Below are 70,252 nucleotides of genomic sequence, written 5' to 3'. Positions count from 1 at the left end.
AGAGTAGGATTTCCTGAAACAAATATGGGTGCTGCACTCATAGGCTATGTCATCAGTTGATTTTAGCCAATCATTGTGGGGAACAGAAGCTTTTGATTGGTCCAGATAGGTCAGTAATTGACGGTGTCACCCAATATGAGGTTTATGAAGCCACATTCTCCCGCTAATATCTGGAGCTACTTTATTATTCTCAAACTTAAATATCCGTAACATATTTGTTACAGTTTAGGAAATTAAGGTAAAATATTATTTGTGAAATAGTTTTCTAAACTACATAAGCAATTCCTTTCCAGTTGTGGAGTACAGATTGAGTTAACCTTCAGGCTTCCTAGAATTTTGTTGTACAATTCACATAATTGTTCAGTCTTCCTTGGGTTCCTCATTTGAGCTGCTGTCTGAGATTAACGACTTTGCTGGCATCGTTTACAGAAACTTCCCACTGTTATCTAGACAACATCTTTAGAAAGACCAGCTGTATTGCATTGCATTGCTTGTTGTAGAGCAGAGCTGGCCAATTGGAGTACAAATGCCATTTTGTTTATTACTGATATCAAAGTTGACAGGTATTTGGATAAAATCAGAGAAAAGATTTTCAAGAGAGTGTTTGAATTATTGATGCAATACTGTATCAACAAGCCTGCCAGCAACAGAACTCTCCTAATTGTTTTGATCCCAATTGATCTAATTATCTCAATCAGATCCTGTGGAATAAGCTGACACAAAAACCGAGTTAAAACTCTGTTCCAACAGAGAAAAAAGTCCTCCCGAACACTCACCGAACACTTTATTAGGTATTTATTAGACTTATTTTTTAGACTTCTACTGCTGTAGCCTATCCACTTAGAGTTATGATGAATTATATGTTCGAAGACGCTCTTCTGCATACCACTGTTGTTATGTGTGGTTATTTGCATTACTGTCACCTTCCTGTCAGCTTTGACCAGTCTGGCCATTCTCCTCTGATGTCTCTCATTAAGGCATTACTGTCTGCAGAACTGCAGCTCACTGGATTTCTTTTGTTGTGTTTTTTGCTCCATTCTTTGCAAACTCTAGAGACTAGTGTGCATGAAAATCCCAGGAGATCAGGAGTTTCTCACATACTCAAACCACCCTGTCTGCCACCAACAATCATTCCACGGTCAAAGTCACTTAGATCACATTTTTCCCAATTCTGATGATTGATTTCGCATGAATAAGTCGGTGTAATAAAGTAGAAGTGTTCCTAAGAAAGTGCTGGGTGAGTGTAAGTGTCATCGCTAATATATATGGTGTTTTGCCAGTCGGCACCCGTGGAGAGGGCAGACTCGTACTCTCTCTGCACAGCGAGGGGGCCCGGATTTTGATGAGGTCACTCCGTGTTCGGCTAACGAGATTCGCCATGGTCGGGCATGTGTGCGTCACGGCTGATTCGTTGCGCGACCTTGATCTCAGCTCCGGTTGTGCGGTGGAGCGGTCTCGGGTCTGCCACAGATGCTTCCCCTCTGAGCTTCCTGTATCTCCGACCTCCTTCCATGAGTACACAAAGGTGCCGTCAGCTACAGGCCTGCAAAGCCTGCACATGACATTACAATACAAAGCATTTAGCTCTTATCAAGAGCGACGTACAACGACGTACAAGACACAAGGCCCAGATAGGGCCATAACCAGCTTCCATGAACGTCTGTTTAGTCGTTACAACATTAAACATTTGTTACCTCAATCAAGGAAACGTTTCCTTTACTGTCTGCTCTACAAAATGGTCGACCATATTCAAATTAAAAGCAATCTAGGACAGTTAAGGGGCGCATGTTTCAATTATTATGCACTGTAGGTTCTCGTTTATGTTTACTGTGTCAGTAATGTACAGTTAAATATAATTTTGGGCATAGTTTTTTGACAGAGTTTAAATACTGAATATGAGGTTAAAGTGCAGACTATCAGCATTTATGGGTATTTACATCCACATCGGGTGAGCCATGTAGAAATTACAACCCTTTTATACATAGTTCCCCCATTTTATGGGATCAAATGTAATTGGACAATTGTTTCTTGGCCAGCTATGGGTCTTTGCATCATTAGTGCATGCACAAGAAAACAAACAAAAGGTCTAGAGGTCATTCTAGTTATGGAAGTGCATTTTGAGTCTGTTGCTGTTGTCTTTCGACACGAGAAACAAATAAGCGTCAATTTCAGTAAAGCCAGCCAACATAAGCCTCAAAACATTGAATGACAAAACATTGGATGTGTCATCATTGGCTTCTGTTTTAGAAATCACGAGGAAGCAAGAACACTCTGGTGAGCTCAGCAATAGAAAACCCAACTGGAGGAAAAACTGAAAATACTTTCCAGCATGTAGGTATGCATGTGGCACAGACCATAAAGAGAAGCCCATGTTCTTGTTGTTGTTAGTGGTATTATTATTATTATTATTATTATTATTATTATTATTATTGTAATTTCTATTGCACCAAGGACCAATGCTACAGCTGAACTTTCTCCCAGGGAACTTTGTTCAGTAGCAAATAACATCGGTGTGATTTCCACAAACCTTCCGCTGTTTTCAGTTAACTGGAAGTTGGTCATCTGGAGGAACTACACGGGAAGAATGCAATATTCAGAAAATTAAAAGAAAATAAGAAATATCTTTCAATCTTGTGGGAAAGAATGGAGCACAAAAACAGACCCACAGAACAAAAAAACTAGGTAAAGTTTTTGAATGAACCTTTAAACGGACTTACACATGGCATAGTTCTCAGATGAAAAAAAGAGATTATTGATGGGCTTACTGGTTTATATTTGAAAATGAATCATATGGTTTTTGCAAGGAAAACATTCATCATTTGTTGAATAGCCCTGCGGTTCAATGAGTCAGCACGTATTTCACAACAGCTCGGAAACAGACTATTTAGCAAATGGAGGCTATTACATTATCTCCAGTGATTGGCCACATTAGGGCAGATTCATTAGGAGGTGATGCACTTACGGGTAACGGGCAGGAACTGGAAAGGGAACACAACGCATGCATGGCGTAGTATACTATGACTGTAATGTGCAGATATTACAATCACCAAACAGGTTGGGGATTAGCCTTAGTCTTCACATTCAACACTTACCAAAAAGTTAATTAAAAATGAGTAATATCTCTGTTTTGTTTTTCAGTAGAAAGTTAGGAAGGCATCTATAAGAATGGCATTTTTTATTGTGTTCAGTCGGGTGGCATTATTGCACAGCGGTTGGCACTGGTTCCTTGCGAGAAGGATGTTTGAGTGCGGGTTCGAGGCCCAGGCAGCCCGGATCCTCTATGCGTGGAGCCTGCATGTGAGTTTCCTCTGGGTACTCCAGTTTCCGCCCGCAATCCAACTACATGTCATCCAACAGACAAAAATTAGCCTCCCTGTCGAACGGCCGCATTTGCAGAAATTGTATTAACGTACAACGATCTTGTCAAATAAATGACATGAAAAAGAAATGACATTAAGAACCATTTCATAATGTGCTGTTTTAAAAGAATATTTGTAACTGTTGCCATGTTTGAACTTCAGAACAGGGAGAGTAAAGCAGTTCCAAGACAACTTCTGCCAAACCCTCATTCCTCCCATTTTCATGCCTGGCATCTTTTTCTAAAAGACAGGACAGCGAAGAACTACATTACCCATGCAAACAATGATGTCTTCAATGTCTCCCTCATGTGTATCATAACCCAGAACAGCTGGCACAAGAGGCTTCCCAGTTTAAGCAGGTAGCCAGATCAAAAGACATTTTTTTCTCTTGTTTGTAGATAATTACTGCATGTGTACTCTTGTTATGTTGTCTTGGACCCCAGGAAGGAGACAAGCTGTTCGCTAAGGCATCAGCTAATGAGGATCCTTATGAATAAATAAATAAATAATAAATAAATAAATGCCAGGCACATGAAATGCAATTTGATTAAATGCAGGTTACTGATATGACATTGATGGAAAGAGAACTCCTTCCAGTGGTCTGGGACCTCTGGTTCCAATTGTTTTCAAGCAAGTATATGTGAAGTATTTACAATATAAGAGCACAGATCAATAAGAGGGCTCTTTGAGAACTTCTTGGCAGCATTAGGCTAGAGATGACATCACATCGCCTGCTTATTGTCTTCTCTTATCCTTGTTTCACCATCTACTGCAGGAAGTCCTTCAACATCTGACCAGATACTATAACACGGTGCATGTGGCCTACCACAGTGCTGTTGGCTCAAAGATTTTCTCCATCGGTTATTTTCAGATATCCACCGCTATTTTCCGAGCAACTGAGGAATGACTTGAATAACGATTGCTAGCATCGTTAGACATTTCCATGAACCCCGTTCTTCCTGATTATGCGTAAGAATGGTTCTGGAAATCTGAGCTTTCGTTCACGTTTCTCCGAATTGCATTAAAGTTATACTCCTGAGTTATGCTCTTCTGTGCATTCCTGAAGACCGGGAAGGGGGCTTTACTAAAGTGTCTGTTTGGCAGGGCCAACTCCAGCTGGCCTGGAGGCAGTTTGCAGCTCAACACACTCTGACATCTCCTGTGATGTATAAAAGATTGATACCAGTTACTAAGCATATCTGATAGGAAACACAGCCCATCTGTGCATTGGGATACAGTAGCTGACTGGGGACACAGAGAACTCTATAGTGGCTCCGGCAGCCATTTCAGCATGTCCGATGGAGGCACTCTGACCTTGGCACATGGGGGGGAAACTGTCTTGATGGATTGAGAGTGTAGGGAGAGGGTGTTTGGTTTTGGGGGTTGGGGGCAGTGGGGGAAGGGGGTGTTGGGGGACTGTTGCGATCACCTCTCACCAAGTGCACTTCGATCTGCTTTTCATAGAAGGCTTGGATATACCCTCAGTGACTACTTTATTAGGTATTTAATAGACTTATTATTTGACTTATTGCTCTTCTGCTGCTGTGGCTCATCCAATTCAAGGTCAACGTGTTCAGAGGCTCACTGAGTTTGAGATGGGGAAAATGTCTTGATGTATTGGGTGTGTGTGTGTTGGGGGGGGGTGGGCTGTCCATTTGTATATGTATCACCAACTACAGTTGAATCTGTTTTTTTTCGTGGAAGGCTTGGATACATATCTAAGATTGTGCTCGCCCTTCCGAGAGGATGGGAAAGATTGACGAATACAGTGGGGTGACCTCTGGATTAAATAGGGGTTGGGGAGTAGAGGAACATTAGACGGTTTTGCGCAGTTGTAGGAGCCCCAGGTTATAGTGATGGATGAGGTGGGGAGCAGAGGGGGGGGGGGGGTGGTGGTGGTGTTAGAGGCAGCTGGAAAAACATGAATCGTCTCCAGAATGCCGGGCAGATACCTGCGCAGTGGTGTGCGGCTAGCACTGCCAGTAACTCGCTCAGCAGAAGCCTGTGCTTTTAGCTCTGCTTCTCACTCATTGAACACAGGCCCGATGGACAGATTTATTACAGATAGCCCTTTTCTCACTCACAGTGCTTTACAGCGATGAAGGGGAATCTCACCTCAACCACCACTGTGTAGCACCCACCAGGATGATGCAACGGCAGCCATTTTGTGCCAGAATGGGATGGGATGTTTAACGACCAGTGAGTCAGGACCTTGGGTTAATCGGGTCATCCGAAAGACGAGTTCCCGTTCTCGTTAATTTTCATTACCAATTTGGGAATTCTATGGAGAATTCTGTGTGTTACTCAAGCATCAAATCAAATTGAGAGTTTGAATTTTTAAATAATTCTCAACACAGGGAATTGGGCTGCGACTCCCAGCCCAATAGATATTAACAAAAAATAATTAAGTGTAGCAGGTTTCTCAGTTGTATTATTATGCAATGATGCAGGATAACTGTACAGAATACAGCACTGACTTACCGTGAGATATTGTCACTGACATGGCCTGGGACTACTTTGGCACGTGCCAGCGCCAAACATGGCCCCCACCCCTGCAGGATGATATGTGATTGGCCCTAGCACTGCCCCCGGGATGGGAGCGTTTCACTCGGCTGGGATAACAGAGAGCACCATGTACCGGTGGCCCTCCGGGCAACCTGGCTCCCCTGAGTCTGCCCATTTAAAGGGATATTTCACAAGTAATTTTGTGGATCTTAGCCCCATTTTATTTACATAGAGTGAATACTAGCCACATGAACTGTTCCTGTTTGTTCATGGTATCTCCCGTTTGTTCATGGTATCTCCCCTTTGTTAATGGTATCTCCCCTTTGTTAATGGTATCTCCTGTTTGTTAATGGTATCTCCCGTTTGTTAATGGTATCTCCCGTTTGTTAATGGTATCTCCCGTTTGTTAATGGTATCTCCTGTTTGTTAACAGTATCTCCCGTTTGTTAATGGTATCTCCCATTTGTTAATGGTATCTCCTGTTTGTTAATGGCATCTTCCATTTGTCCAGCTCCCAATTCACTCCCCTTGCCGAAATGTTCAGCAGGAAAAGCTGATGTGGCTAGTATTCACTCTATGCCAGTAAAATGGGGTAAGCTCCGCAAAATGACTTGCTCCGTGTTGTATCAGAGTGAAATATCCCTTTAAAATGCTATAACATCTCTTGCTCTTGTGTTAGCCTAAGTTACAAACTTGGGCTTGTTCAGGAGCAGCAGCTGAAATTGCGTGCTTTGGAATAGAGCACACGCTTATTAGCCAATTAGATGCTCCATTTGAGCAAGTGAGGGCAACCATTCCAACAAAACTTACTGTATATTGATAATTTTTGTTCCAAGAATCCGAAAAGAACATGGCACCTGTCCTGGGACAGTAGCCAAGATAACGGCAGAAGAAAACAGATGTATTTCCAATCTGAGTCTTTAAAGGGATCACTTCACTCATACTTAAAAAGTAATGCAAACCATTTATTTTTGTGCAGCCAAGGTGTCTTTTGACCCAATGGTGGCACCTCGCCACAAGGTTTTTTCAAATTAGTCCATTGAAAGGATCGGCAAGGCCTCATTTTCTACATGTATAGACGACGTCCATGGAGGACGATGGGAATTCAACATAGGCTCTACTTTAAAATAACAGAAACATAATCAATATGAATCCTTATACGGATATGCCATCCTTTGGAAAAATGAATAATTTGGAGGCTTTGCTTAGAGTTACAGCCATACTAACAATTTAAATGTAAATATTTATCTTTTCATGAGAGCCATGCTAACTAGCTAAGGCTAAGACTCTATGATGCTCTCATACAGTACGTTATTACCTTTAGCAGATCGCCTCTTCCAGATTGACCTGCACATATCACTGTTTTAGGGCTGCCTGTAGCGTAGTGGTTAAGGTAAATGACTGGGGCACCCATGGTCGGTGGTTCAAATCCCAGTGTAGCCACAATAAGACCTGCACAGCCGTTGGGCCCTTGAGCAAGGCCCTTAACCCTGCATTGCTCCAGGGGAGGATTGTCTCCTGTTTAATCTAATCAACTGTACGTCGCTCTGGATAAGAGAGTCTGCCAACTGCCGTTAATGTAATGTAATGTTTTCATGGAACTCGTAATACTGAAACAGCTCTGATCTAAATACACTGTGCGAGGGTATAACAGCAGCACCCCGGCTGAGAATCGAACACACGATGTTTAGAGCTACAGGCCCATTTTCATAATCATAATACTACCGGACCGCCCAGTCTTATATAAGATTGTCAGGTTTGGGGGACAGAGTATTTAATAGACTTATTATTTGACTTATTGCTCTTCTGCTGCTGTGGCTCATCCAATTCAAGGTCAACGTGTTCAGAGGCTCACTGAGTTTGAGATGGGGAAAATGTCTTGATGTATTGGGTGTGTGTGTGTTGGGGGGGGGGTGGGCTGTCGATTTGTATATGTATCACCAACTACAGTTGAATCTGTTTTTTTTCGTGGAAGGCTTGGATACATATCTAAGATTGTGCTCGCCCTTCCGAGAGGATGGGAAAGATTGACGAATACAGTGGGGTGACCTCTGGATTAAATAGGGGTTGGGGAGTAGAGGAACATTAGACGGTTTTGCGCAGTTGTAGGAGCCCCAGGTTATAGTGATGGATGAGGTGGGGAGCAGAGGGGGGGGGGGGGGGGTGGTGGTGGTGTTAGAGGCAGCTGGAAAAACATGAATCGTCTCCAGAATGCCGGGCAGATACCTGCGCAGTGGTGTGCGGCTAGCACTGCCAGTAACTCGCTCAGCAGAAGCCTGTGCTTTTAGCTCTGCTTCTCACTCATTGAACACAGGCCCGATGGACAGATTTATTACAGATAGCCCTTTTCTCACTCACAGTGCTTTACAGCGATGAAGGGGAATCTCACCTCAACCACCACTGTGTAGCACCCACCAGGATGATGCAACGGCAGCCATTTTGTGCCAGAATGGGATGGGATGTTTAACGACCAGTGAGTCAGGACCTTGGGTTAATCGGGTCATCCGAAAGACGAGTTCCCGTTCTCGTTAATTTTCATTACCAATTTGGGAATTCTATGGAGAATTCTGTGTGTTACTCAAGCATCAAATCAAATTGAGAGTTTGAATTTTTAAATAATTCTCAACACAGGGAATTGGGCTGCGACTCCCAGCCCAATAGACATTAACAAAAAATAATTAAGTGTAGCAGGTTTCTCAGTTGTATTATTATGCAATGATACAGGATAACTGTACAGAATACAGCACTGACTTACCGTGAGATATTGTCACTGACATGGCCTGGGACTACTTTGGCACGTGCCAGCGCCAAACATGGCCCCCACCCCTGCAGGATGATATGTGATTGGCCCTAGCACTGCCCCCGGGATGGGAGCGTTTCACTCGGCTGGGATAACAGAGAGCACCATGTACCGGTGGCCCTCCGGGCAACCTGGCTCCCCTGAGTCTGCCCATTTAAAGGGATATTTCACAAGTAATTTTGTGGATCTTAGCCCCATTTTATTTACATAGAGTGAATACTAGCCACATGAACTGTTCCTGTTTGTTCATGGTATCTCCCGTTTGTTCATGGTATCTCCCCTTTGTTAATGGTATCTCCCCTTTGTTAATGGTATCTCCTGTTTGTTAATGGTATCTCCCGTTTGTTAATGGTATCTCCCGTTTGTTAATGGTATCTCCCGTTTGTTAATGGTATCTCCTGTTTGTTAACAGTATCTCCCGTTTGTTAATGGTATCTCCCATTTGTTAATGGCATCTTCCATTTGTCCAGCTCCCAATTCACTCCCCTTGCCGAAATGTTCAGCAGGAAAAGCTGATGTGGCTAGTATTCACTCTATGCCAGTAAAATGGGGTAAGCTCCGCAAAATGACTTGCTCCGTGTTGTATCAGAGTGAAATATCCCTTTAAAATGCTATAACATCTCTTGCTCTTGTGTTAGCCTAAGTTACAAACTTGGGCTTGTTCAGGAGCAGCAGCTGAAATTGCGTGCTTTGGAATAGAGCACACGCTTATTAGCCAATTAGATGCTCCATTTGAGCAAGTGAGGGCAACCATTCCAACAAAACTTACTGTATATTGATAATTTTTGTTCCAAGAATCCGAAAAGAACATGGCACCTGTCCTGGGACAGTAGCCAAGATAACGGCAGAAGAAAACAGATGTATTTCCAATCTGAGTCTTTAAAGGGATCACTTCACTCATACTTAAAAAGTAATGCAAACCATTTATTTTTGTGCAGCCAAGGTGTCTTTTGACCCAATGGTGGCACCTCGCCACAAGGTTTTTTCAAATTAGTCCATTGAAAGGATCGGCAAGGCCTCATTTATAGTAGACGACGTCCATGGAGGACGATGGGAATTCAACATAGGCTCTACTTTAAAATAACAGAAACATAATCAATATGAATCCTTATACGGATATGCCATCCTTTGGAAAAATGAATAATTTGGAGGCTTTGCTTAGAGTTACAGCCATACTAACAATTTAAATGTAAATATTTATCTTTTCATGAGAGCCATGCTAACTAGCTAAGGCTAAGACTCTATGATGCTCTCATACAGTACGTTATTACCTTTAGCAGATCGCCTCTTCCAGATTGACCTGCACATATCACTGTTTTAGGGCTGCCTGTAGCGTAGTGGTTAAGGTAAATGACTGGGGCACCCATGGTCGGTGGTTCAAATCCCAGTGTAGCCACAATAAGACCTGCACAGCCGTTGGGCCCTTGAGCAAGGCCCTTAACCCTGCATTGCTCCAGGGGAGGATTGTCTCCTGTTTAATCTAATCAACTGTACGTCGCTCTGGATAAGAGAGTCTGCCAACTGCCGTTAATGTAATGTAATGTTTTCATGGAACTCGTAATACTGAAACAGCTCTGATCTAAATACATTGTGCGAGGGTATAACAGCAGCACCCCGGCTGAGAATCGAACACACGATGTTTAGAGCTACAGGCCCATTTTCATAATCATAATACTACCGGACCGCCCAGTCTTATATAAGATTGTCAGGTTTGGGGGACAGAGGAACCAATCGCAGACTCCGAGATAGCATGAATAAGGTAGGCTTTAATGACAAAGGGGCAGATCCAAAACGTAGTCAAAAACAGGTAATGGTCGTAATCTAAACAGACAGGTACATAGAGGGCAGGCAGAGCATTATCGGGAACACAGGCAGAGGTCAAACGAGAAAAAAACCAAAAAGAGAGCAGAGCAAAACTAGACAGAAAACAACAGGGCACAGGTGCGGGGAAGCTAGGACCGGGGCAGGTAACAGAATAACAGAAAGACAAACTACCATCAACAAACTGAAAAGGACAGGTTTAAATAGACTAACAAATTAACTAAACGATAAACAGGTGTAAGTGCTGGGGAACAGATAATTAGAAACAGCTTGGAGAAGACACGAAGGAAGTACGTATATGGTGTGGGGGTTGGAGACACAAAATGGGGCACAGCTGAAACAAATGGATGAAGGTAAACGGAGCAGGAAACAGACTATGGATAGCACAGAGGTAACAAAAGGCAAAAATGCTGAGGACTTAAAAACAGATAACAGAAAAATCACAGAACCTGACAGAGATGTTATGGCCAAGTATGGCTGCCCCATTAGTTAGTTGGTACTCATAATGGATTGTTTAGACTCGATTAGCCCGAAGGTGTTTTGTTACAGTTAACACCTGCATGTACTTTTTATGTTTTCAGGATTTAATCACTAACTACCACTTTGTTATCTTTGCCTCTAATTTGGGGTAGAGTCATAATTAAATGGAATTGATACAAAGGCAAGCTGTTGTGTTGCTTCACATCTGTTTCTCAACCTGAAACTGGAAGAAAAACCAGTATGGGTCCAGAAAACAATGCAAAAAAGACAAAAACACATATCTATTGCATTCAGAAACATTAGTCAGTGGGGGCTGTAAATATTGAAACTGTTCTGAAACCTTTTGATGGCAGCTCCTCAGACAACATTGGCAGCACAAACGTGTAGCCAGAACATTGTCAAGAACATTTTCCCAGATGGGCCTTCAACCGTTTAAACACACATACTGTTGCAAAGCTTCCAGAAATGGAATCCGTGTTCAGTTGGACACATAAAAACAATAAGGTCACTGGCACAGAATGCCAAATGAGCACTTACCCTCAAATTCCAGTGATGTCACCGTCTGCATTAAGCTCGTTAAACAACGCACTTCTTTTTAATGATGTTCAACCTACAGGGAAAATAATACTTTGCAAGCCTGCATGCATTATTGCCATCTTCTTATGGGTATCAGGTGCTTTTTTGTCACTTTTGTAACAAAAGAGGGAAAAAAAAAACATTTGCATGGATTACATTTTCTGGAGACACAGGAAGTAGAATGCAAATGAAAACATGTGTCTCAACACTAAAGGGCTATATACTTCACATAAAGGGTTACATACTTCACATAAAGGGCTACATACTTCACATAAAGGGCTACATACTTCAAACAAAGGGCTACATACTTCACATAAAGGGCTGCATACTTCACATAAAGGGTTACATACTTCACATAAAGGGCTACATACTTCAAACAAAGGGCTACATACTTCACATAAAGGGCTACATACTTCACATAAAGGGCTACATATTTCACACAAGGGGTTACATACTTCAAACAAAGGGTTACATACTTCACATAAAGGGCTACACACTTCACATAATATTTGAAAGGTAACCTCACTCTTGGTCGAAAAAATATCTCATGCTGAGAGTAATCGTATTTTTATAAAATCACAAGTAAATTACGAAGTTTATCGGATACCACATGTGAACTGAACGTGCCTATCGGATGTTTAACATTTTAACAGAGCATCGGTTCTAGGCACACGCTATGACGTTGGTTGCCTAGGGGGCATCTATGAGGGTGGGACTCAGAACAACTGGTGGGGGTAAAAAAAACAAAAAAACATGGCGTCTATTATACCCAGACAACATACTGAGAAAAGCGGCATCAGGCCAAGCTAAGCGCTCTGTCTCTTTCCGTTTGTGGGAGGTAGTCGCGACGTAGCATGGAGGTAGTTTGCCCATTGAGAAGATGTTGTGACTATGCTGCTTACTGCTCTACTCTGCTGTACAGTAGAATCGGATTTATGTCAAATAAATTGAACAAAACATGGTATCAAGTCTCAAGCACAACACTTTGCTTTCAATATTATTAGTTCCAAATTCAAAAGTCTTAAGAAACTCTTGAAATCAATATTTCTCTTTGAAATGATCATTTTGACACAAATTGTCAAATGTGTGATGTTTTCTTTGATAATTTTGACTGAAATCTAATTCTGTGGCAAGTAATACAGCTGTGACACCTTCCCAATGAAGACGAACTACCTACACTACACAGCTTAGAAAATGGACGTATGGATGTAACCTTTATAAATGAGTTACAAAGAAAGAGTTACGAGAAAACTAGCATTAAGACTAATAAAAACCTGATGAGAACCCAGCCAAGGAAAGCTTTTAGCCAGAGGTAAGCAGGGTTTGTGCAACTTTTCAGAGCCAATGAGATACCCAAAACCTTGTTGTAGGTACTTAAAGCGAAACCTACCTCACTGGGGACCTCACAGTTCATTAAATAAATGGCTCCCATATTAAACACAGGATAGCAGACATATAAAAACTGTGGTGATGTTGAAAATAAATTATGAAAGTATCATTTTAATTATGATGAACATGCCAGGGCACCCGCATGAAGTACAGGTTCAGAAATGGGGAAAAGATCTCCCATGTTTCATGTATGGTGCTGGTTATCAACTGTAACCTTTACCTCTCTCTCTCTCTCTCTCTCTCTCTCTCTCTCTCTCTCTCTCTCTCTCTCTCTCTCTCTCGCTCCCTCTCTCTCAATGAAATTATTTTTTGAACTTTCAAAACTGCTTCTGAAATTTGAAAAGAGAATATATGTTCATAACATTTAAGGTATTTGAAGCTACGAATGATAGATTTTATGCTTTTATTTTGCTAATAAAAATGTTTAATATATATCTAAATTATATCTCAAATCTAGCTAAACTGGAAGGCTTGAACTTTTGACACTATATTCATTCCAAGTAACACAATTAAGACCAGATTTAAATAAATAAATAAATAACAAATATTCACAGCCAATACACTGTGAACAAGCTGATAGCATCTTAAGTCCCCACAGCCAATTAAATCAGTGAGACTCTCCACAAACTCTTAAAAGAGGCGCAGGTGTCATACTACTATGTGATAGGCCCACTGCATAGCCTGCATAACCTATAGCCTAATATGGATTCACTGAAACCAACAAATTATTAGACTTCACTGTATGCACCAAATATGATATGTGGATTCCTCAGTGGTTTTGAGCTGTAAAGGTCGATTAGGCCATTAGAGCGGAAACGATCGAATACAGCCAAGTAAGTCGATTATATGGCTGTAAAGGTCAGCCATTTAAGTCATAAACAAGGTCAAAGTGCCTCATAAATTTACCGACAACAGAATAAATGAATCCCCGAAGAAAGTAAGCCTATTTCTAATACCACGTCAGAAGTTCGCAATATGGAACCGTGTTATTATAACTGGATATATGCGTGTATATTTTCTTAACTCGTCACAGTGGGTTGTAGCTATTCACAGTGGTCTGTACTTTCCATCAAGTAATCTACCTCAATGTATGCCGTGAAGTCATGTGCTGCCTGCGATTGATAATATACATATGTTATTAATTTGCAGGTACCCAATTAAAAAAAGAGTTATTTTCCTTTCCTTTTAATACACTTTACTACCCTCTTTGAAATGATGAAATCAGCATTGTGCGGTAAGGCTGCAGAGGGTTAATGGTCGGAGCGCCGCAGTTGCGTGGGGGAGTTCAACTGGGATTTCCCGTGAATCAAAACAGTACGGGATGCTACTTAATGCCACCTCCAAGTAAACAGTTTGGAGTTGGGCTCGCGGCGTATTGGGTGTACAGGCGCATCCCAGAATTATTTCAGATGTCCTTAAACCTATTCTAACGCGGTCCTTGTCTGCCCAGATGCATTTGCGACTTTTTGTGATTTTAACCCTGGTCAGCAATGCAATGATGTTGAGCCCGACTGCAACGAAGCGAAGTGGTAAGAACGATTTTCCCAAACTTTCTTATAGCTGAATTAACATATTGTGATGTTGCTGTTGGGAATGTTTGCGACGGTGGCATGCTTGCTAGGCTATTTTAATCAAAGGCTTCATCAAACTTAAGAGAAGCAACGCGATGTAGCATATATGATATACGTAGGTGACTTAAACATGCTTATACTGCCTCTGTTAATGTGCAATAGTACAATTTTATGCCAAAAGTTTTATGTTGTTTTGGAAATCATTTCCAAAACATTTATTAAGTAGACTATCGTATTCATGGCCGTTTTGCCTATATTACCTAGAGCAAGATCAAAGCTTTTATATGGAACATAAGGTTTGCAATTTGTAGTTTGAGCATATCCGCGGCCAAATCGTTTTATTTCAAAATACCAGACAAAGAAAAAAAAATATTATAAACAAAAACAATTATTGTAACACTGTATTTATTATACATCATACTAAAACTTTGGCAAACCTAATTTCATATCGCTGAAAACTATACTTTCTGGTACAAGCTGCTTTGAACCACGCAAAACTGCCGTTAACCGTTTTTCTGAACTTAAACCTGAACTGCTGCCACTCTATTCTCTCTTAGTAATAATAATAATAATAATAATAATAATAATAATAATGTAAAATTGTACATAATGAACCCTGGTTCCAACTCTGTGTTACTGCAAAGAATTATGAATGAAAATCAAATACATTCATCCATTGACAATATTAATTATTAACTGGAAAGCCACCCCATAACTTTTACTCTAATTAATTTCTCCACATTTTGCTTTGTTAACTTGGTTGCAAACACATGATTTACAAATAAAAAATCAATCAATCAATCAACAAATCATCGATAAATAAATATATGTACTGTATTTCTGAAATAACTTCAGTAACACAACTACTATACTACTGTAATACAAAAAAAAATAATAATAATCAGCGCATTAAAAGCTACATAAAATTAATATTTATAGGGAATTTCATGCCTGGTTACAGAGCACATTTAGCCACTGACATTCAAACTTTCATGAGGACATTTCTGACCATTAAAATACCATCTTCAAATCATCTCAAGGCAAGGGAAACCCTGAATGCACCTGCATTGAAACACAGTGAATACTGCTTGCTGTAACCTTGTTTCAGATGAGCAGGTTGAGTTCTGCCGTATGTTTGACCTGCTGTCAGTCTGCATTACTTTGGATGTGGATGTGGCATTTTCGGCTGCGTTTGGAATTAGTCTGATGCATTCCGGGGCCAATGCGCTGGACTCCGAGGGAGGAGGGAAGACAGGGGCCAAAGCGAGTGGGAGAATGTTTTTGGAGTTTACAGAATCATGGACGATTACTATCTTGGGGCTACATCTCTGAGACTATGAGTCTGCCAAATTGTAATTTGAGTATGTTATACGCAGGTTTCATTTCGACTTTGGGGGAGACACTGCTGGACCACCTAGTCTTGTACAGACAAATATCAAATCTCACAAGCATACTAGCTAGTCTAGCAATTATTTCTGTCTCTCCCCAAACTTACATGTGTGGTTATTTGTCTGACATGTTTCTATTTGATATGTAAAAATTGGTCCTACAAATGTCTTTCGTTGAAAAAAAGATGCAATTTCAGGGAAAACGGACAAGAAGCCATAACTTTGTGACAAAATCTGGATATTTGAATTGTCCTGTTCGTGGTAAAATTCATGAGCATTACCTTCTCTCAGTGGTTGCATAGCTTTTTTGGTCATCTTTTAGTAATAGCCATTTTCTTACTGGTTTCTAATGGACTTTTTCATTCCATCGTTGACGAAGAACCCTTAGCATGTCTATTATTGCTGCAGAACCCACGGTACATAGGTGGATCGGAACTGGAATATCTTGAGCCTTTCGTGAAATCTATTTTCCCACTTTTCCCAACTCCGAACTCAACCTGATGTCCCTCCTGCAACAGCTCCTGCCAAAGTCAGGAGAAGATGGCAGGCACGTGACTCCTCCAATTTCTGTGATGCATATTCTCGCTATTTTCCACACTGCCAATGCACCATCGTATACTGGAAGAGAATGAAATCATGGTATTCTTAGTTGTTGCGTCCGCTGGTCTGACCAGAAGTGATGAGCGATGAGACCAACAGAAATTCCATTTTATCATTCCCTGGCACGGCCGAGCCAAATCGTTGTCTCACTTCTGGCCATAGTTGGCACAGTCTGCATATGGTCTGCCATTTCAAAGGAAAATTTGCACCACTTCATATGAAATGTGTTTACAGTTCTGCTGTACTCAGTGAAACCAATCTTTCCGAAGTTCAATTCCCATTAAGCATTTCGCCAACATCTCGAAGATTTCAAAACTTAAAGCAACCCTCAAATTTAAAGCATGGAAACCATTGTTCCTGTTGACTGAATTCATAGTGGATATTCTGAAAAAATTATATTTAGTATTAGTTTGAGAAATTGCATGCATCTCAGTGACCACCATAGTGATGTTGTTCCAGGAGTAGAACAAGTGAGCCAATGATGCATTATCAGTCATTCAATTTACACAGGTAGTACTGCCCCCTAGGGGAATATTGGGGTGCAGCAGGGGCAGGGGTATTGGGGTACTGCATTGGAAGTTCAGTGTTGCATTGAAAGGATGAAAGGGTAACTTAAACATGATTTGCAAAAAATGTATTGAAACAGATCCTGATCTCAGTGGGACTCCAGCACAGTGTAAAAGTTTAGTCAAAATTAGTGAGAGATAAGCATTTCTTTTCATTCTGCAGTAGTCTTTAAGGCCTTCTGATCTCCGTAAAAACAAAGAGAAGGGTGGTCTCCCTTTGAGTGACTGTCCAAACGTTGGGTCTGTTTTCAGTACAGAAATAATATTCTTTTAAAAAGACAAATACAGATTGGACGTGATGCAGAGCAGAGGAAAAAATATGTTCACATCAATCAAGGCTCATGGCTTCCTTGTCTGTCATTGGCACAACTCTGGTCCTCATGTTGACAGACACCAATAACAGCCTCCAAAAGCAATCAAAAGGCTAGAATCAAGACTAGATACTGAAAGCTCTCTTATACCTGCGCAGCGATGGAATACACCTGACTAATCCAAAACAGCTGAGAATCCAATTACTTTTGGTCCCCAAAATTGGGGGGACTATGTATAAAAAGGGATGTAATTGCTTCACAGATCAACCAATATGGATGTCTTTTCAAATCTTATGTGGTGGGGTACAGAGCCAAAAGAAAGGAAATTGTACCAATGTCCAAATTTGTATGGACTGTATTGTAAGTGTTTATTAAATAATTGTTTCATTATGTATTCAGAGACTAGATGTATAGTTTTCGACAGTTATGTAGTAGTTATGTTCTAATGACATACAGTATGTCATCAAGCATTACCCCACTGGTGCTATCAAGGTCGTATGATAGTTTATTTAAAGACGTATAGAACTACTGGAGGGCTACAGTATAACCTACAGCAGGTTGAGGCACGCGGCATAGAACCTATCCTTTTACATGTACTGACATGTTTGCTGAAAAAAGGCTATGACCCTCTCCATAAAGGCTTTACAAAATTCTACATTGTGTTGCAGTTATTTTGATGAATAGAAAATGGCTGCTGTCGTAGATGGTCTGATTTTGGGCAAGTGCATGCCTAAATGTGTTTAACGGTGCACTGTTGACAGAGGTGCTGTGCTGCCCATGCTTGGTTTTTCCCTTAAGCCTTCAAAAAGTGTGTAGTGCTGCGTTTTCTGGCCGAATAGTAAGAGTTTTAGGGACGTTGACAAGTGTGCATTGATGGGCATGCAGTTTCAAGAGTGCAAGATCTCCAGATTTCTTAGTAGGCCCAACTGGACACCCAGACACACATACCAGCACAAACAGCTCTCTTCAACCCTCCTGTTATGTTGCTATGACCCGTTTCAAAGTTTAAAAATCCAGGAAAAATCGAAAAATCAATTAAACCTTTTCTGCTGGGCTTAATTACTGTAATGAACATGTAAATGAAAAATGACTAATTTAACGTGTTTGCAACCCCCCCCCCCCACACATACTGTTCGGGTCAATTTGATTAATGGAGGATACAAAGGCTAAAATGATCTAATTTAGACCAAAACTGATTTTTTTCTTTTCCAATATCTGAGACAACCCAACCACACACACAAACACATGCACACACACACCCACACACACACCTGCACACACACACACAGAATTTGTTCCTGGACCCCAACTACACCCCTTCCCTCACTTTCTGCAGGGAAAATGCAAAATGTATCAAATATCATTCTACCTAAGATGAGAACGGGAGAACTCCGCCCACACTCAGGGAGGATGGGCAACATATAAAAGGGCCCCTGCATGTAGTCCTACCAACATTATGCCTCTGTACTCTCTCAGAGGTTGGAAAGATGAACAATATGAGCAGAAGAATGACAGCCCAGGAGGCTCTGGAACACATCTTTGGTCAGGATAGTGAAGTAGAGGAGGAAGTTTCTGAAAGTGAAGATTATCTTGAGATCAATTCTGATCATGATGATGAATTTTCAGATGATGAGGGTAATGTCTCACACCCATCAACTCCAGGAAAGTCATTCATATCAAAAAATCAACATCAGCTGCAAACATAATAAAGGCAGCGCCAGGGCCCACTAGGATGGCAGTGACTTGTCACGGATATAAAATCTGCTTTTGAGTTGGTCATTCCTGATTCGATCCAGAAAATTGTTCCAGAAATGACTAATTTAGAAGGGAGGCGTGTTTTGGGCAGGAGTGGAGAGAACTGGACAATAAGCACTTACATGCTTATTTGGGGCTTCTCATCCTGGTGGGGGTTTATAAGTCCAAAGGTGAAATGACAGCCAGCTTGTGGGATGCAGAGACAGGCAGGGCCATATTCTGAGCCACCATGTCTTTGGAGATCTTACATATTTTCTCAAGGGTCATCAGGTTTGATAATCGGGAGAAAAGAGCTGGCAGATGGGAGAGAGATGAGCTGGCAGCTATTAGGACAGTGTGGGACAAGTGGGTAGAGCGGCTGCCACTACTCCACAACCCAGGTCCTAATGTCACCGTGGACAAAAGCCTGGTGGCATTCAGAGGTCGCTGCCCCTTTAGGCAATACATGCCTTCAAAGCCAGCAAAATATGGCATAAAGATCTGGGCAGCTTGTTGAACATGCAGGTTTACACTGGTAAGCCTATTGGAGGAGCACCATGCTTCAAGTGCAAAAAATTAATTTGACTAGAATTAGTTTGACACCTAACTGAAGAGATGTGTTGTTTGAATTAATCAACATGCCCCCATAACAGAAACTATTTCAAAAATGTTGGGAAAAAAACAAAATAAAATAAGGATGTGTTGAAGCAAATATGGTGAATGACAAATATTTGCCAGTGTACAGAAAAAAACAGTTTGAAAGTTATTTTTTTAATGGAAATTGATATTGATTCTCATCAGCAAACCATGATCTGTAAGAGGTGAAAAACTTCATTTCACTAAATATTAATTAAATTGATATTAATTGAGCTAAAGATAATGTTTATGGTGAAAAATATACTTTTAAACTACTTTCAGATGGTGAAACATTATTGCTGTTCCGTAAAGTTGAACATAACAGGTTAAAAGCTGATATCAGGACAGAATGTTCAGAAACGGGGCCAAATCCCAGTGGGCACAGAGACATTTATGGTTTGAAAATCAATATTGTCAGATCTTGGAGGAGAGGAATAACAGGGAAAATCTCATTTCTGGCAGTCACGGGTTTGCACTTTTCACTCTGATACAATACTTGGAACTCTCATACTCTCATAGAGTGTAATTATTGGACTATTGGACTTGCGGAAAGTGCTGTATGTGATTTCACTGCTGTTTGGCCATTATCAGGAAACCCCATGTTCTCTTACCTTCCATAGGGTATAGGGCAGGGGTGTCAAACTCCAGTCCTGGAGGGCTGTCAATGTGATTTCCTTTCAGTCAGCAGCCAATTAAGGCCTTGAGAACAGGGTGTGTGGACTTTTTAGCCAATGAAAGACACACGTAACGAAATGTATCTCTCATGCTGAAACACACCAAAAACCAGCAGCACATCAGTTACCATCACATCAGCTCCTCCCAGTGACATGCCAGGTGTTTTCAATGAAAGACACACCTGTCCATTACATTACAGGCATTAAGCAGATGTTATCCAGGGTGACATACACACCTTTTTTTTGCATAGTTTATACAGTATCTATTTTATACAGCTGTATATTATACTCAGCCAATGCAGGTTAAGTATCTTACAGAGGGGTACAACTGCAATGTCCTACCTGGGAAACAAAACCTACAGCCTTTGATTCAAAGGTTGGACTATCGATGTATGCATTTGTTATGCCTCAGAGAAGCCTGTCATTAGTTGCATGGTCACCAGTGCACACGTGACTACACCCAGAGTCTTGTGTGTGTGTGTGTGTCTGTGTGTGTGTGGGTGTGTGTCTGTGTGTGTGTGTGTGTGTGTCTGTGTGTGTGTGTCTGTGTGTGTGTGTGTGTGTGTGTCTGTGTGTGTGTGGGTGTGTGTATGTGGGATGTGACTCAATGTGGCACAATTAGCTACTCCAAAATGGGGAAAAACCTTGACAATTGATTTTTGATGTAGATCGATTAAGACTATATAAGATAATGGTCAGAATATAGTGTTGAGAGCATTGTATTGACTTTCTATGTCATTATTCAAGGTAACATATTGCAATTATTCTTCCCTAAATATAAGGTAATATATGACTGTTAAACTCTGGAACTGAACCGGTCTCTGAAATCCTTTAAAAGGAAGATGAAAAATGAGACAATCAAAATGAACAAGCAAGCTTGCTTTGTACGAGGGCGTTGTATTTGCAAGTCCCAAACACTTTTCGCCATAACTGTGTCAAAAATAACAAAAACAGTATTACATATTGGGATATTTCAATTTGGAATTTGTCTGCAAAGACTGTGGTAGAAATATATCACACTATTTTACGCAGTATTAGCCAATACCACGGCAGGTGATTGCAGCTTAACGCTGTAATGCAGTGGCTACTTCTAAATTTACAGCTCAAGATTTAGAAAATTATACGCATTTACACCCGAGACAGACATCACGCTAGATTATGTTCCGAATAACAAATGCATTGTGTCATTTTTTGGAAAGCATACTTTTTTGACAAATTATCTGTGGATGATTGAAAGTTAGAAAAATGCATTTTTCAGTGAAGTGAAAACAGTTGCGAAGTTTTATGTCAGTATTTATTATAAGCATGCACGCCATTGGTAATTTATGGTCACAAATGACAAAAACCTGGCAAACACACACACACACACACACACACACACACACACAAATGTGCATACACACACACCCACACACGTACCTGTACACAAACACACATACACACTACACTCATGCAAGCAGACTCACACACATGCACATACCTATGCGTACATGCACACTAGTTTTGTGCGTACACACAAATACACACACGCAGGCACATGCACACAGAAATATGTTATGGAGGTTAGGACATTTCCAAGGGGGCCCTGACTTAGGACCCAAAGTGAGATTACACAGGGCCAAAAATCTGTGACTACACCCCTGACACGGATACAGAAGCTCACAACACACTCCCCACACACACACATACACACCAAGCCCTTCCATATTGACAAATTTTGTGGAAGACCCCTTTTTGCCAGTCATGCTAACGGTCAGCAGGAGGATTAGGAGACCCCCGTCTCTATCCCATCTCCCCCTGTTTCTCTCAGCGAAGGACAGCTGCCCTGATCGAAAACACGTGGCCGCCCCCTCTCCCCCGACCCTCTGGCAGCTCTCCGGCCGTGAAAAAATACCAAATAAAGAGAGAGAACGAAGAAGAAAAACGTCTTCACTTCTCCGTTTCCACCCCGGCCCGTACAGCCGTGGGCCCGTTTCATTGGTAACACATTTTTGGTGCGCAGCGGGGAGCCCCGCGGCCCGTGTGATGTGTTAAAGATGCCGAGGACGGTCGGAACAGAAGGGCATATCTGTTCTGATTATAGATCACCGTTCAGACAGACAGCAGAGGCCCGCAGTCCAACCATATCTCAGGATGAAAGAGACGCTGGCAGATAACCAGGTTCTATTGCACGCAGTAACAACTTCTTTCGCCTGAGGTAACGTTAGCACTGGACACGGTTCCTCTCATGACACAAGTACAGGTGGTCACCCAAGAAATTAGTTCCAATGTTCTGAGATTCTTTTGGATGAGAATACAGTTATTTAAACCCAGGCTTGCTAAATTAGACCATAGAAAAAACATGTTGAAACAATTTTTCTTATCCTTTTTCTGTTGAACTTGAAAGCACGGTTACTTCTGATTTTATTCAGTTTCACTTTCTTGGTTGACTTATACCAAAGCAAAGATATTAGTTAATCTGGAACCTATAGAAAATCAACAGTGAATTTACAAAATATACATTCTTTCATTGCTTCTACAACCTCTTCTTTTTTTCTTCAATTTTACTTAAGCAAAATGAAAATGGAAATACAATGTAACAGGGATTACAAATGCATATATTGGCCTTTTCAGGGTCTTATATTTAATGTTTTCTAAATTGGCCGTATGTGTGCGAGGGATTGTTGCGTGTGCCCTGTGATAGATTGGTGACCCATCCAGGGTGCGTTTTGCCCAATGCATGCTGGGATAGGCTCCAGCGACCCTCACTAGGAATAAGCGGGTTAGGCAATGGATAGATGGATGGATGGGTGAGTGGATGGATGTTGGATTTCTCCCAATGTGGAAGGTGCTTCTGTTTTGTGTGATATAAAGCAAGGAGCAATGGTCAAACATTTCTACTGTTAAGCATCTGTTAAATCGTGGTTTGTCTTGCCTTTTTTAACAGAAATACCATGCTCAAAGTTTGGTGGGATGAATGGACACAGTAAATATTTATCAGCATTGGTACAGTGTGTTTTGTGTCATTGTAATATTCATGACATATACCCACATGCTTCTCCCCTATGAATATAATAATTATGCTGTAATGCTATAATTGTCTTCAGGAGTTCCATAACATCTAAGGGCTATTGTATTACTAAAAAATCAAATTTTAAACATGCAGCTCTATATTAGTGAGAATGTTTTCACAGCAGTTAGAATTTGGCACTATTAAATAAAATGAAAATTGTATTAGTGTCATACCAGTGTAATCGTTTAAATTACTGGCAATGTACTGCATCAGTTTAGCAAGCTGCTCTACTTAGACCAGTGGTCTCCAACCCTGGTCCTGGAGAGCTACAGGGTCTGCTGGTTTTTGTTGTTACTCTGCACTCCAATTAATCAATTGGAGAAGTTGATTACACAGTTAACGCACCTCACCTGGATAAGTGGGTCTCAACAGGGTGCTGATTTAAGGTGAAAACAAAAACCAGCAGACCCAGTTGCTCTCCAGGACCAGGGTTGGAGACCACTGACTTAGACGATACCAAGAACTCGAGAATTGTTTTTGACTAAAATGAGTTTGTAAGTGCGGTTAAATACGTTTATCAGACACTATATATATATATATATATATATATATATATATATATATATATATATATATATATATATATATATATATATATATATATATATATACACACACATATATATATATATATATATATATATATATATATACAGTGGTGTGAAAAAGTGTTTGCCCCCTTCCTGATTTCTTATTTTTTTGCATGTTTGTCACACTTAAATGTTTCAGATCATCAAACAAATTTAAATATTAGTCAAAGACAACACAAGTAAACACAAAATGCAGTTTTTAAATGAAGGTTTTTTTATTAATGGAGAAAAAAAAATCCAAACCTACATGGCCCTGTGTGATTACCCCCCCTGTTAAAACATAACTTAACTGTGGTTTATCAAACCTGAGTTCAATTTCTCTAGCCACACCCAGGCCTGATTACTGCCACACCTGTTCTCAATCAAGAAATCACTTAAATAGGACCTGCCTGACAAAGTGAAGTAGACCAAATGATCCTCAAAAGCTAGACATCATGCCGAGATCGAAAGAAATTCAGGAACAAATGAGAAAGAAAGTAATTGAGATCTATCAGTCTGGAAAAGGTTATAAAGCCATTTCTAAAGTTGATGTTCCCCAAGACTTTTGGGAAAATACTCTGTGGTCTGACGAGACAAAAGTTGAACTTCTTGGAGGGTGTGTGTCCCATTACATCTGGCGTAAAAGTAACACCGCATTTCAGAAAAAGAACATCATACCAACAGTAAAATATGATGGTGGTAGTGTGATGGTCTGGGGCTGTTTTGCTGCTTCAGGACCTGGAAGACTTGCTGTGATAAATGGAACCATGAATTCTGCTGTCTTCCAAAAAATCCTGAAGGAGAATGTCCGGCCATCTGTTCGTGACCTCAAGCTGAAACGAACTTGGGTTCTGCAGCAGGACAATGATCCAAAACACACCAGCAAGTCCACCTCTGAATGGCTGAAGAAAAACAAAATGAAGACTTTGGAGTTCCTAGTCAAAGTCCTGACCTGAATCCTATTGAGATGCTGTGGCATGACCTTAAAAATGCAGTTCATGCTCGAAAACCCTCCAATGTGGCTGAATTACAACAATTCTGCAAAGATGAATGGGCCAAAATTCCTCCACAGCACTGTGCAATGAGACTCATTGCAAGTTATCGCAAACGCTTGATTGCAGTTGTTGCTGCTAAGGGTGGCCCAACCAGTTATTAGGTTTAGGGGGCAATCACTTTTTCACACAGGGCCATGTAGGTTTGGATTTTGTTTCTCCCTTAATAATAAAAACCTTCATTTAAAAACTGCATTTTGTGTTTACTTGTGTTGTCTTTGACTCATATTTAAATTTGTTTGATGATCTAAAACATTTAAGTGTGAGAAACATGCAAAAAAATAAGAAATCAGGAAGGGGGCAAACACTTTTTCACACCACTGTATATATATATATATATATATATATATATATATATATGTGTGTGTATATATATATATATATATATATATATATATATATATATATATATATATATATATGTGTGTGTGTGCATGTGTGTGTGTGTGTGTGTGGTGTGTGTGTGTGAAGCTTTGCACAAAATGCTACATTTAAATGGTTGGATTTGCTTGAAGCCATTTCACTTTGGTTACTTTGAAGCTTAATATCTTAAAACCACAGAACACAGATAGAATTCCAAGTTCACAAATTACCATGATGGACAGGCATCAGTTTGACACTGACAGCTGAATAAATGGCCTCTTCCCCCACAATATCTATCCGAACACCAGTCAACTCCTTCATTATGTGTTCATTAGTTTATCGATGGTAGGGCAGGAGAAATAACAAATATTTTCAGATTAAAAAGAAACTGGTTCCGGGAGCATGCATGAGACCGAGGCACACATTATGGCAACAAACAGGAAAGCAGGTTAGCATATACTGTTCCTAAAAAAATATTCATATTTCAATATTGCGTGTCTGCAGAAGCTTTGAAGTGTAGACATGCACTATCAACAAGTATGATTTGAGACACTTGGAAGTGGCTTCTCTAGAACAGATGTAAGCACTTGACAAATATTGCAGTGCATTTCAGATGATGGAAGGCATTGGCATTGCCTGACAACTGACTTTAGTTTGAAGTTCAAGTAGACGTCCATCTTGTGGTGCTGACTGAAGAAACAACTCTTCTCTTCTGCTCCCCAACCCTCTTTAGTTCTCTTTTTGTTCTTTTTGGAGTATATTTTGGGTTGTTAATGTTATAGGTATAGCTGTGTAAATAGGTTAGTTGGTGGTATTTATTTGCATTGACAATAACACAATAAGTATTGTTTACAATAATGATTGAAAACTTTTCTTCACAAACTCAGTTCAGTGCGTTGATTTTGGTGATCGTTGAACATGCCAAACTGTGTTTATTGTTTGTCAGATTTGTGGACAAATGTTTATTGAATCTCAGCCAATGTCTTGTTTTCCAGTGCCAAATCGATTTCCCATGATGGATTATTACATTTCACATGAAATTGTATTTGTTTTTTTGATGTGAAAAGTGTTTTAAATAAGTTCTTATTTACCTGTGTGTATATTTTCCCATCTGTGTTCCCTCCCGGTTAGACTAGGGTTGTTTCCTGTGGACAGAGAGACCTGTGCAAATACTGTATGTGAGGAAGTTCCGCATAGCGGGCCAATATTAACAACTTTGAACTGCGATGAGTTCTCTATTTACGGTGGTATCAAACGGACAGGAAGCTAACTAATTAAACTTACTGGGGGCTGTTTGTAAGATCAGCTCATGCGTGTATTCTGGTGGGTGTAGCTGAACTTTGTTTTCACTGTGACGAGTTCTATATAGTGATAGTATAGTGATATAAAACGGGCGGCACACTGAGTAGGTAAAGGTTGCAAGGGGCTGTGTGTGACGTCAGCTCATACATTTTTTATGGTTGGGTGTAGTTAACCTCTCAGTGGAGGTCATGCCATATGGAATTCATATGGCAGACGGTGAATTTTCGTTTTGGAGACTCCCTCGTGGAGAGAGAATTTCAGTGACGTCTGTGCTTCTGCTAATCTGCATGAAAGCAAAGCTGTGAAGGACAAAACGTAGAGACGAGGATTATTCCGAATCGCCGTTGGTCTATTTACTGTGCACCGAAGTGTGGAATCCGGTCTTCATAAACTGAGTTGATTCACTGCCATGTCCTAAAGTTGTAAACACGGACATCTGCCGTCAATAGTAAAGGTTGGTTTTATGCCACTCTTAAAACATCATCTGGCCCTTTGAGCAGACGTGTTCTTTCTTTCTGGAACTATGGTGAAACCCTGTAACATTGATCGTGTTGCGGGCACAAATTGTTTCGATCACGTTGCATGAAGCAAAATATTTACGTCCAGGAAGACAGGCCTTGGGGTATCTGTAATTATTTGAATGTAAAGAATGGTGTATTGTAACATTTCCTGCATTACAGTTCAATCTAAAACGTATGTTTGTACTTTGGTGTAGAGGTTCAAGTGAGTGAAAAAAAAGAAAGCCAAGGAGGCATTCTTCTGCGCTGAAATATGTTCATTGCATTGTGCCTTTGCCAAAAATAAATCATTGGTTTTAATTTGCCATGTAATAAGATTATTTTAATATTACTTCACCATTTTGAAACATGTCTTGTTTTCTATTTTCTACAGTGTGAAACATTTCTACTTTGTTTACTCAAATGGTTGGAGGAAACCAACTGTTTTGAACCATTTAAGCAGGGAACATTATCAGGTCAAGTTTTCAATCCTGACCTTTTCGTTTTAATGGGAAAACTGGCCCATTCATCTTTGCAGAATTGTTGTAATTCAGCCACATTGGAGGGTTTTCGAGCATGAACTGCATTAGTGAAACTGCCACTTCACTAAAATGTTTTACGTTATAGCTGATTTAGGCTACAGTGCAATTAAGCCATTGATTAAATGATAAATTAGTAATAACTTATTAGATTTGAAAGCCAGCAGAGCCCCTCCTGGTCTCCAGGACCAGGGGAGCTGTCACGAGAGCACCCTTCTCTGCCGTGGAAAGGGGGCATCCAGTTCCAAACATACCCCTCCCTGCAGTGGGAAGGGGGTATTCATACCCAAACACACCCCTCTGTACAGTGGGAAGGGGCAGTCAGTTACAAACACACCCCTCCCTGCAGTGGGAAGGGGGTATTCATACCCAAACACACCCCTCCCTGCAGTTGGAAGGGGGTATTCTTACCCAAACACACCCCTCCCTGCAGTGGGAAGGGGGTATTCATACCCAAACACACCCCTCCTTGCAATGGGAAGGGGGCAGCAAGCCCTGATAAGGACACAAAAGCCCCCCCTCATTCCCAGGCTCTGCTGCATGACTAATCCCCCTCCTATTTTTTTGGAGTCTGGTATGTTTTTGGAGAAGGAACCGCTCAAAGCATCGCTTTTATCTGCTTCCCCCTGAATAAGCATGAAAAATCAGGAGAAGTCATGAAGCCGGGTGTATAAAAATCTGAAACCACATGTCTGTGTAGAAAAAGAGAAAACCGCCAGCACCTGGATTCTCTTCTGGAGACCTTTTTACAAAAACTCACTAAAGCCAATCACATAAAAGTTCTGCCATGGCACTTAAAGGTACAATAGGTACAAGATTTCTGTGTTAAAACATTTCTACAAGACCATTGTAAAACCTGTCCTATCATTGAAAAAGGCTCACTGTAACTATATTTATAGTTCTTAAATTCGGGTTTCGATATATACAGTTGACCGACATTGACATGTTTGCGGTAAGTGAACGTTATGTTTTGCTTCGTGACCGTTATGTTTGCACTGAGCGACTGGTACTTTTGTGCTGAGTGACTTTTCTGTTTACGCTGAGTTCTATGTTTGCAGTGAGTGACCGTTAACTTTGCACTCAGTGACCATTATGTTTGTGTTGGATGACTGTTCTGTTTGCAGTGAATGACTGTTAACTTTGCGGTCATTGACCGTTAACTTTGCTCTCAGTGACCCTTATGATTGTATCCCTGCAGTCACCAGAGATGTCCCTGAGGACTGCCGGAGCTGCCTGGTGTGTTCCAGAGAGAACGGCTGTGAGAGTTGTCCGGAGAAGCTCTTCCTCTTCCTCAGCAGGGAGGACATGCGGCACTACGGCTCCTGCCTTCACTCCTGTCCCGCAGGACACTATGGCATGAGGGGCCAGGACATGAACCTGTGTCTGAGTGAGTGCTATACCCATTAGCTTGTGTCTGAGTGAGTGCTATATCTGTTAGCCCGTGTCTCAGTGAGTGCTATACCTCTTAGCTTGTGTCTGAGTGAGTGCTATACCCGTTAGCTTGTGTCTGAGTGAGTCCTATACCTGTTAGCCCGTGTTTGAGTGAGTGCTATATCGGTTAGCCTGTGTCTGAGTGAGTGCGGGACATGTTAGCCTGTGTCTGAGTGAGTGCGGGACATGTTAGCCTGTGTCTGAGTGAGTGCTATACCCGTTAACTTGTGTCTGAGTGAGTGCTATACCCGTTAGCCTGTGTCTCAGTGAATGCTATACCAGTTCGCTTGTGTCTGAGTGAGTGCTATGCCAGTTAACTTGTGTCTGAGTGAGTGCTATACTGGTTAACCTGTGTCTGAGTGAGTCCTATACCTGTTAGCCTGTGTCTGAATGAGTGCTATATCTGTTAGCCTGTTTATGAGTGAGTGTGGGACATGTTAGCCTGTGTCTGAGTGAGGGCTATTCCTGTTAGCCTGTGTCTGAGCGAGTGCTATACCTGTTAACTTGTGTCTGAGTGAGTAGTATACCTGTTAACTTTTGTCTGAGCGAGTAGTATACCTGTTAGCCTGTGTTTGAGCGAGTGAGCTGTACCCATTAGCCTGTGTTTTAGTGAGTGTTCTGTATGCATTAGCCTGTGTTTCAGCGAGTATGTAGGACCCATTAGCCTGTGCTTGAATGGGTCCACTATACCCATTTGTTTTTGAGTGAGTGTTCTATACCTGTTAGCCTATGTTTGAGTGTGTGTGCTGAAACTGTTAACCTGTGTTTGAGTGAATGTGCTGTACGCATTAGCCTGTGTTTGAGAGAGTGTGCTGTACGCATTAGCCTGTGTTTGAGAGAGTGTGCTGTAGCCGTTAGCCTGTGTTTGAGAGAGTGTGCTGTACGCATTAGCCTGTGTTTGAGAGAATGTGCTGTACGCATTAGCCTGTGTTTGAGAGAGTGTGATGTACGCATTAGCCTGTGTTTGAGAGAGTGCTGTATCCGTTAGCCTGTGTTTGAGAGAGTGTGCTGTACGCATTAGCCTGTGTTTGAGAGAGTGTACTGTACGCATTAGCCTGTGTTTGAGAGAGTGTGCTGTATCCGTTAGCCTGTGTTTGAGAGAGTGTGCTGTACGCATTAGTCTGTGTTTGAGAGAGTGTGCTGTACGCATTAGCCTGTGTTTGAGAGAGTGCTGTATCCGTTAGCCTGTGTTTGAGAGAGTGTGCTGTACGCATTAGCCTGTGTTTGAGAGAGTGTACTGTACGTATTAGCCTGTGTTTGAGAGAGTGTGCTGTATGCATTAGCCTGTGTTTGAGAGAGTGCGCTGTACGCATTAGCCTGTGTTTGAGAGAGTGCGCTGTACACATTAGCCCGTGTTTGAGTGAGGGTGCCATTCCCCTTAAGCTGTGTGTTAGTGAGTGTGTTGTACCTGTTATAAGTACTTTATCAGCTAATCACAAGCTCTGTTGGCCAATTACAATCACATTCTACAAAGAAGTTGGGCAGGGGGACTGTTATGTACAACCATTGCAGCTTCATCTAGGGAATTAAAATAGAAAAAAAGCAAAAGCCAGATTCTCATTCATCTTTGAGAAAACTAATTGAGGACTTCTGAGGACTTTTGAGGACTTTTGAGTACCACAATCAGCAAAAAAGGTCACACTTAGGCCTATAATATCCAGCTTATGAAACAGCAAAATAAGTATCTAAATAAATTAAATGCATTAAGTATAATTAAAAACAAACAAACAACCCAGAAACGTATGTTAAGTAAGTTTTTTATTCAATAGGTCGCCTATTTGTTGTATGTTGTTGTATGCTGCGTTGTTCAAAGGGCATGAAGAAAAATGAACCGCAGTGTTTCCCGTACTGAAATCCATATTAAATCAGTTTCTTTCTGCATTTGGTTTAAAATAGCTTTTAAAGTTCACCATGAATGTGCATGGATGGGCTTAAACCTATCCAAGCTGGATCGATCTTTATCATCTGATGTCAAATCTGGTCATGTTGCATCTAGCTCAAGAAAGGCAGACTTCATGTTTATATTTAAGGTATCTGAAGCCCACTTTCTGTAATGGACCCTGGTCATCAACTTAAATACAAACACAAATTCAATGGCGAGGATATTAAAATGTGTATTTTAATTCAGGCCTTGGCGCATATAACCTGAATGGAAATTTAATTGATTTTACCGCACCTTTCTCGCATGCATTCCCTGAATAGGGAATACTCGCTGATTATGACCGTATTGTGGATTATTTAGAGAGAACATTCCGGTCTAGAACACAAGAAGAGGGCAAAGTTTAGATCTGCCGATAAAACTCCCACACAAGGCATTCAATATGAAACAGAACTGTTGACATTTTGCCGTTTTATATGATTCCCTGGACCTCAGTATCTACTCAAGAGATCATCGCAGACATGGAGGTTATCACATTGGCTAAATATTGGCCTACTGTTGGCCAACTGGCACATCTGTTCGTTTTTGAGCACACCTCACATTCACAACGGAACCAGTGGTGGTGGGTGAGCTGACAACATCGTCCTTCACACCGTGTTTGGGAGATTTAGCCATCAATGATCCATTTAAAGGAGAGGTTTATGCTTCCCCAATTTTCAGCTCACTATTTTCATAACACATCAAAAGCACTTTTCCAATGGTGTGCAGTTTTATGGCCAATGCATAAAACATTCATGGAGCTTGCATAGAAACTGACAGCATATTACAACTCAAATTGCTTGGCATTTTCACTTAAATGGGTGGAATTTTCATTTGGACAACATAGTAAGTTTGAACCACTTAGTGAAGTTCGAATGACTTAGTAAGTCATAGGAACCTCTTAATAAATTGTTAACTGACTTGAAAATTGTTTTTAACAAAAAATCATTTTTGTCTCGTTGCCCTTCAGGACTTTTGTTCACCAGCTCACAACTCGGCAGATGCTGGCAAAATATGGGCCTTAGTGAATATTTGCACTAACCCTAACCCGAATCCTAACCCTCACCCTAACCCTACTGCAGCTGAGCCTTGTTCATTCCCCCAAGTATTTTTAATCTTGAAATGCTTATTTTTGATTGCACATCTTTGTTTGTTTATTGCCTGCTGTTGTCATTTTCATGTGATTTATGTTCAACTTTTTTATTAAAGCAATATGAATATTTTAATGTTTAACAGAATCTGTTTAAGTTCCTCTATAGTAGTTTCTCGATCTAGTCTACAGACTATTTAAAGGCTACTGGATCAAGAATTCTTGTTGGTGCAAAGCATGCTGGGATATTCTACTGGGTCAGGGCACTGATACAGATTCTCAGAAATCTGTACAGGAGTTTGGGTTAGAAATTCACAGGTGTTCCACTCCTTGACTAACTCATACCTCTCACTGAGGAGGGCATGTATTTCAAAATCATGCACTTGAAATATGATTTTTTAAACTTTAATATTTCACATATTATTTAATATATAATCCAGGTTAGTTACTTCTGTTTTTATGTAGTTCATACCTCTGTGTCACCTGAACAGCATCTTGCACCTCCACCATACATATCTTAAAAAGTATTTTAGTTTTATATTTAGATGTAATACCATATTACTATTATTTTTTTGCGAAATAAGACATAAATATCACCAATTGTGAGACAGTAATTTCTAGACTTTCAAGAAAATTGCACTTGCCAAGCAAATATTAACTTAAGATAAGCAAATTATTCATATTTAAAAAAATATATTCTCTGATTTAAAAGTCTCCTTACAGGACTGAAGCACTTATTTGCTGTGATGGTTTATGTTTGGAATTTTGTGCTTTGTAACAGTCTAGCATGATTCAGTCCAGCTTTACTTTCACCTTCTATAGATTGTCTCTTACACCTGAAACGTTTGATGAGATGTTTCACTCAGTTCAACAGACCACCATCCAATCAAAGTATTGTTCCCATATTCTACCAATTTCTACACATTTCACCAATTACAAGGGCTCTTGGTTAACTGCAATGCAGAATGCAGAATAGTAAGCACAACACCTGTTGTGATATTTCAAAGTCCTGCTTTCGTTTTGCCCCACTGAAACTCTAAACTCCTTCTGGGAGACCCTGTTCCGTGGACTGTGCCTACTGCAGATTTGAACTGCAGTCTCTCAGCAGTGAAGCATGTTTCGTAATGTGCCTCTGAGCGTTGGGACACGTCCCAATAAAACCAGAATATTCATATTTTGAAAAATAAAGAAAAAAACATCTCAGAACACATCTGTTTATTCTGGCATATTCTTATCCCTTCCCAATATTTTTTAACTTTTCCATCTGATTAGTTCCAACATTTTTCTAGATTTATTTGTGTGTGTGTTTTATTTTTAAATTACTGTCATACAAACATTGTGCTCTTGTTGTTTACTTTAAGAAAGGAAAACTTTCTGTTTTGTTTTCTTTAAGAAAATAAAAAATTCTGTTTTGTTTTCTCAGAGAATATAAAACTTTGTTTTCTTTTCTAATGCATAACTGTGTCTTGCACAAGATATTTCACCATGTATTGTTGTTACAGAACATATAGAAACCATATGAAAATGCTTTGTAAGTGTAATAAAAACGAAATAAACGCTGGTACAGATTTTGGGCCTTATTTCCTATGACCTTTAGCATGGAAACCTTTTAGCACACGTAAAACTGATGCCTGAACCAATATTGGTGCAAAGCCAATAACATGACCAATGATTGTTCATGTTATTGGTTACTGTGCTGTATTGTGCTTTTTTTACATGGGTGGCCAATAATTTGCCATGGAGGACGAAGATTATGCAGATTTTCATTCCAACCAATCGCTAAACCAGCTGATTTCACAAACAAGTTCCCTCCTGTCTGGTTGCAGTTGTGTTTAAGAGAGAAATTCATTACCTTGTATTTTATAGGACTTTTGAATTACAGTTGTAGTTATCTTGGTATGGACTTGGCCTTTCTAGCTTGTGCACTGGACATATGTTCATGGCCTTACAACCAATCATATATGAATTGTACCTTATTTGACATGTTTGGATGTTTGTTGTATGACCTTGATATGCACTGTTGTATGTGGCTTCGGAAAAAAGCGTCTGCTAAATAAAATGTCATGTACGGTGTGCTATTATGCCGTCTGAGATGGCCATTCTGTACATTCTCCGGGCTTTAAAGCATAGGCCTACGTCATTATTGATTCGGGCTACACCCCCAAGTTAGCGAGGTAACCCAGGAAGCTGAATTACATTACATTATTGGCATTTGGCAGACGTACTTATCCAGAGCGACGTACCATTGATTACACTAAGCAGGAGACAATCCTCCCCTGGAGCAATGCAGGGTTAAAGCCTTGTTCACGGGCCCAACAGCTGTCTGGATCTTATTGCGGCTACACCAGGGATCGAACCACCAACCTTGCGGGTCCCAATCATTTACCTTAACCACTACGCTACAGGCCACCCACATTCAATTCAGGTATATTGCTGGGGCGACTTATGATGCATGACTAACCTGGTCTGGAGCAGGTTACGTTCAGGCTATTGGCTTGAAACATACAAAAGCACCTTTGACCAATAAGCTCCTTGGAAAGCGGTGTCTCTCCAGGACTTTCCCGCGGAGCTCGAATTGTTTTATTTTCGCTGGGCGGAGACCCAATTTACCATCTGGCTTTCTCTGAGGTTAGACTATACGAACGATATAAGCAAGATCCTAAATCAAGAGAATACAGTAGCCACCATAATTGAAGCTTCTTGAACACAGCAATATCTACTTCCCTTAATTATAAGATTCTTGAGTTTAAGAAGACACTTTTTTAGCTTCAGGCATAATTATTTTAAATATCTTGTATCAAGTTTAAGTTTTGGGAGATCTAGAAGTAATAATTTCCACCTAATTTCCGCAGCAGAAATACATTTCTGGTGAGATTGTGGATTTATATGATATCCTAAATAGGTTTAGAACTAACAAATTCACACTATAGGTTTTTTTGCTGACCATTGTCCCTGGCTTTGTTGGCAGAGTCGGTGTTACTTTTTTCAATTCGCCTGTCAGTATTTTATGCTCTTTGTATCTGTCTGTTATGCTCATTCATAGTTATTCCTCAGGTGCTCAGTAGCGTGTGGCCCCTGCTGCGCTGCTATAGGCTCTCGGTTCACAGCCTGTTTTCATTAAGCAAGTTGATAACCACCCTCGTAGTTCCGGTTAACCCCCCGACGGTTGTTTGGTTTTGTGAATCCAGGTAACGCGAAGAAACCTTGGGTATGTTAAGCTCCCTTCGTAAACCTCCCCCGGGAAACCATAGCAAACTGTTCTCAGATTGAATGTGCCCCAGTTATGGTCAGTGTAATCGTCTGCCTTAATTGATCAAATACGTGCCGCGTAATAACAAAAACCAGCATATCCTGCAGCTTTCCTGGGACAAGGTTGGCCACCCATGCTCTAATACAGGGATGGGCAACAAAATCTGTTTCTGGATTTCAGACCAGCTTCTGCCCTTAATTATCATGTATCATGATTTGCCAATCATTTACATGATTTTTTGCCACATTCCATGACATACTGTAAACAGCAGCTGATAAATGTTCTTTTTTGTGGTGTTTTATTGTGGACTTACGAGTGAATTGGTTGTTGTGCATTTGGTTAATTAGTAGGGGTGAGCGAGTACTGCATTATCTGTCTATCTGACTTTCACCTTTACAAAGAATTGTCTGTCATTTCTGTAGTCCATCCAGGGGCCTTGCTATTAAAAATATAAATCAGGTGATTCTTTTGTAAATGTGACCTGCTCTATCACAATCAGTCGTATTGACCCCAAAATGTATTTTGAGTTTTAGAAACTAATCAAAAGAGGAGAATGTAAGCTTTCTAATACTTTCTAACGATACATGCAACGTTGTATGGGAACCATCGCCTCGTTCGGATAAGCACCATGGCACTGTCTAATTTTAAGAAGTCGGCAACTTAATACTCTTGCATGGTAGGCCTGTATTATTAAGTTTATGTTAAGTCTTTGTTACTGCACTGCTGCTAGTGAAATAAATAAATAAGACATGCCAATACTCCAATCGACTCAGATACTGATTCAAATGCTCGTACAGCACTTGTGCTTGGAAAACTCGTGCAGCAAAATCCTGCATACCTCCAGGACTGGAATTTCCCATCCCTGCCCTAGTCTGTAGGTTGGTGACAAGTCAAGGTAGACTAAATGGTCTGTTCTCTTCAAAAACTGTGAAGAGACACAAAGGGCTCATTCCAATCACTTATTTTCCTATTTTTTTATTTTCCTTGCTCCTGACCCAGAAATTGATCAAGGTCCGCCGTCTTTAAGAGCATGTTAATGTTCCTAGAAGTAGAAGTTAGGAACTCCCAAATTTCCCTTTCAGCAAGGAAACTACAGCGAATCCTTTGCAGAAGCATTTTTTTGGAAAGCCTGACATATAAATGATCGACCTGTGGATCCACCTCTCCCCATCTGCCATGTTTGTAACTGACATGGCTTCAAACTAACGTTTGAAGGAGCAAGGACATTCCCGTTGCCTAATTCACACTTTCTAGTTTTCCCTGTCTTCATTTATTTTCCTTGCCTCTTTTTCTCGCCTCTCCTGGTGCGTGGAGCTAGGAGTAGAGCAAGAAAAAGGGGAAAAAAGGAGACAAATTCTTAGTGCCGCCTGTAGTCTCTGTTAAAGTTCAGAAAGTAAAATCCCTCCCCAGTATTTTGTTTAAATCACCCGGACAAATAAAATGTTTTCTAACTAGCACAATTCATCCACCAGGAGGTACGTGGAGCTAATTACTGAAAACGGGCATTTTTTATTATTTTCTGACCCCTAGACTTTGACATGGTACAACTTAGGACCCCTAGACTTTCCACCTCTGAATAAACGTAACTTTGATGACAAAAACATGTTGCAGTGAAATATTTATTTTATGTTTACTGAATGTCCCTTGTAGTGTGCCACCTGGAGAGCAGCCAAAACAAAAACAACACTCACACAAACACAGTCTGAAATATATTTTATCTTATATTTAGACTTAAAACCGTATTCCTATTACAGTACGTTTTCTCTCCAATATGAGACCTTGTAGGAGGTTGCAGCACAGTAGAAAATGAATGTCCAGGTCCTCAAATAATGGTGCTTAAAGGGAAACAGAAGTCTACTGATGGGCGATACCTTTTAAACTGTTTTAGCGCTGTTAATTTATGAATGCATCTGTCATTATTACTAACACACATCAGTCTAGGGAACACTCTCTTCTAGGTAGACCTTGACTCACAGCTATTGAGAGCAGGTAGGGTATTTCTGGATTTCATCGATGGAAGATGTGACTGTTTTTAATGCTCACTTCCTTGCACCAGTAACAATAACAACGATTCTTTATTTACTGTAAAATAAGGAGCAGGAGCACATGTTATTTCCAGGTGCATCCTCTAATTGATGGACTGAATGGAGAATTTTCCATTCACATTGCACAGTATTCAACTGACGTGTCTTTTATTGGTGCTGTAATTACATGTACTTTCCCTGGTGTGTCTTACAGAATGCAAAGCTCCCAACTGTGAGAGATGCTTCAATAAAGATTTCTGTACAAAATGCAAAGGGGGTTTCCAGCTCTTTAAAGGCAAATGCTTAACCACCTGCCCAGAAGGCACAATTCCACACCTAACAGACTGCATAGGTGAGTACTCCTTCATAATTGCTTCAACCAGCCATTGTATATCCTCAACCTGGTACACCAGCTGCTCTGAGCTACCTGTGAAATTACTCTGTATGGCTGTGTTTTGATTTGATTCATATCTTTAAAATGCATGAAGCCAGAACTATGAAGGTTCTAAAGAGCATTTAGCTGTTTGCATCAAATGCGCTCCCTTTAATCGCCGTGGAATAACTCTATTAATTCTGAGCGTAGGCTCATTTTCCTTCCTTCACTTTCCTTGTTATTTGGTAAGACCTCTGACTGTCATTAAAACCAGGGTTGCGCTTGAAAACTGCGCCTACGGCTAAGTTTTGACCGTTTCATCACCACCAGCAGGAGCTACCTTCTGACACTAATAACGTTACTACTCCAAAACAAGATTCTAATGAGAAAAAGAACAGCTAAAGAGGATCAGGGGAGATATGGTGCAGAGGTGGGCCTTTGGTCTACATCGCACAATGAGTTTGTGGGTCTCTGCAGGCTTGGCTGTAGTGGACGGCCTGTTCCGAGGTTTATCATAATGAACTCCAGAGCACCTTAACTGGCTTGCTGTTCTAACAGAGATAATGGGTTGGGATGCTGATTGAATACAGATCAAAAATGTTAAGCTGTCATAAACGCATGTAAAACCTTCTGCGCAAGCATATTAAGGATTTCCTTGAAACGTTTAATGCCTGTGTTTTTGTTACTTCACTGAGAAATGACAGGTCCTTGGATGAGCACTGACAAGACTGTTGTAATTATATCCTTGAGGAAATGTCCTTGGCGACAGTGACCAAAAATTTGAAGGGAGCTGATTTTTACTGGAAGAGCCCTTTCAGAGAAAAAAAAAAACAAGACAAAAAATAATAATACAATAGGCTCCTAAATTAGGTAATGCTAGAGCTGTTGGATCAGATTAAATATTACTCTGAACAACACAATCGGGACACTCTTTTTTCTTCAAGAATGGAAGCCAATATATCTCCTTGCGTCTGGATTCTGATTTGAAAGGGATAGCAATATAAGGAAAGAGTCTTGGGATATAAAGTGGGCCCCAGAATCGATTGGCACCCTTGATAAATATGCACAAAAATACTGTAAACAAACAAATAATACCATTATTGACAGAAACTTTTCTTATGTTGTTAAGTCATAAAAAGTTATCAAAAGTAGATCCCACAAAAATAGGTTTCACAATTATTGGCACCCCTGGTTTAATATTTTGTGCAACCACCCCTGGTAAAGATGGCAGTCAAGAGTCTTTTCCTATAATTTCTGATAAGTTTAGAGAACACATTTAGAGGGATCTTTTGACCATTCTTTTATGCGGAACTTTGATATCCTTGGGTTTGCACTTATGGACCCCACTCTTCAGTTCAGACCGCAGGTTTTTGATGCAATTTAACCCTTTCAGTCACATGGCACTCTCGACCAAATAATCAAAATGACTGCTATGCAATTCTTTTGAGTCCCTGTTAAAACTCTTTACAATTTTTTCAATCAAAGCCAAAGTCACTTCATATTGGGCTTGGGACTGAAGACTGGGATGGTCATTGCAGAACATGGATATTGTCTACACTTAATCATTTTGATGGATGTTTGGAGTCATTGTCCTGCTGGAAAATTTACCTACAATCAAGTCTCTGCTTTCTAGCAGAGACAACCAGATTCTCTGCGCAAAATGCCCAGGTACTTTGTTGAATTCATTGTGTCACTGATCTTAAATAGTGCCCTGGATCACTGGCAGCAAAACATCTCCAAAACATAATATTTGACAGGGTGCTTCTCCTTGTATGCATTCCTCAATGTTCAATTTTGGTCTCATCTGACCATAGCATTCTCTTCCATTCTCGTCATAATTCCAAATTCCAGATGCTTGGTTTGATTTATTGTGCTCAGTAAGGGCTGTTTTTGTGCAACACACCAAATAGTTTGCTGGTATGGAGTTGGCCTTTTATGGTTCTTTTTGATACTTGGTGACCCCAAGATGGAACCATTCTCTGCAATTCTTAAACTGTTTCCCGGAACAGGATTTTAATCTCATGCATGATGAGGTCTTTTTCCTCAGGAGTAAATCTGTCTTGCATTATATTATCACCCCTTTAAAGGGGTGAAGGCAGGTGGCTTTAAAGGAATTGGAAGGTGACTCTGATTGGTTAATCACATGTTGCACCCAAGACACATGCATTAATGAATTAATCCATTAAGTCCAGCCTTTTGAACCTTGTGCTGTTCTTGGCACTTGAACTCTCTGGTGTGAAACTAGCAAATGTAGGTCCGGCCATGTCCCATGTCTCACTTTAGACAGTAGTGGAGCTAGCTAGCCTCTCATACATATTGGTGCAGGGCATGATGCTCCTCTCCCACTATCAAGCTCAGTGACACAAGCTTAATTTTCCAATATTGTTGTTTTGATGTAACAAGACCCTGGCGTCATTGAAACACAGGTCCTACAATGTCTTTATCCCAGAGTGCTTTCCGCTTCCGCAACTGCCTTGGATGGATACACATTTCTTCCCATCTTCACTTGAATTTTTTCCTGAGTCCTTCACGGTCATGATCTGTTTTGCTATAGAGTCCTTCTTCCACCTACTTTTGTGTCTTAATGATGTTGTTGTGGTCACCTATGGTCACCTAAGATCAAAACACTTCCCAAGGCACTTGATTTAACTGCTGGTCCTTACAGCTGCTTCCTATAGTGCTGTTGATATCCACATTGGATGCGTGTGTCTGTTGTGATGGTCAGATCGTTCATCACGCATAGATGATTGGTGGCTGCCTGATGTCTGTGGCTGTCTTTGGGCCTCTGGTCTCAACTTTGCTTCAACTTTGATGATCATGTTCATTGCCATCACAGACAGGAATACAGAGATGGTACAGCCTGTTACTATTCCGTGCTCCAGCTGCTGCCAAGATGTTGTGAAGTCACTAGCTGTAAAAAGGAGATTAATCCTTCTCTAGTAGTTCCTGATCATATATCTATATCAGGTTGTTCTGTACATGGTAATGCCTCAGGGCTTCTTGTATTAACATGTGTCCATACACATTCGCCAAGGCCAGCCATACCGCAGATAGATCTTTTGGCCTTAAGCCCTCCACTAACCCAATGATGAGGTTGGCTGAGCTGGGTGAAGGTATCTGGATCTTTCTCCTTCAGGCACTGTTGGAAACAGGTTATTAACAATAACAATCTTATTAAATGTCTGCCAAATGACTAAAATGTAAATGTAAATGTTTGTGACTATTCTGTGGAGAGACTTGATCAGCCAACAAATACCGCAAGTGACAAAGACAATAGTGGCACTCTGTATTCCACTTTATTCTGGTACGGGATTACACAGGACCTCAAAAATAGTGCCTGCATTTGAGTTACGATAATCTTTGACTCTGGTTCACTATTTCCGACTCCAATTTAAGAATGAAAGTTTAATTTAGATTTTAGTTATATCTAATTTTGGTAGATTTCTTATTTATAATGTTGTCTTATTACCTCAAGTACTGAAGGAATCCTGTGCTGCAACTGCTCCCTGAATTGTTATCTGCTGGCCCCACCACACGTCATGTCGGCCATTATGTGCATGACTCACAAGCTGGCTCGAAAATGTCTGCATCATGGACATTAGCCCCGTTTTCAACATGAATTAACTGCCAAACGGAGGAGATTGATTTAACGACAAAGGTCTAGGTGTGCAATACTCTGTGATTCAAAAGCATAAATGTGCATCCTTACCAGACCAGTCGCACCGAGACAAGCAAAATGACACAAACATGAATATAATCTGAACGTGCTTTGTCATCCAGCGCTTTATGCATCATTTCAGTGTCTGAGACCTCAGAGATGTCTGGGACACTGCGTGCGTTTTTCTTTCAAACATTTGCGTGCACTAGAAGGTGCCAAGAAGGAACTGTGCCCCACAGGAATTGTTATTCTTATTGTAGACTAGATATGCACAGTTTGTACTTTACAACACAACTCGTATTGCATTAGATGTTGTATTGTATTGTGGTACTCGGGGTATTCTAGCTGCCGACCATGGTGTGCTAGTTCGTAAGTTGATGTATTCTTCAAGGGTTCCAATTGTATCTGTATGATCACGCTAGGATTCACACTTGTCCCTGTGTTCGATCGGCACTTCGTTGTACGTCGCTCTGGATAAGAGCGTCTGCTAAATGCGTGCAATGTAATGTAATAACATATCTCTTATTTTTGGCTTTTTTAGAGTCTCAACTTATATTTAATTTTTTTCTCTGCTGTACTATTGAGTTACAGTCGGTGCTTTGAGTGTAATTATTACTATGCCTCCAGTAGGCCCTGCTTGTTGCGGACAGTGAGGGGGAAGTGTCTGTCTGTCTGTCTTGCAGAGGGCTGTCAGGTGCGTGAGTGGGGTGAGTGGAACGCCTGTGAGCGGGACGGGGTGCACTGCGGCTTCAGGTGGGGCAAACAGAACCGCAGCAGAGAGTCCTACGGAGGCCAGGAGGGGGCGCCACAGCCGTGTCCCACTCAACAAGAAATCAGGAGGTGCAAGATGAGGAAGAGGTGTCCTGAAGGTAGGCCTGTGGCTCTTTCCAATCAATAATTATTCCACCTCCTTCTCCCTTTCCTCTCATCCTTTCCTTGCTCCTTGCTCCTTGCTCCACCTATCAGGAAGGAAAGGAACAGTGAAAAGTACCTGAACATGGTGGAAGTGAGAAAACATGAATTAGCCGAATGCAGAGGAGTCCTAAAAGGGCCGGCGTGTTTTTGTTTTAACCCAGCAGTAACACACCTGATTATACTATTGAACTAATCGTGGTCTTTAATCAAGACCTTGATGAGTAGAATCAGCTGTCTTAGTCCTGTGCTGAAACAACAACCTGCACACACACACACCACACACACACAGATTGGACACCCCTGGCTTAATGGAATGTCCTTGCTCTTTCAAATGTCAGAGGTGCATCCACAGGTTATTTACTCTGTCACTCATTCCGGAAGAATACATCCGCAAACAATGCGCTCGTTTTTTTCTTGCTCAAGAGATGTTCATTCATTTGAATCAAATGAAATGGATATCTTGTTAATGCGTGCAAGATTATTCATTTAATGTATAGGCTATCCACTGTGTGAAAAAAGGCAAGGACATTCACTGTAATGCCAGTTGTAGTCAAAGATAAAGAGAAATTAATGTCTCTTTAATTAATGAAATTAAAATCTGCTACACTCTTAGTATAGTGAAGTCTCCCAACATGGTGAAACAGGGTTTTGCAGAAAATACTGCAATTACATTGTTTTCAAGAAAAAAAAGGGCAGTTCTTGCAGTGTCAATGTGTTGAATTGGCTTGTTAGCAAAATTATATTTTGTGCATCGCTGTATCACACACTTCTTGAGCCTTGATATTGAAAAGCCAAAAGGAAATGTTTTCAATCAGTAAAAATTTGTGTTGATCCAGTAAATACTAAAGGCTCACTGAAATAAAGTAGGCCTGTTTTTAATTATTTTTCCTTGCTAGGAGTTTAGTATTGCAACTGTTAACACCATCCAGCGCTATTGTGTTCAAAGGATATGGACAACAAATCTTTGTTCTTTAAATATTTTTTAGAAGCAAAAATGTAGTAACCATGTAAAGAATCTCATCCATAATAATGATTGACGGCTATTTCTCTAACAATGTATATAAGCTCAACATGGGAGTCATTAATGACCACAAACCTACCATGCTCGGCAAGCAGCCTTCTCTAATTAAATTAAATGTTGTGCTGAGGACTGAGGCTTAAGAGGTGCTGTTGTTGTAAACTTGGTTGGCTACTTAACCTGAATTGTATCAGTAACTATCCAGCCGAGTAAGTGAGTTGTATGTAAAAACTCAGTGCTGTGTAAGTTGCTTCATACAAAAGTATTATAATTTTTCTATTGCAAGCAGACCCAATATGAACCACACTGTGACTCAAAAGAACAGAATGGAACCAGTCGTTCCAGTCTGTGAACCATCGCAGTGTGTCAGGGGAGCACAGTGAGGGTCAATCCATTTCGGGATTTCTTGCCAACTCTTGCTCTCACTTACTTAATTAGGTCAATTGTTTGTCTTGATTTGAATAAATAAACAACAACAAAAAACTCCTGAGGCACTCCAGTAGGGTCGATGTGTGTGTGTTTGTGTGTGTGTGTGTGTGTGTGTGTGTGTGTGTGTGTGTGTGTGTGTGTGTGTGTGTGTGTGGAGTTTGAACCAATTATTCCTGCTTACAACAGGTGTATTCACCGGTGCTGTTTTTTTTCCTGTACAAGAACGACCGCAACACACACACACACACACACACACACACACACCGAACACCAACTGGAATGGAGTTTCTCCGGAGCCGGAGGGAGGGGCTGATGCCAGGCTTGTGGTTGATGTAATCAGATACTAAACTGTGCAGTCAAGCCAAGCCCCGATAGCCAAGCGTTCTCACAGCTGAAGGCTGGATAAACTTCTCCAACCTCTGAATGCCTCAGAAGATGAAAGGAGCCTCGTGTCTTAAAATAGCTCAGAGGTCACAGAGCTAAGGCAGACCCCGTTCTGGCCGTGTGAATTGTACTCCGCTCTGCTAGTCAACACATATTTCAGGGAATGAGGAGAACACTCTCCCAAAGCGCGGTGAATAACGGCCTTTGGCAGCGGAACTACAGTACCAGGCCCAACAGTACCGGCTACCGAAAAGCACGGCTCTTTGTCGGGTGAAGAACAAGCTGGGAAACGGACACACGTCAGATAATATGCTCATCAGGTGGGTTAGATGAGCTGGTCAGCTTCACACTTTAGCCTCCGAACCCAAACCATTTGATCCAGAGTGGTCTAAAGACACTCTAGCCTTAACGTTGCACCAATTGGCAGTGCCGGGGAGGTGCAGCTCAGTCATTGGTCAGATCATCAGAGGTTGTGGTCATCAGGGTGAATCACCACTCTCATATTAGACCTATCTGCGCTGAGCTGATGTGATTGGTTATAAGATTTTTGCTACTTCCCAAAAAGTAGTCACCCTGTCATAGGGAACTACTGACTGATGATACTCACACATACAGTAGGACAGGAGTGTGAAGGAAGTTGGGGCCAACCCAACTGCTAAACTCAGCCAGTTCTCATCTGCCAATCACAGCCCTGTTCTCATCTGCCAATCACACCCCTGCTCTGTTCTGCCAGTCACACCCCTGCTCTCATCTGCCTATCACACCCCTGCTCTCATCTGCCTATCACAGTCCTGCTCTGTTCTGCCAGTCACAGCCCTGTTCTCATCTGCCAATCACACCCCTGCTCTCTTCTGCCAGTAACACCCCTGCTCTCATCTGCCAATCACACCCCTGCTCTCATCTGCCAATCACACCCCTGCTCTCATCTGCCTATCACAGCCCTGCTCTGTTCTGCCAGTCACACCCCTGCTCTCATCTGCCTATCACAGCCCTGCTCTGTTCTGCCAGTCACACCCCTGCTCTCATCTGCCTATCTCAGCACTGCTCTCTGCTCTATCTCTCTATCTGTCTGCCTGCCTGCCTGATGGCTTGCCTGTCTGTCTGTCTGCCCTGTGTTTGTCTGTGTCCAGTTGAGCAAATTTCTGTTGCAGAGGTTTATGGGCCGTTAAGTCACTAAACACTGGTCCTCTTCAAATGAGGCATGTACAGACTTCCTTTTCACCAGACATCTGTACATGGTGATAGTTCCCTACACTATATTTCACATACTGTAGCTCTTACTAATGAGTTATTCATGGGATCTTCAGAAGTGAAAAAATTAAGGTGCAAGACTTGTCTTGTCTGTCACACTGTCTTGGTGTTAAATGTAGAAATGAGTTAATTAACTGTCAAGTCCTCTAATGAGAAGAATATTTAATCAACCATTTCCAACAAGGCTCTTTGGAAACCATGGTGGATAGGAATCACACCCACCTCGAAACATGGTTTATTTACATTTTAATGCCACATATGAGAGGTACATTCATTATGTACTGGTTGTGAGTTCCCTCTCTCTGAATTATTCTGTCTTGTTTTATTAATTTGTTTAAGCCATGATTGATGATGGTATGTCATGGCAATGTCTCATAAGCTGATATGAGCTATTATGTAGTGGTTATGAAGGTGCTGCGTACTGAAGGAGTTGTGTAGCTCTTTTGAAGAGTTTTGCACAGAATGTGTTTTGGAATGCAGTTCTGCTCTAAGAGGCAAAACTCTGAACAACATGCTTGGGCGCATTTTCTTTCTGTGGTCATCATTCTCATTGGCAGCCTCCAGTGCAAGTGTCCAATGTCATTAGGAACACACCAAACACTGGTGTCTAGCATCTGTGAGAGGCGTGCGTCGTTGACAAATCTCCCTTGCTGTCTCAGATCCTGCTGTTGTTATTACTGGTTTCAGATGATTTTGGATTCTGTTCAGTTGAACTTATTGCCTATATAGAGGATGGCCTCTTTGTTATTTGACTTGCGTGCACTTTTTCCATCCAGTACAGCTAAACTAAGCCAAAACACAGATGTGCAAACTAAATATAGTAAAATGTTTATGAAAGGAAGTGATATTATCTTTGCCTCTCTGAATGAAGTCTGTATTTGCCTCAATGTTTGTATTCATCTCATATTTGTCTTAATGAGTGGAATGGTGAAATTTAGTTTGAAAATTTAATTTAGGTTTTTCCAAGAAGATTCTAGATAGTCATGAGAGCTGATGGATCAGTTACAATAAAACGTATAAGTATACAGTGCCCTGCATAACGTTTGGGACAAAGACTCAATATGTTTTGATTTGCTTCTGATTTGCCACAATTTTAGATTTGGAATCACACAATTAACATGTGGATTTCATTAAAGGGTTTTTTTTAATACATTTTGGTTTCACCATGTAGAAATTACAGCAGTGTTTTTACAAATTCCCCCTATTTCAGGGCACCATAATGTTTGGCTTCACAGGTGTCAAGCACCATAATGTTTGGGACACACAGCTTCACAAGTGTTTGTAATTGCTCAGGTGTATTTAATTCCTTCCTTAATGCTGGTATAGGAGAGCTCTCAGCACCTAGTCTTTCCTCTAGTCTTTCAATCACCTTGGAAACTATTATTGCTGTTTATCAACATAAGGACCAAAGTTGTGCCAATGAAAGTCAAGGAAGCTATTTAGACTGAGAAACTAAAACGGTTAGAGACGTCGGCCAAACCTTAGGCTTACCAAAATCAACTGTTTGGAACGTAATTAAGAAGAAAGAGAGCGCTGGTGAGCTTACTGATCGCAAAGGGACTGGCAGGCCAAGGAAGACCTCCACCCTCTCCATAATAAAGAAAAATCCCCAAACACCTGTCCGACAGATCAGAAACACTCTTCAGGAGTCAGGTGTGGGTTTGTCAATGACCACTGTCTGCAGAACACTTCATGAAGAGAAATAACCATTGGTTAGCCACAAAAACAGGACGGCCAGGTGGCAGTACAGTTTGCCAAGAAGTACTTAAAAGAGCAACCGCAGTTCTGGAAAAAAGATCTTGTGGACACACGAGATGAATATTAACGTATATCAGAGTGATGGCAAGAGCAAAGTATGGAGGAGAGAAGGAACTGCCCAAGATCCGAAGCACACCAGCTCATCTGCGAAACTTCCTCTCGTGCCTGGCCTGCCCATGTCCCTCATCCATCCCCACGCAAATTCAATCTGCGGACTTGCTTCGGCTGAGTCCTATCACCTGTGTCTCGTTACCTTCAGCCTTTTTAAACCCAGACTTTTCACGGCCAATTTGTCAGTGCGTCTCGGCCGCTGCCCTGCGTCGGCCTCACCTTCCCGTGTGGATTCTGCTGCCTTATCGGCTTATGATCTCCGCTTGTGTTTTTCTGACCACAAATCCGCCTGCTGTTTCATATTGTCCGACTACCATCTAATTCCCGGTAATGAACTCTGCCTGTTTTTGGATTCTGATTTCTGCCTGGTTTTAGGTTTCCTGTCTGACCGGGAACTGCTAAAAAAAACACCTTTTATTGTATATCTGCTGGACTGGAATCTTGACACATTCTACAGCAAGACATCATTAACATACTGCTAAAGCAACATGGGAGTTTTTCAAAGCTAAAAAATTTTAAATTCATGAGTGGCCAAATCAATCACCTGATCTGAACTCAACTGAGCATGCATTTCATATGCTATACATCACCAGAGAAGACACCTAGCAACTGCCGATGTCGATGAATTGCAGACTTCAAGCAGTCATTGCATGCAAATGATATGCAACAAAATACCGACGACTTTAATTTACGTAACATTGCTGTGTCCCAAACGTTATGGTGCCCTGGAATGTGTATAAAGCAGCTGTAAATTCTGTTGAAACCAAAATACATAAGGCCCTTTGCATAATGCCCTTTATTAAAACCACATGTGATTTTTTTCATTACAAATCTCAGTGTGTGCATACAGAGTACAGAGGGAAATTATGGGTCTTTGTCCCAAACGTTATGGAGGGTACTGGGGTTTCTTTCAATGCAGCTGGGCAGTAGCCATGGCATGACACATATATAAACCACTCCATGCCCCTGGATATATAATAATGAATGGCACTTCAAGGCGGTTGCTTTTTAGCCTCGGGCTGCTCGACACCCTGCCATAACGCATATCCTTGAATAGGCACTGCATGTTGTGGTTTAGACAGTACCTTACATACCTTGCATTTTCCCAAATGTTTAGTCTTTGTCAACTCATTAAAAAGGTATTTTTATAACATAGTTTTAGTCTGGGTTTTTTTTTTTATACCATCAAGCCGGAGAATGATTGAGCCTGTTTTATAGAGTGAACAGTTAGCATGGTGGCCATGGTTTAGCCTGCACGCAGGGATTGTGACATTGATCCTGGAAGTGCTTTAAGCATGAACTCCGATCGCTACACTGCAGTGGACTGCCACAGATGGAGCATCCATTCCAGTGCTAATAATGTTCAGATGTGGGGCTCTAGCCTCTGTGCTATCCGTTCAACATGCCTCAACATGCCTCAACATGCCTCACTACCATTGCGAGGAAGCAGCCGACACAATGAGCCTTTTCTTCCTGGCATGAGTACACGTGGGGGTGACATGGCTCAGGCAGTAAGAGCAGTTGTCTGGCAGTCGGAGGGTTGCCAGTTCGATCCCCTGCCCGGGCTGTGTCGAAGTGTCCCTGAGCAAGACACCTAACCCCCAAGTGCTCCTGACGAGCTGGTTGGCACCTTGCATGGCAGCCAATTGCCGTCGGTGTGTGAGTGTGTGTTTGAATGGGTGAATGAGAAGCATCAATTGTACAGCGCTTTGGATAAAGGTGCTATATAAATGCCAACCATTTACCATTTTTTAATAGCTTTCTGTATGAAGGCCTGTTTATGCCAGAGTTTCATGGATGGCCCAAAGTATGCATAATAGCTATAAGCTGGGACATATTTTTAAGTTTTGTTTAACTGGTAGAGAGGTGGCATATGCAGGTTAATGTCAAAATGTTGCTTGCCACAGCCAATCGGCTGCATTTTTGAGTCGGTGTGCCGCAATCATGTTAATTTGGCTCTTCAGAAATGTATGATGCTGTAGGCTACCCACAACCCCAATCAAAATACAGAACAGTCTTAAAAATGTTTTTATAAAAAAAAATTTCAAGAGCAAAGGGAGCCGGTATGGTGATTTTACATCACCACCAGTATGAACTCAGCCATGCTGAGCCTTTTAACATGATCGTTTCTCATATTTTTCTTGCAAGATAGTCTGATTGCTAACCATCTGATATGCTGCATCAGTTAGCATTAGTTAGCCATAAGGATAGTTCAACAGATGAAGGACTTCCTCAATATTTGATGTACAACTACATGATATTGTAGCTTTCCTGAAAACTTCTGCAGTAACCATGGTTTCTCTGTGCCAATGAGTAACATACACAGTGAGCACTTCATTAGGGATTTATTAGACTTATAAGTCTTCTGCTGCTGTAGCCTGTCAACTTAGAGGTTTGACCCGTTGTATGTTCAGAAATGCTCTTCGGCATACCATTGTTGCAATGGTTATTTGCGTTACTGTCACCTTCCTGTCAGCTTCGACCAGTCTGGCCCTTCTCCTCTGACCTCTCTCATTAACAATGCGTTTCCGCCCACAGAACTGCTGCTCACTCCATGTTTTTTTTGTTTTTTTTGCACAATTGTCTGAAAACTCTAGAGACTGTTGTGCATAAAAATCCCAGGAGATCAGCAATGTCTGAGATACTCAAATCACCCTGTCTGGCACCAACAATCATTCCACGGTCAACATCACTTAGATCACATTTCTCCCCCATTCTGACATTTGGTCTGAAAAACAGCTGAACCTCTTGACCATGTCTGCATGCTTTTATGCATTTATTTGCTCCCACACAATTGCCTGATTGAGTAATCAGGCAATCATGTTATAGTGACGTGTGCATAACTACTGTACATTCACGTTACATACATGATTTAAAAGTGGCAAAAAGGCGATTTTAAGGAAAGTGAAAAAATTGATTTTCAGTCAGAATTTTTTTCGGGTGCCTGCCATAGGTCATTTAGGGTCAAGAACGCAAAGATGACAAAAGCCTGCAAAACTTGTAATTACACGCACATGCACTCATGCACACATACATGCACGCAAGCGTGCCCACACGCACGCACACACAGACACACACGCACACACACAGCCCAATTCCATTTGGGTTGCTTATTTTATTGCTGTTTTTGGTTTTTAGCAAATGGTCTGCATGTCTTTTGTAGGGTATGTGGTCTAATCTGAGGGATTGCATGTCGGACCTCAAATATGCCATCGATCAAAGGTCTCTTTAAACCCCCTGTCCTTGCCAAACTGCTCTCAAAGTGAAAATGTCTGGATGGCTGGTTGGGTGGGGAGAAGGTCTGGGTGCAGACAGTATCTTCTGAGACACTTTTCACTCTCTTTTGATCACAAGTGGAATAACGAGGAACTGGCCCCACTCCATTGCTGTTAAAAACGCGGCAGTGATCACAATCGACAGCGTGTACATTGCACACGATAACCACCTCATTAGCACGACTTGAGTTTGAAGGTCTCTAAGGGTTCTTGAGCGAGGCCATTTAATATGGAGAGAGAGGACTGTTTCTGGGAAAAGAGTTGGTTTGGTACTGACACCTGGTCTGTGTCTTAGTTTGTGTTTGTCCTGGAGTTCTGTGAGAAAACACAATTGGCTCACGCACAGCACTTGGGTAAATGGACTGATTAGCATTAGGATTTTTTCCATCATATATCAGTTTCAAACTGGAACATTTACTTTAATTCCTCAGAATGGAAATGGTGACAAATTAAGGTAATTTTAAAGTAAGTGTTTTTCCATCACATTGTGTGTGCGTACGTGCATCTGCACACACGTGCATGTGCTTGTGCATGAAACAATTACGATACACATACATTTCAAGAGACATATTATTTACTATAAAAAATTCATTTGTATTTGAAGGTAGGACTGGATACAGCTTATGTTACCAAGAAAATAAATGGAAGAATGAATCTAAATAAGCAAATCATTTGCAGCAACCCAAATATTTCTTTCAAATAAAAGCCATGTGAAATAACCTCTTCCAAGACTATTGCAATCTTAATAGCCTGATCTGAATTCATAGTGCAAAAAACTGCTTTTTTATTTTTCTTTAAAAAAAATGTGGCAAACACATATGTTTGCAGTAGATTTTGCACAAACGATAAGAAATAGCAGTCCTTCCACATCTTTCAACTTGAGGAAGCATTGGTACTGTAACTGTGAATTGCCTGATGCTATCTTGCGGTGCAATGAAAGAAAGGAAATGTGCTAATTGGAAGACGCATGAGGATTGCTTAAACACCCTGACCTTGCCATTGCTTGTCTAAATTGCCCGGAAGTACGTCCTATCAGAGCAAAGAGGTTCAGCTATTTGATACCAATCGTGTTTGATCAATGGCACATGAAACAGCAGGCTAAAGCTTATACCCACTGTGCTAATGCCAGCCACTGCTATCTTAACCTGAGCCTCACATTGCAGTTTGTTGGGGTCAGTTCATGACCCCCCCCCCCCCAGTGGGTAGAAGGACTTTAGATAAAGTCATTAAAATGTGGACAGCACACAGTGGAGGTCTCATCTGGCCAGCTTCACAGTGCGCGTGCACACACACACACCCACACACACACACACACACACACACACCGCTGGCGGACTGAGTTCGCCCAGGGATGCCGGATCACCAAAGGACCCCACGGGTCTGCAGGGTCTGTCTGCCTGCTGGCTCCAGAAGAGCAGGCTAAAGACCGGATTAGGAGGGCCTGATGTTTGTTTAGGGTTTGGAAGCTTTTGGACTGTTCCAGAGAGAGAGCCCTCTGCGTCCCATTAACCCGGGATGAGGAGATGGGTTACACAGCCCCGGTTGGCCCCGTGCTGCGATCCGCGGCAGAGATAGGAGTATTGCTTTACGCCCTCCCTTCCAAACCTTACCAAGACTGCCAGCTCTGGATGGCCAAATCCTAGCTAGACACAATTACCCCAAAATGATCTGAAAACTGCTGCAATCAAACATCAGAGCTGCCGAAGGGGAGATAATGTCCGCCAGATGAGAAAGGGGTTGGGGACTGGGGGGGTTATTATGTCTCAGGCCACCATGCAGGAGGGTGGGGGGCAGGGGAGCGGGGGATGAGCTTATTTAGGCAGATCCGTGGAGAAAGGTTATGACTGGAGGATGGGGGGGATGGAATCACTTCACTGACCCCAGTTGAATTTTTGGCCAAAATTTTGATTGGGCCGAAATGAAGATGTTTCCAAAAACTCAGTCTTTTGAAGTGAAGCTAGGACTGTGCCTTCTTTCCAGGAATGAAGTAGTGTGTTTGGGGATTAGAGGTTGCGTAAGCAGAGGGGTTACTCCGTGGTTATGTCCGATCCTAGATCGGACTCGGAGCTGACACATTCCAAACTCGATGCATGTTTCGAAAATTCTCTTACAAGGGTCATCACTGTATTGTAGGGATGGGCATGGTTAACCGGTTAATCGGTTAACCAGTTAACCGAAAAGGACACTTGACCGAAACCATAAATGTGTTAACCTTTTTTCAAAATTCAATCCTGCAATCCTGTAGCTATAATTATTTTGATTATTTTAAAAAAACATTGCTAGAAGTGTTCTATATTTTCATTGGAGTTGAGTGTAAAATTTCAGAAGAGCCAAATTAACATGACTGCAGCACCACCGACTTGAAAATGCAGTTATGACAATATTTGAATAATGGTTGATTGACACTCAGATTTGAGTTTTCTTTTCAACATTTCTTTTGGAAATTTGCTCCACAAATATAAAACTTTTCAATGTAAACTTTAAATGGAAATGGAGATTTGGTAGAGCCAGAACGTCCTGTTACCAACTGAACAGAACAGTAATTCTAAAGGAAAGGGACTGACTATCTGATGAACGCGTGGGGCTATGCCTGTCTGCTCACATTGCCCTTTTGTACAGTGTGCCCTATACTGCTGTTCATCATGCAGTCCTGTAGTTTCAGGTTACTGTTTCACAGGAGCAGAGTCAGTGAAATCCTTTCTGCTGTGCAGCTGTGAAAAATAAGGGCCCATGCCAAATGTCTTGTCTTCTAAGCAAGTGGAGCCACTGTTGAGATGCTTTGACTTCCTGTTGAGATGTTCTGAGTTCCTGTTAGGCTTCTCTGTGAATTAATAAAATAAAGTGTTCAAGGTTTAGAATGAGACTACACAGATGAGAAATGGAATTAAGAGTAAAGAAGAGATGAGTATAACAGACCAAAATGTTAAACGCTTGAAGCTGGGACATAATAAAGTTTTTGTGGATACATAGGATGCATAATGCTCAAATCACGCTAAAGCAAAACTAATCTCTTTAAATAAACAAATAATTCAAACATTATTATTACGATTATGATTATTATTATGAACAGTAACTAATTGGGTTTCTCTCGGAACACCATAAGTATAGTTGTATTATTTTTGCCGGCTGTCTTTGCAGTATTTATTATTTTGATTGGCGGCACTCCATGAAGACGGGGGTGTTTCCAATAACACACTCAGTGAGGTATTGATAAGTGGAAGCAGACAGCATGTGAAATTCCCTGCCAGGCGCATGTGGTTATTCTCTACGCTCAGAACGCACGCTTGTCTGTGGCTGGCATAAAAGTGTAAAAGAAAGGACAGGAAGAACAGTGGGAGAAAACAGTGATCAGTGTGTGACCCGCCACCGCCCTCCGCCCATTAATTCCGGTCACGTGCGGTGAATTTCAGGGGGAATGTCCGAAGGAATGTCTCATTTAACCAGCGCGAATTCTCGCTGCATCTGGACACTTCATTTCATCTGTTTGAGGCCAGAAAAATCTATCAACCTGACAGTCCTCTCTCGGGCACCGCCATCTGAGGAACCTTTGAAGTAGCCTTGTCTACTTCAAGGAGTTTCGTCTTACTTGGGGTGAAATCTGCCACCTTGGTGATCTTCGCTTTATTTCCGCCGCAGGGAATTAAATTTAGCCTGAAGCTGTGCTCTCTCTCTCTGGTTTGCTGATACCGTGCCGAGTCGCGTGGTTTCATCGCTGGTAACCCCTCCGCCATTTTGTGGGAAGGGTAAAAGATGGGGTATCACTGCTGTAAATCCCAGCTAAACGCCCGCGCTCTTCTCACTGGGAGACGCTGTCCTTTCATCGTGATCTGGACATCGACTCTCGGGCACCCAAGTTCTGTGCGGCCAGACCGAAAAAGCCCTTTGTGAGACTCCAACGAATGCTTACTTTACTCTCTATTTTACCATAGCTTTGTTAAGCCTTTTTTTCAAGAAAATACATTTTGCTATTGTTTGGCGGAGCAAATTGAAAAAATGCCCTCTGGTAAGTGCCGCTGTAAAGATGTGGAACATATGACATCTGTCATTGCGATGATTTTGTTTTGGGCCTGTTTGTTGTGTTGGAACTGGTGTAGCCTTCGAGGACGTCCTATGATAATGTGGGGAAGATGCTGTGGTATGAGTATCAAACACAGCTGGCGTCAAGACATCGTTCACTGTGACCGTTCGTCTGGAAGGATGCGGTTAAAAAAAGCAAGAAATGCATGACAGTGACAAATAGTGCCCAGACTGGAGATCAGGAGTAATTTAAATTATGACTGTCACTCAGAAAATACTCTACAGTGACGTCCATCAGAACTGTTACTCTCAGGAATACAAAAATCACTAAGAAGGCCCATTTATAATCAATTAGCAATAATTAAGTTAAGTTGTAATCTCTTGCAATTTATCTTTCTTATGGAATATTTTTCCATTGGCTTTCCCAGCCCACAGTTAAAATACATTCAGTGTTGTGAGACATGGCATGTTGGCATGTTTCCCTGGAAATAAATATTGGTAATAAATAAATGCATGAATTATGCAAGCAAATAAAATAAATTACGAAAGATAGCAAGGCCGAGCATATGGGCTGTATTGATTCATTTCATTAATATCCACTCTAATCCATTGCTAAACAATAATGAGTGCAGGGATTTTATTGCTTGGCCCCCAATAATTTAATCTTGTCAGTTATGTTTGTATTTTTTTATTGTGATGGTTTGCTTTCATAAAATGAATTATTAAATACTTGCATGTGGTCTTCAACAGAGAGACGAAAGAAGGGGAGGAGACAGGGGAGGAAGAAAGACAGAAAACGCCAGCGGTTCCACAGCAATTCAACCACCACAGAACAACCAGCGGAACATAAAACTGTCACACAGTCATCCGGGCAACCTAAAACTGTAACACAGTCAATGGGGGGAACCTAAAACTATAACACAATCACCAGCGGGATCCTAAAACTGTTACATGGTCAACGGGGGGGAACCTAAAACTATAACACAATTACCAGGGGAATCCTAAAACTGAAACACAATCACTGGGGGAACTTGAAACTGTAACACAGTCGTCTGGGGAACCTAAAACTGTAACACATATGTTGTAGCTGAATTACTGGTGAGAACCTAAAGGCTGTAACACAGTAACTTCTGGGGAGGTGGGGGACAGGAGATCTAAAGACATAAAAAATAACCGGGAAGCCTAAAAACTTTGCATGCAATTACTAGGGGTGGGGAGACCTAGTGGGAATGTTCTGGTGCAAAAGTGTGAATGTTCTTGTGCAAAAGAGTGACTGTTCAGTTCTTCATCCCATATGTCAGCTGGTCATATGGAGGAAGTTAAAGAACAATGGCCCAGTTCTCATGAAATCCAGAATTATGCTTTTCATGCCAAAACACTAAGCACCATTCATTCCACTGCAAGAACATCAAATATATCTCCTATATTAATCATACTGCATACACCACACCATACGTATTGTGCACATTTTAGTGAAGAAAAAACACGAACCTCTTTAAACCATCATTTTGCGGTTTTCCGTTGCTGTGCTGTGAATCTATAGCAAAGTGTCTCGGCTGCCATTTTGTTTCCGATGAGCCCGAGATGCCTGTTTAGGAATTAAACTGCAGACAGAGTAACCCTCTGGCGGAAACAACCCGTCACTTTGCATGTCCTCCCTGTGAAGATGGCTCTGTTGGTGGCTGGCAGGCATACACTTCCCCCCCCCCTCCACTCTTTACCCCACTGCGGCTGTTTTAATTTAACTGCTTGAGTCCTTCTGCTCCTCTATTTCAGCGGAAGCCACAGCTCCCCTAATGTGCATTTGCATAATGATAATAATAATATGTTTTGAGTAATTGTCTCATTGTTTAAATCCTGGAGGGCGGCAGTGGCTGCCGGTTTTTGGTGGTGTTTTCAGTGTGCTTCATTTAGCCCATTGTTAGGGGAAAGAATCCACACACCTTGAAATTTAAAATGGCTGCCAAAGGAATCCATAATTACCTGCAGACCTCCAGGACATGAGTTTGACTATATCTGTTTATAGAATTTAGCAGTACAGCTGCAAACTCCCTGTGTTCCTATATATTATCATAACAAGATTTAAAAAATAATAATTGAAAACACACACAACATTGACAATGAAATGAAAAGATTCACCAGTGTGGGTATAGTGGTAGACAGTGTTAAGAATAATATCTAAATGACCTTATCATATAGGTTGTTTGGGAAACAGGCAATAATGTAATGTAAGCTAAGATCAATTATTTGTTTGTCTCTTTTGGACTCCCTTAAAAGAATTATACACTGATGATACTTCTGCTGCAAAAATGATAGCTAACTATATGGCATTTCATGCAATCATTCCATGGCAAATCAAAATGTTACACTTTATGAGAACTAACCAGCTAAGAAAGCACTTGTGTGAGTAGATGTGTCTCCATCCAGTTAGTCCGCTCTCTTGCTTGCCAACTATGTAGTTTACTGGCTAATTACAGTAGCCTAATGCAGTTGGAATGGTAGTCCATCGTACCAGTGCTACATACAAGCTAGACTACATACCCAGCTAGCTAACTGCTTGCTTGACTATATTAACTCCTCGTTGTGTAATCATTAGCTATCTAATTATTCAAACATTTTAGTAGAAAGGTAATAACGATAGATTGGTCATAATTACATTATTTACCTGCTGAGGGTAAGCACTGAAACAACATGAGCTTGCTGTAGTCTTTCGGGCAAGTTATCAGTAGACATCGATCAGTCTGTCTAGCTAGCTAGTTAGCATAGGGAACTACTGTAATGGATATAGCATAGTGAAGATGGCTTAGTGTGGGAAAAACTTGTGAAATAAAGTCTAATTACAATGATACAGATGTTTAAGGTAAAGTAAATGTAGCACTTTTGGAAAGTATTTAGACAAATTATGTCACTAGCAGATCTAGTGACATAATCCCTATGTTGGAAACACTCAAAAATCATTCCCACTTGTAATGATGTTGAGTCTCTATTATAAATCACTGAGAGGTAGAAGCACATGATGTCATACTCACCACCATTTTACTTCACAGTATATTCAACTTAACTCTGTGGGTTTTCACCTGACCCTTGGTATCTAACCCTAATTTAATGAAAATAACAGTTGTTTACATATTTACGTATTTCAGTGTTTCACATTACTTGTTTGCTTCTGAAATACCATTCATTTTTTGGGTGATGTACTTTAGTGTTGTAGCCTGCTTTGCAGGAGTTGCTGCTGCTACAGGCTAAATAATGTAACCTAACAATGGCTGGCTTGCTATAATGTTTGCCAACTGTCTGTTATTAGTTAACTCTGTTTTTAACAAATTTAGCTTGCTGGCTGGCTATTTTATTAGATTTATTAGATTTCTCAATCTAAACATTAAAATTCACACACATTCAAATCCGGCAGCTGTATTTACAGTGTTCAATTGCCTTTCTTGCAGGGGCACAGTGAACCAAAGATTGAAAAAATGCAGTGTATTCAGTGCAAAGGCACAAGTACCAAGAATGCTAATTACAGAAACATAAGAATCCAAATGACAGTGAAATACTGAGCAACCACAATGAAAGAACTCAACATTTCTTAAAACTTGTTAAACATCTTAAATGTATTGCTCCAAATAAAGGGTAAAAACATATTGTATGCATGCATTGTGTCGCATCTCCTAAAGGTCAATGATAGAATGGCATTTCAAATAATTTCTTGGGGGAAATACAGGAAACAGGACAGGTATACATGTGCTTGGAATGATTGCCCGGGCATTTTAGGAATGTTCTGGAAAGTATGTTTTACAAAATGCCCGCTGGGAAATTTTAAAAAATGTATAAAATTGTACATGATTCTTGCCAAGCATTTTGATGATTTCTGTAAAACAGTGGTCTCAAACTCAGTGCCATGGAGGATCGTGTGTATGCTGTTCATTCCAGCCTCAGAGCCTGATTATATAATTAATTCAATTATTTGCTGTATTAGGGCTGGACGTTTGCACAGAATGTATATTAAGTGAAATGTGTTACTTGTGTTTTCTAAATAACAACTGTTAAATGCAGTTCAATGCATATGGCTGAATTAATAATTGAAATCAATTAAGACAGTAATTGGTCGGAATGAAAACCTGCATACACACGGCTCTCCATGGCAACGAGTTAGAGTGTATTGCCAACAAGTGTGCTTTAAAAAGATTATACATGAAAAATGTACGATGAAGCTATTTTGAATGTGTTCTGAATGCTATGCCAACTATTGTCCAATGAAGGTCCTTTTTATGTCATTTAAAAATGCTAATGTAATGTATTCTAAGGTGCGTTTTAATGTCTAGTACGGGGACAGGCAAGGGGGGCCGTATCTGTTTCTGGATTTCAGACCAACTTCTGCTCTCAATTATTTAATAAGGCCAATCATTTACCTGATCTGCCATTGATATCCACATTCCGTGATATAAACAGCAGCTGATAAATGTTCTTGTCTTGCTGCATTTTATTGCAGTCTAATTTACGAGTGAATCAGTCATGGTGCATATAGCTAACTAGCTGATTGAGCCAGGGTAATGACAGAAAAATACTGTACACATACCGTACACACTGGCCCTCCAGGAATAGAGTTGTCCATCCCTGGTCTAGTGTCAAAGATGGTTGTCAATGTCTTTTATATTCAATGCTCCTAAAATTGTTAGCACTTGCCATAATAGCACTACAACACATAACATGCTATAAATCATTATGAATGTTTTATGTTGGTCTTTCTGCTAGACCTTGTCATATACCATGTTTATGACTGCTGATTTGGAGTCATATTTGTGTTATCAGAATCATGTACTAAATATTTTCAATATGGAAAATGTGTAATACAAATATATGCAATACATGTAAGTACTTTTCTTATTGCTTAAATTATTATGATTCATTGGTGTGCTGTATAATATAAAGCAGGTGTCATCAAATTCGACCCTCGAATCGAAATCCAGCCCTGGTTTTAACTGAACACTTAGTGCTACTGATTGGCCAGACTGTCTTTACACCTGACTCCCAGGTAAGGGGAGGGTGGAAAACGAGACTTGATGATCCCTGGCAAGAAGGTGGATGTGTAAATCACAAAGGCAATGTAGGTCCTTCAGATACATGAAAAGGCTGCTTCAGAATCTGTTGGCGTGATGGCTTGTGAAAGGTCTTCGGTGATATTAAGGGTACCATGACTTTGGAGTTATACTGCTTTGAACTGTGCTTCTCTGAAACTTGTCTGTTCTCAGCTGTCATACGACAACATAGAAGTGGCAGGTTCGGCTTACGTTTAAGCAGCATTCTACAATGTACCTGTTCAGCAATTGAGCATTGAGCAGTGTCACTCAGTATTCGAGCACTGTGAGCAATTGAGTTCCAATAACGACTTATCAATATGATGTGTATAATGTGATGTATAACTGCTACTGCTCGTGTTCAGGACAGACTATTAACAAACTTTCAAATGATGGAACAAATGATTTAATGCAAAAATGAATTAATAAATAATGCAATTTATTTTATGTTTATATTTTCTGTTTGGAAAACAAAATTGTGTTCCTGGTCCCACCCTTCAGTTGAGATCGTTTAGATTGCAGTGCCTCCCTGTGGTCAAATAAAACTCAACAGTTGTTCATCTCTGGAATAAAGGGGCTGAATCACATTTGCTAGAGAGACAAGAGAATCCCATAATTATGGTTGCTTAGAGACATACGGTGTTCTGCATTGTGAGTTACCTGCATCCAGGGTGTCCATGTGCATCTAATATGCATTTAATATCACAGTGATGGGACAGGATTGAGGGCAATTCCGTTGTCTATTGAAATGTTTCATTATTCTAATTTAGATGACAAGCCAACGCAATCTTCATTTTGTTTTAATCATTTATTCTTTGTTTTATTTTGGGTAATTACTTTGACAATACTCACTGAACTAAACATGCAGATACGCATGCACGCACACACACACACACACACACACATTAAAGAGAAGAGAAAGCAGAACAATTATGTCGATGAAAAAAGGGGGAACAGTGTTCGTGCCCTCAATCATCAGGGTACTGGTCTGCCTATCTAACAGAGGACCATGGTATCATTACACAGCCACAAAGTGGGGACATAGAACCCAAGACGGGACATTTTGTGTGTGAGTGTGTGTGTTTGTGTGTGTGTGCGTGTGACTGCTTTGGGGAACAGTGTTGCTCGTGCCCTTTGCCTCAGTCCTCAGGGTAAAATAAAGGAAGGCTCTGGGCTGGGCTGAGGGTTCACTAAGACAGCCAGTGATGGAAAGGTAGCAGTCAGAAAGCAGAACAGGTATGCTGATGCAGGTAATACAGTGGAGAGTTATTATTATTATTTTTATTATTATTGTACTGAATTTAAATGTGATCCTCCAGGAAAAGGCTGCTGCACTCTAAATCCAACAGGAGGGGAAGTCAGACAGTTATGGTTTTACTTAGCTGGGAAACTCAGACTACAAGGAAAACATAAATATGTTAATCACAGTACAGCATGGCAGATAGCACTCCCACGTCACAGCAAGAGGGTCACGGGTTTGAATCCCAGCCGGAGCCTTTCTGTGTAGATTTTGCATGTTGTCCCCGTTTCTGCGTGAGTTTTCCCGGGTACTCCAGTTTCCTTCCAGGTTTGGTTAACTGGAGAGTCTAAACTGCCCCAAGAAATGAGAGTGTGTATGACCTGGGATAAGCTCCAGCACCTTTAAGCGTCAGCAGTCCCCCTGTCAGCCACCAGAGGGCGGGCTGTTTCCCTGTATCATTCATATATATTGTTATTAAATCATTGGTTCTCGTTAGTGTGCATGTGTTTGGCTTATTTAGGTCATTGCTTGCATGTGTGGTCCTGTGTATATACAGTATGTTCCCCTTTTCCCCCGTGTCTCAGCTGAATGTTTGTATGAACTTCTGTAGTTCAGGACAAACCCTTCCTGTTCGCTAGCCTATTTGAGCGTTTTATTTCCCTGCGTTCCCCTGTTTATGGTTTATGGCTCCTGTGTTTATGCCTTTGTGGATTTCTTAGTTTTTTTTTCCAGTATAGCCTTTTGGATTTTTAAATAAGTTTTGCCTCCTGTGTGTCTCTGCATTTGGGTCCTCGTGAGTGAGTTTACTGGGAAATCATAGAACAGCACTGGCTTTCTATAATGAAACTCTCAGTCATTTTACTGAAGCAAATAAAATGGTAACTTTGTGTAAAGTTTATTATATTTGTCCAAACACTTGTACGTGCTTGATTATTATTGATTATTTCAATGTGAGTCGTGCTTCTGTTTCATTTTAACACTGGAAAGAAATGTATAGTTTTACATTAGAAATGTATGTTGTCGGGGCCGCTCGATGGCTGTCCTGTTAGGTTGCAGTTCTAGTGCATGCAGCCCCTCAGGATGGCATCTGATCTGGACTGTGCCAGGGCTGAGTGTGGCCAGCAGGGTGACGTACAAATGGGCCTAGCACTGCTCAGGGAGGGGAGAGATTCAGTGGCTCACTGCTCACCGGTGACCCCGCTCAGTGGCTCACTGCTCACCGGTGACCCCGCTCAGTGGCTCACTGCTCACCGGTGACCCCGCTGGCTCACTGCTCACCGGTGACCCTGCTCTGTGGCTAACAAAGCTAATGGTTGGCAGAGAGTGAGCTACGTGTACTTGAGTTATGGCGACTTGAGCCCACCACATCCCCAAATGATCGTGTCATTTGTGGCAAATAGCTCAGCAGACCTGGATCAGACTATCCCTCTAAGCTGCACGTGAGGTATCTCCCTCTGACTTGTGTCTTTGTGAGTCCCATTCGCCCACTGCGGTGCGATAGCAAGCCGCGGCGGTGGCTAACATCGAGTGCACTGGTGGAGAATGTGTGCTGATTAGCGCATTTCACAATCGAAGGCAGAGGTTGCGGCACTGGCTACTGACGACACGTTTTCCTTTTCCAGGGGAGGAAAGGCAGAAAAAGAAAGATAAGCTCTAAATCTAAAATCTGTTCTATTCCTGCAGTTACTGTATGCATGAATTGTAACAACTCAGTTACCATAACACCATTTTGCAGCAGATTTACTACAGTACAGGGATTCATAATAAGTGTAGTTCCGCTCCGTACTGTAAATCTGTGCTTCTGCAAGGCTGTTAGGTGCCCTTGTGACCCTTTTCCAGCTGTTTGGTGTTTGTTCTAACTCCTTTTTGGCTGTGAAAACCTCCGCTATAACGGACCAGAAGAGCCCAGGGGATTTGACACCATGTACAAGGGTGTGGTGGGCTGAGCGTGGATCTGAATCGGCTTCAGCTTTCCAGGGTTTGGAGGGACGGAGGTCCATAATGTGACATCACACTGATGATGATGAATCGATGCATACAGTGCACTCAATGCACTTTCCAGGACAATGATTCAGAAATGCAGCTGCAAAAATGCAGTTAAGCTATAAATATACACATATAATGTCAGTCAAAGTAAAAATTAAAGGAAGGTTAAAATGTGTAGTGCTGAAAAAAATATAGTGCATATGATAAATGGTTGGCATTCATCCAAAGCGCTGTACAATTAATGCTTCTTTTTCACCCATTCATACACACACTCACGGTGACTGGCTGCCATGAAAGGCACCAACCAGCTCGTCAGGTGCATTTTGGGGTTCAGATGTGGGGCTCTAGCCTCTGTGCGCTGTGCTATCGGTTCAACATGCCTCAACATGCCTCAACATGCCTCACTACCATTGCGAGGAAGCAGCTGACACAATTAGCCTTTTCTTCCTGGCATAAGTACACACGGGGGCGACATGGCTCAGGCAGTAAGAGCAGTCGTCTGACAGTCGGAGGGTTGCCGGTTCGATCCCCTGCCCGGGCTGTGTCGAAGTGTCCCTGAGCAAGACACCTAACCCCCAAGTGCTCCTGACGAGCTGGTCGGGGCCTTGCATGGCAGCCAATCGCCGTCGGTGTGTGAGTGTGTGAGTGTGTGTTTGAATGGGTGAATGAGAAGCATCAATTGTACAGCGCCTTGGATAAAGGCGCTATATAAATGCCTGCCATTTACCATTTAGGCGTCAGGTGTCTTGCTCAGGGACACTTGGACACACCCAGGGCAGGATCGAACCAGCAACCCTCCGACTGCCAGATGACTGCTCTTACCGCCTGAGCCAATGATGCCCTGATAAGCATGATGAATCAGTTCAATAGTGTTTCTTCAAAAGAGACTGAAAACCTGAGTGTTTATGCACTGGAGGATATTCTCAGTTTAGGAGCCTGTACAGTGAAGACTCAACCTTCTTCTTTTTTGTCAAGGGGAGCCATATCAGCTGATAGAGAATAATAAGGAATCGTTGTGAATATTTTTTAAAAGTATCTACTTTGTTTTCACAAGTGTACATCTCAATTTCTGTACTGTTTTATAAACAGAATGTGGAATCTCTTTGGCCCATACTCATGACTTTATAATGAAATATGGGTCTCTGGAAGAAGTATCTAAGGAAGGCTGGACTCGAGAATAACAGAAACGTATTACATTTTACATTTTTGTCATTTGGCAGACGCTTTTAATCCAAAGCGACTTACAAGTATGATTCTTCGCTAAGGTAATGCAGCCCCTTGGCCACTGGGTGGCAGTGTGAATTCACAGGAAGAAAATCACACCACTGCCACTGCAGAAGCTCCATACTCACAGAGAAATGAAGTACATGTAGACCCGGAGGGTGTACGTGCCACACAGCTGGTGGTGACATCTTGTAAAAAAATTGCCAGAATCACCTTCAAGCTGCCACTAATTTAAAACAAGTTGTGAGTACATTTACCTTAATGTCTTTGGTAACTGTTAACAGCCAATAACGAAAATGTACATGTTCCAAATGAACCTTCAAGAAAACTGAAGTAAACATATCTTCTGTATGAATTTCGTGTTAATATAATGGTAAATGGTTGGCATTTATATAGCGCCTTTACCCAAAGCGCTGTACAATTGATGCTTCTCATTCACCCATTCATACACACACTCACACACCGACGGCGATTGGCTGCCATGCAAGGCGCCAACCAGCTTGTCAGGAGCATTTGGGGGTTAGGTGTCTTGCTCAGGGACACTTCGACACAGCCCGGGCAGGGGATCGAACCTGCAACCCTCCGACTGCCAGACGACTGCTCCTACTGCCTGAGCCATGTCGCCCCACATATGCATCCATCCATTATCAAACTCACTTATTCCTGGTCCTATCCCAGCTTCCAGTGGTCAAGCATCAGGAATACACCCTGGACAGGCACACACACCATTCACTTGCACACTCAGACCTAGGGACAACTCTCTAATCAGCCTAGCTTGCATGTCTTTGGACTGTGGGAGGAAACCCACGCAGACATTGGGTGAACCTGCAAACTCCACACAGAAAAGGCCCGGACTGGGATTCAAACCTGTGACCCTCGTGCTGTGACGTGGGAGTGCTATCTGCCATGCTGTACTGTGATTAACATATTTATGTTTTCCTTGTAGTCTGAGGAATTATTTTCCCAGCTAAGTGAAACCATAACTGTCTGACTGCCCCTCCTGTTGGATTTAGAGAACAGCAGCCTTTTCCTGGAGGATCGCATTCAAATTCAGTACAATAATAATAAAAATAATAATAATAACTCTCCACTGTATTACCTGCATCAGCATACCTGTTCTGCTTTCTGACTGCTACCTTTCCATCACTGGCTGTCTTAGTGAACCCTCAGCCCAGCCCAGAGCCTTTATTTTACCCTGAGGACTGAGGCAAAGGGCACGAGCAACACTGTTCCCCAAAGCAGTCACACACACACACATATATACACACACAAAATGTCCTCGCTTGGTTTCTATGTCCCCTCTTTGGGGATGTGTAATGACTGTTAGGTAGACAGGTGCTTGCACACACACACACACACACACACACACACCTCTAAACCCTTACTGTCTTTGCCCTTGTTTTTGAGTTGAAGAGCCTTCCTGTGAAAGATTTCTGGCCCAGCACCGGTTCCCTCAAGAGTCTCCCTTCAGTCAATAATCCAGGTGTAGAATGAGGTACTCTGTAACAACAAGCAGCTACATAAATCACTTTAGACAAGGTCAGCTAACAAGCAAATGACTCATAAAATAATTGCAATTTGTTTCCTTTTGCAGATAACCTTGCCCAAGGACATTTAAATGTCAGATACCACTGTAAGGTACTGAATGCAGGCTTCTCTTTGAAGTTTATCCATGATCATTAGCATTGCAGCTCCCAACCAACAAACAAAACGCCTATCAGGATCTTCCACACTGTGTTTGTATGTTCAGACTCAGATAGGAATAATGAGCTGTGCCATATCCTTATTCTACACGTTACACCCTAAAGAAAGGGCCAGGCTGGAAATAAGTTGTTATAGAAGTGCTAATAGCTCATCCATAGCACTGGTTTAGTGTATTTTATGAATTAGCACTTTAAAAAAATTCTATTTTGAAACAAATTTGTTTGGCTGAGCATGTCCACCCTAATTTGGAATGGTCAACTGTCTGCAACCGTAGCTGTGTTCATGTGCCCAGGAGCATGCCAAATGCGCATCATTTTACATTTACATTTTAGTCATTTGCCAGATGCTTTCATTCCAAAGTGACTTACAAGTGCATAGGTGCATAGTGCACATGAAGGAAGGGCTCTTCTAAACAAAAGGACAGCAGTCATCGTAAGTGCAATATATATTATTTATTTATTTATTTATTTCTATTTTTTTGGGGGGGGGGGGGGTCAGACAAGAGGTATGGGGGGGGGGGGGGTCAGGAGGGAGGACTAAGGTATAGTTTGAAAAGGTGTGTGGTCCTACAGCTAGCACTGTGTACATTCTGTGCTGTGTGTTGATGTATTCCGATGTTCTCCTGTTGTGACGTCCTTTTCACTCTGCTAACCTGCCCAGGAAATACAGCTCAATTCCAGCACATTCACATGAAAGTGAAATCTGAAATTTTAATCAATAGGCACTGTCCTTCTTAAGTGACTAACATAAATAAATCAGTACAATATTCTCCTTTATTCCACTCTTCCTTCTGGAAGTTGCGTGCAGCTCTAATATATCACTTACATTTTCTCAGATCTTATTACAGTGAGCTTGCTGATGCTAAAACTCTGTAGTCTGAGATGGTCGTAACTTCTCAAAAGGCCGCCCTGGAATCACTCATCCCGAGTGGCTCCACTCCCTGAAATTCATGTCAGGATTATTACACAAAATCAGATCCAGAATTGAGTTAATTTCCCTGTTGTAGACAGAGGTATGAACCGTGCCAAAAAAAATCTTTTACACCATCCAAGATTTCATCTTCGTGCAGTATTTCCCCTGTCCTAGCACAACTTCCATGTTGGTAATGGAGCAATTGAAGTGGCTCATTATTACTGCACAGTACGGCTCCAGAGAGCATAGCTGTCAGAAGTACTTGTACATTCAGATCCTTTTCCTACTGTCCCTGTAGTCTAACCCAGATAGGAGTAGGAACGAGAGGTTGTACGGTCACTGGAAATGAGAGGGTCAATACGGTCACCAGAATTTAGAGGAGAGGGTCAGTTCCTGGAATTTCCTGCACATTCAGATTTGTATCCTATATAGGCCCTATAACCACTTGTATAGCTATAGACCGTCTTCTTTAATTATTCCTGTCCTTTCTGATCAGTTTACATCCACTACGGCAGAAAAACATGGTATCCAGGTCAGGAGAGAAGACATCGAATACACACTGCTAAGTGTAAGCACGTCGCCTCCCCTTTATCGTGTGTCATTCCTGACATTGGAAAAACGATTAGGATCTTTGTTGTTTTATTCGACGGTTCCGGACCCTCCTTGTTGACGGCATGCCCTGAGTATGATATTATAAACAGAAGGGGATCATGGGACCGCCGCTCGCCGCTCATAATCTCATTATCTCACGCAGCCCGGGCCAGCCAAGAAATGATTGCTTTTGTGGGAGATCTCTTGAACCTTTGCAGCGATTGAAAAAGGGTCAATATTTACCCAGGGACGGGATGCTCAGCGAGATGCCGCGAGCGGTGCCAAGCACGCCTGCGGGCTCCAGGTTCCTCCGGCTTTGTTTTCTCTCCGTTCCTCTCGCTGGGCGCCCGGAGGAGGGGACGGTCAGGTGTGAACGTAGGGGGCCAGTGCACCGAATTATTTTGTTTGCCTGTGGAGAGGACTGTACGACTTTTATTAACAACAAACAAACAACCCCTGCCCCGTGCTGAGTAGAAACTGCCGGAAAGAATTCAGATTTTCAGCTATTACTGATGGTTTATGTGCTGCATGTTTCCTACTGTGGGCACGGTGTGTTTCCATGTGCAGTTTATTATAATTACAAGTACTGTGTGTATCCTTGTACATCTTTACACGATGAGTACTGTATATTTCCTTGTAGGATTTACACAATGTTATATTTAAAATAAAAATGATGAAGATATACAGAATAGGTACTGCAGAATAGAGCAGAAAAGGAACAGCTTTCTTTACTACCTTTTGGAAAGTCCACTTATACATACTGTACATACTGAACACACATGGTCAAAGCAGACTTTCCAAAAACGATTCAGTATCACTTCAGCTCATAAATGTGGGAAGAGTTCAGTTCTGTATTATTTGTAATAAGATAATGGGGTATTGATGAGCTCTCTACTGACTCCTTTATTTTGAAGGAAATAAAAGAATGTGAGACTGACTGTGGGGATATGAGCTTTTTGGAATCCTTAACACTGACTTTCCTTGAACCACAATGTCAGCAATTCAATTAGGTCAATAGCATTAACTGAACTGTGTGCGTATGTGTGTTTAATATGGGCCTAATCCCAGACATGAAACCATAGAAATATTAGATATAGTCCTTGTCATCATTGGCAATCTGTGTGTCTACGTGCGTACCCACATTAATAAGCCATTATTTTTATTCACCCAGAGGTTTGCAATGTTTATTAGTCTTTTCTTGGCTAATATCTTTGTCAAGGGCTGCCTGTCTCTTACAGTACTGTACTGCAGGTATCTATGTACGTGGGTCTCCCTGATGCTCTAGTCCCCACTGAGAGTTGTGGAGCTACGTATTTGGAAAATAACTGGCCATGACCAGTCTATCAACGCATAGCTTTACTGAGTAACACAGATCCAAATAAATAATTGCCCTTAGAGAATGTGTCACGTTTCATGTTTGTCACGTCATGTTTCATGTTTAGTCATTGTCTTAGTTACGTTTTGTCATGACACGTATTATGTTAGTCTAGTCTCGCCATGTTGTTATGCTTTATTTCTTGTTGCATTTAATTTTCATGTCATGCTACGTTTCATGTTTAGTTGTTATGATTTAATCGTTAGTCTTGTCTTGTGTTATGTAGTTTATTCATGTCACAGTTGCAAACTTGTTATGTCACGATTTATGCTTGTTTCATGTTATGTGGTTCTGTTCATTGTTTAGCATACACTTTTTTGTGTCTTTCTGCAAACCTTGCATTCCTGCTTTCACTCTCCCTTTCTGTCACTCACACTTCCCTAATTGTTTCAATTTCCCTTGTCTTCTTACTAATCTACTAACTTTAGATCAGGATTGGGTAATACTAACATTCTAACCATTTGTTCATGTTTACCTTACATTTCTTGTGCATGTCATGTACTAATTTACTAACGCAAGGGCAGGATAGGTTTATTACTAACGATTACTAATTATCTCGTTAACTTGTCAATCCTCCACACCTGATTTCCATTCTCATGCTGCTCTCAATCTAATTGTCTGCACCTGTCTACACCTGCATATAAGCTCAGTTCCATGTCATGTCTTTGTGAAATTATTGCCTCCTGTTCGTCAGTGCACCTCTTTAGCGGCTTTGGCAAGCCATTGTCTACTTTGACCAAAGATTATTGACTTCGGTCTTGACTCTTGTGCCGTCATCGACCCTGAGCCTGCCTACCGTCCGCCTGTACTTCTGCCCCGCTGACAGCTTTCCTGGTGACTGGACTTTTTGCATGGTGTACCGATTACGAGACTGCCTTCTCCCTCGGTACTGTACTTTGGTTTTGGCTGGATTTTACGTGTCTGAACATTGCTTGTTTTTTGACTATGCTCACTGGACATTCCCTGAATAAAGCCCTGACGGGACTTTATTTCACCCCTGTTTCTGAGTCGTGCATAACTCCCAGATCCCTCAACCTACCTCAAGGATCAGTCTGATTGGTCAGATGCGAGCTTGCATAACAAAGCAGCGCTACTCAACTCCACGTCTTGCGGGTTGTAGTGTCTGCTGGCATGAAGGTGAGTAGCACAGTCCTAACCTATCACATCAAATGGTAAATAGTTGGCATTTATCAAAAGCACTGTACAATTGATGCTTCTCATTCACCCATTCATACACACTCACACACTAACAGTGATTGACTGCCATGCAAGGCACCAAGCAGCTTGTCAGGAGTATTTTTAGGGGTTAGATGTCTTGCTTTAGGGGTTAGGGACACTTCGACACTCCCAGGGCGGGAATTGAACCGGCAACCCTCTGACTGCCAGACGACTGCTCTTTCTGCCTGAGCCAATGTCGCCTGAGCCATCGGCTAATTGAAAGCAGGTCAAAGGTGAAGGCGGC

The 70,252-nt window shown here is 41.4% G+C and overlaps 1 protein-coding gene across 1 annotated transcript; it reads left to right on the top strand.

The window, feature by feature from the left end:
* Positions 1-14,414: 14,414 nt before the first annotated feature.
* Positions 14,415-60,200, top strand: rspo4 (R-spondin 4). The gene is made up of 5 exons (XM_061220472.1): positions 14,415-14,459; positions 28,983-29,171; positions 37,712-37,849; positions 42,212-42,397; positions 55,437-60,200. The coding sequence occupies exons 1-5, from the start codon at positions 14,426-14,428 to the stop codon at positions 55,595-55,597; spliced, it is 708 nt and encodes a 235-aa protein (XP_061076456.1). The 5' UTR covers positions 14,415-14,425; the 3' UTR covers positions 55,598-60,200.
* The last annotated feature ends 10,052 nt before the right edge of the window (positions 60,201-70,252 follow it).

This window comes from Conger conger, chromosome 14 (genome assembly GCF_963514075.1).
Source record: "Conger conger chromosome 14, fConCon1.1, whole genome shotgun sequence".
In the NCBI taxonomy this organism is placed as follows: Eukaryota; Metazoa; Chordata; class Actinopteri; order Anguilliformes; family Congridae; genus Conger; species Conger conger.
Note: the sequence above shows the minus strand (reverse complement) of the source record. Positions and strands in the feature narration are given on the sequence as shown.

Bases quoted from the DNA above. Each gene is read 5' to 3' on its own strand.
- rspo4 (XM_061220472.1), top strand. From the start codon at position 14,426: ATGATGTTGAGCCCGACTGCAACGAAGCGAAGTG. The intron at 14,460-28,982 runs GTAAGAACGATT...GTATCCCTGCAG, and splicing joins GACTGCAACGAAGCGAAGTG to TCACCAGAGATGTCCCTGAG. The intron at 29,172-37,711 runs GTGAGTGCTATA...TGTGTCTTACAG, and splicing joins GGACATGAACCTGTGTCTGA to AATGCAAAGCTCCCAACTGT.